Raw genomic sequence first — 60,948 nt, forward strand, 5'->3', positions numbered from 1 at the left:
AGTCTGAAGACACACAGCTCCTGAGACAAGTGTCTCAACTGTCAGGTTAGTATCATAAGCGCACACAAAAAGCTGCCTGAAAGTGTGATAGAAGATGTATTTCTTCTCCTCCTTGGCTGACTAAGCACAAAGGATTTTATCTCCAGCATCAGCCCTCTTAGCACAGTTAGCTGGGGGGGTGAGACATGTGGTCAAAATTGTTGGTACCCCTCGTTTAATGAAAAAAAAAACCCACAATGGTCACAGAAATAACTTGAATCTGACAAAAGTAATAATAAATTAAAAATCTATGAAAATGAACAAATGAAAGTCAGACATTGCTTTTCTGCTTCCACAGAATTAAAAAAAAAAATTATTAAACTCATGAAATAGGCCTGGACAGAAATGATGGTACCCCTGAAAATATTGTGACCAAAGGAACATGTTAAATCAAGTTGTGTCCATTAATTAGCATCACAGGTGTCTACAATCTTGTAATCAGTCAGTGGGCCTGTATATAGGGCTACAGATACTCACTGTGCTGTTTGGTGACATGGTGTGCACCACACTCAACATGGACCAGAGGAAGCAAAGGAAAGAGTTGTCTCAGGAGATTAGAAAGAAAATTATAGATAAGCATGTTAAAAGTAACGGTTATAAGACCATCTCCAAGCAGCTTGATGTTCCTGTGACTACAGTTGCACATATTATTCAGAAATGTAAGATCCATGGGACTGTAGCCAACCTCCCTGGAAGTGGCCGCAGGAGCAACATTGATGACAAATCAAAGAGATGGATAATACGAATGGTAACAAAAGAGCCCAGGATAACTTCTAAAGAGATTAAAGGTGAATTTCAATTGTTCAACAAAATATTAAGTTAAGAAGAGTCCCATCATTTCTGTCCAGGCTTATTTCATGAGTTTAATTTTTTTTTTTTTTAATTCTGTGGAAGCAGGGTTGAAAAGCAATGTCTGACTTTCATTTGTTCAATTTCATAGATTTTTAATTTATTATTACTTTTGTCAGATTCAAGTTATTTCTGTGACCATTGTGGGTTTTTCTTTCATGAAAGAAGGGGTACCAATAATTTTGACCATGTGTGTGTATTTCTTATCCTATCACCTACTTCTCCGGCAGCTCTGGTATGTGTGCTTATGACACAGCTCCTATGTTAGTTGAGACACAGGACTCAAATGTGTTTCTTCAGACTGAAGCCAGTCCAGACACTTGATTCAGACGGGCTGCTGTTTGAATTATGTGATGGGGCCATTTTATTATATTCTTGGAGAATCTCTAACATTATTTCTTTTTAGCAACTGACAGGTCTTCATTAAAAGGGTATTGCCATCTCATCATTCTCTTCAGTCTTTTCCAGCACAGATGTAATAGTTGCCCTGAAAAGCAGGAGGCCAAGAGTGCATTGAGGTTGCAATGTTGAGCGAACGTTGCAGACCCTTGATTCTCATGATGAGTACGGGTTTTAAAAGTTAGACCTCCATTGTTAATAAAGTGGTATATCCCGAAGATATGCCATCAAATTATGGGATGGGAACACCCCTACAGCATAAAAGTATGGCTAAGAAGAAAATGCCTATAAGCTGAAAAGAAGGATACCATCGGGGCACTGTACATAATCAGTAATAATTACCCAAACGCAAAAATAACTTCATTTGTGCTATTTAATACTTTTCAAACAAAAATAAAATAACACATTAAAACTAGATTATAACTTAAAGCTTTAGCGGTTTTAATCTTCACTGTGACGTACATTCAGTTGAACGTAAAAGACAAACAAAAAAAAAAGAAAACACTTGAAGTGCAAAGAGATTGTAAATGCAGTAGAGCTGTAAGGTACTGTTGTCGACAGCAAACAGGTTAAAGGATTTTAGTGTATGAAACAAAATCTTCATCAGCCGCCCGGCATTGTATAAGCATCCTTGTGGCCCTCCAGCATGGCCGCTCCACCAGTTGCTACAGTTTCAGGCAGCCATTACAGTGCTCTCCATGTCGGGAACTCATGGATGTTCATTTGTACAAGCTCATGGTGGGACTCTGGTACATGCACATGTAGGCATCGCACAGGAGCCGCCGTGCACAACCCTGAATGTTTCGAGAATCTAAGGCATGAAGTTCTTCCAAAGACATTTTCAGATATTCCCCGACTTCTGGGCAAGGAGTGACTTGTGGAATGTTAAATCCATTCTGCCCACCTGCGAGAAAAAACAAAAACCTGAGACTTAATCCAAGACGATTCTAAAAGATATTAAAAACTGTAGGTTCTTGGATTCTTAAGAACAATCTCTATCTATATAGATCACGCATTGGTGCTGCAAACCACTCCTTTTCAAAATGGCACATCGTACCTTGGCCAAAAGCCCCTCGTTGTGACTCTATGAAATCTATGCATCATCATTACCTGGGACCGACGAGCATAGAAGCAATTTTCCATAATCCCTTGATCACCCTGGATTATGGGGTAGGATAATTGCCTCCACTTGGGGCAACAGATGAATTTTCAGCTTCTGCTCGGAGAATTACTTTAATACAATGAGCTGAGAATTTACACGGATCTCATCATGTGAACACGTACCATCACGATCGGCCATGCTGTCAAAAAACACCCATGCGGAGTCATCCCGTCCATACTTCACAAAAGCCACATAATGACTGGTCTCAATGCATAAAACAGCAAATAAGTCCATTTTCTGGTACGGTATGCAGCCGTGTCTCCAGTCCCAGTCCGGCAGCTCCTTCGGCAGGGACACAGGGTTGAATTTATGATGCTGTCTTTTTGGGTGGAGATGAACCTTTGGAGAGAAAAGTAATGTGTTAAGCTTATCTGTAAAGCCATAACCCTCTTATGGGCAGGAGAGGGTTAATATTTCTTACATGTACTGACCTGGGTATTGCAGGTTTTACAAAACTGCTTGATTTTCCCTGCAGAAATATCACTGTCATCGTAGCACTCCCTGCATTCATACATGGCGAGCCCTCCACAGATACGACACTGCCGGGGGGCTGGAACGGGGAGGAAAGAGGACCGCAGGATTACACGGACATTATAATTAATAAATTATATATATGTACACACACATTCATGTAGTGCCTTGGAAAAGTATTCATACCCTGTTAACTCTTTCACAGTTTTCCCCGTTACACCCACAAACTTAGATGTATTTTATTGGGATTTTATGTGATATACCAACACAAAGTAGCAAGTATTTGTGAAGTGTAAAGGAAATGATACATGGTTTTCAAATTATTATAGAAATATAAATCTGAAAATTGTGACATGCAATTGTAGTCAGTCCCCCTGTAGTCAGATAGCCCTAAATAAAATCCTGAGTGACCAATTGTCTCCATAAGTCACAATCAGTAAATTGAGTCCACCCGTGTGTAATTTATTCTCAGTATAACTACAGCTGCTCTGGGAAGGCCTCAGGAGGTTTGTTTGAGAACATTAAGGATCCAACAGAATCATGAAAACCAAGGAGCACATCAGACAGGTCAGGGATAAAGTTGTGGAGAAGAGTAAAGCAGGGTTAGGTTAAAAAAATAGCTCAAGGTCTGAACATGTCACGGAGCACTGTTCAATCCATCACCCAAAAATGGAAGACGTATGACACAACTGCAAACCTACCAAGACATGGCCGTCCACCTAAACTGATATATCAAGCAAGGTGAGCACTAATGAGAGAAGCAGCCAAGAGGCCCATGGTCACTCTGGAGGAGCTGCAGAGATCCACAGCTCAGGTGGGAGAATCTGTCCACAGGAGAACTATTAGTCATATATTCCACAAATCCGGCCTTTATGGAAGAGTGGCGAGAAGAAAGCCATTTCTGAAAGGAAGCCATAAGAAGTCCAGTTTGCAAAAAGCCATGTAGGTGACACCACGAGCATGTGGAAGAAGGTGCTCTGGTCAGATGAGACCAAAGTAGAACTTTTTGGGCTAAATGCAAAATGCTGTGTGGCAAAAAAACTAACACTGCACATCACCCTGAGAACACCATCCCCACCGTCAAACATGGTGACGGCAGCATCATGCTGTGGCGATGCTTTTCTTCAGCAGGGACAGGGTAGCTGGTCAGAGTTGGTGGGAAGATGGATTTAGCTAAATAAAGGGAAATCCTGCAGAAAAACCTGTTAGAGGCTGCAAAAAACTTGAGACTGGGGTGTAGGTTCACCGTCCAGCAGGACAATGTCCCTAAACATACTGCCAGAGCTACAATGGATGGTTTAGATCAAAGCATATTCCTGTGTGTGAACAGCCCAGTCACAGTCCAGACCTAAATCTCGTTGAGAATTTGTGACAAGACTTGGAAATTGCTGTTCACAGACACCTCCATCCAGTTTCACTGAGCTAGATTGTTGGTATATCACATGTACTGTGGATATAAAGTGAAAAAATGTGGAAATGTTCTTTTTCAAGGCACTGTATATATGAAATCATATCATTATAGGTCATTGGCTGACAAAAGCAGGACTCACTGTCTTCCAACAAATCTGTGATGTTGAGATCCAGGGAGGGAAAGATTTTGTTGAACATCTTGAAGTCTTTTCCGAATCGAGGCATCTGAATTATCAGACATGATGGCGCCTATGGAAGACAATGCGTCAGGTTATTTATTTATTTTTTTAAGTGGAAAATTTCAGATTTTTCAAGTGGCTGCTGTGGAGAATTACAATAGCAAGGGAAGGACCCTGTCTGATTTCATTAGTCGTAACCAGACTAGAAAGCTTATGAATTCTGTCCATACTAATATATAGGACAGAACAGGATCTGGAGCCAAGATCAGGAAGGTATCAGACACTGGCAGAACCCAGGTCCAGAAGCCACATCAGTAATCTATGGCTGTCAGACGAGCCATGAGAAGTGGCTGCCACCTCCCTACATCTACGGTCCCTCTTATTAGCCGGGCGCGAGACGTCACGTACGCATCATGCCGTAACGATGAGGTCACACCGGGCCGAACAATCACTAAGAAGTAGCGCTAATGATACACTTTACCTCCGCAAACTTCAAGCTGCTGTTGATGAACGACCACTCTAGAAGCTGCTGGATGGTGGGGACCCCGACGTTCTCATTCTTGTCCATGAAAATCTGATAGAAGTAACAATCTTGCACTTTCTGCCCCGCCGACCTGAATGTTTAGGAATAATTGAAACACAAAAGTATATTAGAAATTTACATGAGCTTTAACTCCAGAATGATTGATTGATTTCTTATATATTGGACTCTCCCTTTAAGCTTGTGTCTATACTTATTAGATAGCATAGGTCCGACCACTCTCTTCCGACTCCCCCATACACATGCATGCTCAGTTTGGCCAATCATGCAAGTATATTCAATATGGAGTGTGCAGTAAGCAGCACCCAGACACAGTTTACCTTTTTCTTTTTTCCATTAATATTTAAAAACTGTCCCCGAAGTTGTCAATATCCTTTAAGACTACCCCAGAGGAGATTTTATTTGCATTTACAATACAAGTAAAAAGTCTCATCCTTCCAAAAACAACAGTGAAATGGAAGCAACCTTACAAGTTCCATATATTGATAACATAACTAGTTATTTCACCCCAGTTTAAGACCAGAAAGGCAAATAAAAAGGCCGCACAAAAGGGGGGTCATAATACCACATAAATCAAATGCAGCTCAGTTTTTAATTTTGTTTTTTTTGGCCACTAGGCTTTATGAAGATTAATTATAGAATAATTGTTCTTTTGCATATGGATTACCTTATTTTTAATAGGGGATCTACTCTTAGTATATGATGGAATAATATATTCAGGAATTCTTCTGGATCTGTTGAGAAAACAAACAAACAAAAAAACCCAGATAACAATCAGTAACCTGAACTATGCATTTTAAAGCAGATGCTATTATACTTTATAGCCACCAGATGGAGCCAACTCACACCAAATGAAGCCTGGATTCCAATGACAAAATACAAAATGTGAGCATATGTACGTACGTGTGTAATAAATATTATATACATACATACATATACATTTGATATATATTAAAAAATAATATACAGACGTAAAAAAAATAATAATATTATATATATATATATACTATTTTTTTGTGTGTATGTATATAATGTAATATATATACAAACACAGGCACAGTCATGAGAAAATCTAAAGCCAGCCTTTTTCATTTCTATGCTTTTATGTATCAGTGCAAGTATTCTAAAAAAAAAAATAATCCAGTATTTCGGTCCTTAATATTGGGTATACAAACTTAGATTAACAATTATCCAAGGCAAATTAACTACACAGTGTCATTGTTTATTTACCAAAAATGAACTATAATTGATGCTGCTCATAAATTGGGGAAGAATTAGAAAACTATTTCCATCATTCTACAGTGAGAAAGCTTATTCACAAGTGGAAAACATTCAGGACAGTCAATCTTCCTAGAGTGGACGTCCAAGCAAATTCACCCCAAAGTCAAGATGAAATGCTCAGAAAAAGAAAACTAAGAGCTACAGCTCAGACTCTAAAGGCCTCAGTTTGCATATTAAAGATTCAAGTTCATGACAACACGAAGTGGCAGTACGGCTACATTTTGCAAAGTTGCATCTAAACAAACTACAAGACTTCTGGAACAATGTGCTTTGGACAGATGAGGCCAAGGTGGAGATGATTGGCCATAATGTCCGGTGCCACATTTAGTGAAAACCAAGAACAGCAAATCAGCACAAACATCAGACCAACTGTCAATCACAGTGGTGGAAGGGTGAGGATTTGGACATGTTGTTCCAGAACGATGTGAGACGGATAAAGTCACATAGAAAACCATTACTTTAAGTTATTGCTGCTAAGCTATTGACTCTCAGGGTGCACTTAATTTTTTTACACTGTGCTTCTGCATTTTGGCCTTGATAGGTGCATAAATAAGGACATGGTGTAATTTGTCATGTGTTGCTCTTCATCTGAGGTTGTATTTACCCAATTTTAAGACCTTCTAAAAAAACTGATTTTTTTTGTCACGATCTGTAAAACCAGAACCTTGTAAGAGGGTGTACTTAGTTTTTCTCATGACTATATACATCCATATAATCAATATTTTCCTCCACCGTGGATGTTGGCGTTACTATACACTCTGGGTTGGAAATTCTTCTGTCTCTTTTCTAACCCTTTTCTCACTTTTTCTAATTTTTTCCTAGCAAACTAGTGACTGCATAGTTAACGTTATGGCTGGAGGCACCCAGAACATGACTTCTATTTTTTTTTTTGTTAAGATGCCCTCTCCTTTACAGTATTACCTTAGTATTGTTTCTTAAAAATAGTTTCTCAGACTTACATGACCTGACTAGTAGTTCCTCTGTAACATTACCACTGTTTTGTGCCTGGGTGTAATACCCGGGAGTGCACTAGAGAAGAAGCTGGGCAGGACACATACTACTTCTGTAGAGACCCCTTCCCACTGAACATCTGGTATTCTACATACTATCTTATGTTAAAAAAAAGAAAATGTATTTTGACAATCTTGAAAATTAATACAATACAAACCTTTTTCTTCCGATGTAAATCCTGAAGCAGCTTCTACTTTCTCTAGAATTTTCCTTAATTTCATTATTTTTGTTGCACAAACATATCCATATCTGGAAGGCAAAAGAAAAGAAAAGATTGTAGTTTGCCTTCACATATTATTTCAGAACATTTTTTCTAGTATGGTCTAACATAGCAGACTATACTATTCCATACAGAAGGATGCAGTAAAGGTAGACACTGTGCAGCTCTGATCAATGTGCAGCTGGAGGCTACACAATGAAGATGCACATACAGCCATGAGGGTATTTTGAACGCTAAATACTTCGGCACCTTTATATCTTCTATCTGTTGCTGCACTCCCAAGTAATTAGTGTTTTAATGCACATGCAAATGAGTTGTTAAGTGCTCTGGGTGTAACAGAGCACTTCCTGAGCCTCTGAATCCCAAGGTTGTCTCCCCATCCTGTACCAGTCTCTTTAGCTTGACTAATAAGTCACTGGCTGATTTCCTTGCCTGGCATCACACAGACAGTGTGAGCTATCAATCTAGCTAAAGAGGGAAACAAGCTAGGTAGTCAGCAGCTTGGGAAGTGCTCTGTCACACCCAGAGATCTTAACACCTCTTTTGCATACAAAATGAAACTGCCATTTTATCAGGAATGCAGCAACAGATAGAAGATGTGAAGGGGTCGATGGATTTACATTTATATATGCGCTTTTCTGATGATATATTTCCAGTTAGGGGGCCGTTACATTTTCATATAGGAGATTTGTGGGCCTTTAAACCTCAATAAATATTAGTTCTGTCAAGCAGCAATATCAGGAGGAGAACAGATCATACGTGAAAGGTAACAGGCCGGGCCCATCATTGGCATCTTCCTTACATACGCAGCTTTGATATCACTAATAAAAATAAACTTCTTAGCGGACTCCTTGGTGGAGGATTACGGCTCCTATCCACAAGTGCTATTTCTGTGTTGTAATTAAAGCTTAGGATTAGATTCAGGATCCTACTTCGTTAATTATAAGTACTGGGTGAACTGGAGAAAGCGACAGGCTACGCCTCATCCTCAGACTTGGCCGGTCGCATCAAGGGGGCAGGAAAGTTTTCATCTCAAATGAGTCCATCACTACAGGTTTACATGACCCTATTGTAACAGGAGAGGGCAAATAACAGAACGATTGGGCAGATTATATGGCCGCGTAAAACCCGCAGGCCCAGACAAGTCCACAATGGTGAGGAGACATTACTGGTTACTGATATTGGGACACGGGACATTGTTCTATTTCTGTATAGATGTCTGATGTATTGAGGCCGGCTGTGTTATTTGGCAGGACTCCTCCTGATATTATATAAGGCATCAAAATATCTGGTGTACAGCAGGGGGCAGCAACCTGTGGAACTACAACTCTCAGCATGCTGCAGGCTGCCTCCAACCTGGTCAACAAAAATAGTGTATTCCCTGATTCCAAGTGTAAAGGGGTATTCCCATCTCCAAGATCCTATCCGAATATGTATTAGGGGTAATAATAATAATATTATTATCAAATACCTCCAATTAGAAATGTAGTCTAGTTCTTCTGATTCGTTATGTCGCATACCCCATGTGCAGGGCACTGCAGTAGCTTAGGTATCCATGGTTACGATCACCCACAGCTAACTGTCACTGTGTGTGCAGCCGTAACCATGGATATCTAAGTTACTGTAATGCCCTGAACATGGGGTAAGCGACATAGCTTATCAGAAGAACTATACAACATTTATAATTGTAGCTATTTGCTAATATTATATTATATTATTATTACACCCACTACATATTGGGATATTATCTTGGAGATGGGAATACCCCTTAAAGTCTTCTTTTTTCAGATTTACTACTATTGGTAAGGGCTTTTTCACAAAAACCTTGTTTTCACTGACCCCCATGCACGATCCAAGAAAAACGCCTTCTCTGGTCCGTTAGTAGTAGTCATCCTAAAATTTCCTTTTTGGGTTTCCAGCTTCTCACCCATCGTCCAGACCAGCACTAAAGCCGCTCATACACACGAGACTGATGTCGGCTGAACCTGCCAATATGGACGTGTTTAGCTGACACTGTAATGTGTATGGAGGCCCCGGACAAGTGATAGTTGGGGAAGATGTCAATCAGGTATGTCCAATTTCGAACTGCTGACCAAGAAATAAGCAGCTGCCATTGATGTCTGTCGGCAGCTTTGTTATAGAGCACGAGCACTCGGCGGAGCGAACGCTCCTGTGTATGGGAGTATCGGATGAGAGGGCTGTCAGCAGAAAGATCAGCGATTGGCCGACATTCATCTAAGGTGTTTGTTGGCCCCAGCACTGGTAAAGGGATCTTTAACTTGCCCAAAGTGACCCTCAGGGTCCAATTACTATATTTTTTTGACAGATGCCAATTACTTATCCATCAAAAGGTGAGCCGGTGCTGCCGACGTAATGACCCTACAACCTGCTGAGACCCGTGCAGGATATCTATTCTGCAGATATGTGAGGCCGTATAACATCATCATCACTGCTCATCTCCGATGTGGAAGCTAGCGGCGCCACACAACCCCTTAAGTAAAATATGTAGTAATAAATAAATTCCATTTATGGTGAAATTATTTTGTTTTTGTCTCTGCGTCTTTCTACTTTAAAGGCACTCTGTAATCACAGACTGACTGTTCAAACCAAGCACATTCACCTGGGTACACCCTTGGTTATTGTCTGGATGTACGGTACCTTATAGTCCGGCTGTGGATGGTGGTGGGTCGGGGGGAGCGGCAGCGGAGCGGGTCAAAGGATTCAGGAGCCGGCTGCTGCCCACGCCCATAGTCCCTCCCACCACTATGCCCCAAAGCCAGTGGCTAAAGGTGGGAGGGACTATGGGCATGGGGAGCAGTGAATATTCACTTTCCTTAATAGCAGATACACAGCGGCTCCTGCAGCTGCTCACCGATCACATGTGCTCTCTATTAAAGCTAATGAATATTCACTGCTCTCCACCTCCATAGTCCTGGGCGTGGGGAGCAGTGAATATTCTGGCAGCTGACCTCAGCATTTGAGGGCGCATGCAGTGACGTCATGTGCGGCTTACACGCTGATGTCAGCTGCTGACATCAGAACAGGACGCCGCTGGAGAAGAGGGAAGGAGAGAAGAATCCTTTATTTTTTTAAGTGTGTGGTTTGAGGGGGCCATGTATACCAGGATGGGAATGAGGATCAGGATGGAGGGCCTTCTATACCAATTTTTTTTCTATTTTCTCATCTAAAATGCACGCCGCTCCCGAGCTCCCTCCCCGCGCGCACGCCGCTCCCGAGCTCCCTCCCCGCGCGCACGCCGCTCCCGAGCTCCCTCCCCGCGCGCACGCCGCTCCCGAGCTCCCTCCCAGCGCGCACGCCGCTCCCGAGCTCCCTCCCAGCGCGCACGCCGCTCCCGAGCTCCCTCCCCGCACGCACGCCGCTCCCGAGCTCCCTCCCAGCGCGCACGCCGCTCCCGAGCTCCCTCCCAGCGCGCACGCCGCTCCCGAGCTCCCTCCCAGCGCGCACGCCGCTCCCGAGCTCCCTCCCCGCACGCACGCCGCTCCCGAGCTCCCTCTCACACTCAGCGCCCCAGTGCAGGACATACAGTTATGCCATTTGCGTAAAGATGCCAACACCTAACTTAACATGTAATGCTATGAATTCTCACTGCATTAATCTTAAAGTTTTATCATGATACACAAATGCTAAAGTCCAAATGGATGGTGACCAGATCAGCACTGCTACATCCGCATGAGCATTTACATGTATATCTTCAGAATCACTTACATCCTCAGAGGGTTCACAATCTCCGTCCTCAGAAGGGCTTGTGTTTCGCTGTAATATTCTACATCCGTTTTGTCTTTCGGCCTCAGCAGGACAGAATCCAGCACAGAACTGAAGGAAAATAAGCTTTTCCGGAAAGAAAACAGATAATTACTTTCTGATCTTGGAAGAGTGGAGATCGGTCAGGAGCAGATACCTTATACCATGAGTGCAGGAAATCCTCACCAAAATAAGGTGGAGTCCAGATAGCAGGAGTTGTAGTGGCCCTGGATGCCTTTCTTTTTCCCGATCATGACTTCTAAGCCTTCCTTCTCTGTCCTGGGAGGGGTGTTCCCTTCTACAACTTCGCTCAAATAACCTCCAAAGGCTGAAAAGGAATAAAGTCTACGGTTACACTGCTGGAAATAATCTCCAAATTTATACAACTTATTAATATTCTTTGTGCTCCAATGCTCTACTATTTTCAAGATCACATGGTCCCATTTAGAAGGACAGCCGCAGATACTTCTGTAACAAATTGGTCACATATGAATAGCGCCCCCTAGCTTGGCTTACTTTTACAAACATATGCTAGGTTTTCCTAGAGATTGATATTTAAGCAGGGTCATGAAATATACTCTAAGGCTATGTTCACAATTGGCGTTTTTTTCAGTGTTTTTTTTTTCTGCCGCAAAACCAGATCTCTTGGCAGGAAAGAAGCTACCTCATATAACGCGTTTTTTTGCTGCGTTTTTCAGGATCCCAAAGTTCAGCTTTGCTTCCACCACAGAAGCATGAACACAGGTCACCAATGCAAGACATATGTGACACCATATTAACCAGAATTACAAATCTAACAGCGGGGGGAGGTGAATTAGTCTGGAATAGTTTACAAAAGACATTGGCAGTGTATTGAGTTTGTAGGACACTGTTTACTTTCACACTTTGGTCTGCCATTGAGCTGCTCAAGCATTGTTCAATTTCATACCTTGGTCAGCCACAGGTATTGTTCAATCTCACACCTTGGTCGGCCAATGTTTAATATGTACACATCACTAATTAAACTGTACTAATCCTAACTGCCATCTCAGGTGACCAAGACATTATGGTTTAAATTTGGGAAAAAAAAAAAAAATCACAAAAATAATTGGTTTCACATACTGCTGTTTCACGTACTTGCTTTTTTTCACTAAAACCTGACACCTGCATTTTTTGTAGCATTTTTTTTGCACTACCCATTGCTTCCAATGGGTGAAAAATGCTGAAAAAATGCTGAAAGAAGTGAAGTGACATGCTCTATTGTGCAAAAAAAATGCAAAGCACAAAATAATGAGGACAAAAATACCAAGCAGTGTGCATGAGATTTCTGAAATCTCTGACTTTCCTGGTACTGTAAAAAGCAGCTGAAAATTTGCATTAAAAAAAAAAAAAAAAAAAAAAAAAAAAAGCTGAAAAAACACCTAGACTTAAAGAGGTCCTCCGTCAGGAAATTGAAAAAAAAAAAAGAAAAGAAATGACTATAGGAAATATCATGATAATTTTTCTTAAATAACTTTATATGGGTTATGTACACATGTTTTTGCTATAGAACAGCACAATGTAGGGGCTGAGAGCCTGATTCCAGCGTTGTGTCACTTACTAGGCTGTGCATTGCAGTTTCAATAAAATCAGTGTTTTATCAGCAGGAGATTATCACTACAGGACTAGGTGTCTCGTGCCTCCTCGTCAAAACCACGCTCCCAGCACTGATTGGCAGCTTTCTGTGTACACTGAAAGCGGCCAATCAGTGCGGTGGGTGGGGTTATACAGAGCTCAACATTCAGAAAATTGGTAGATCTGCAGCAGAGAAAGAAGTGATTTTATCAAAACTACAGCAAGAAACCCAGTAAGTGACACATCACCGGAATCAGGGTCTCTGTCCCTATATCATGTTGCTCTCAGATTACATGCCAAATACCTGCTAACAGATTCCCTTTAATAAGCAAATCACGCTCACTTGGTCTAGGGAGGCAATAAATGTAGCTCATGAAAATAACCAAGAGATATTTCCTAGAATGTTAATAGGACCATTGATTGTCAGCATGGGCAGTAAGAAGCTCCACTGCTGGGACCATGCATTGTAAAGCTATCTTCAGGTTACCCCAAGAACAGTATGATACAGGGGCAGCGATGTATCACTTAGATTACTGGATGCAATTGTGATAAAATCAGCTTTCTCTGCTGAAGATCAGCAGAGCTCTGAATGCTAAGCTATGTATAACCCCGCCCACACCACTGATTGGCAGCTTTCTGCCTATGCACACCGTGCACAGGAAGCTGCAAATCTGTGGTGGGAGCGGACTTATACAAAGAAGGAGGACTAGGAGGCACAAGTCAGCTTGTCCAGTAGTGATAATTTCCTGCTCAGAAAACACTGATTTTTATTGAATCAGGAAAACACAGCCTAGTAAGTGACACATAGCTGGAATCAGGGTCTCTGCCCCTACATCATGCTTCTCTTAGTTTACATGGCAAAAACCTGCTGACAAATTCCTTTTAAGAACACTGGAGACTACAGATGTCTCTATTTCAAGTTCTATCCATGTTTTTCGTCTAATGATTGCCCACCCCCCAAAAAAAGGAGATCTGGACTTTAATATCTGATTTGCAATCAAAATTATCAATTGAAGTGAATGGGGAGCTAGTCGATAAACAGACAGCACTCGCATGTCATCAGTATTTTTACTGGGTAAAACAGAAGTCTGGAAAAAATATTTTTTTGTGTATGACAAAAGCTACACTGATGAGAAGAGCAAAATGAAAACAGTCATTTTTCTTGCATGCAAAAAAAAAACCCGGACGTCTGAATGAGGCCTTATACCGAGGACTTCCATCTCTCCCTTTTGGGAAGGTTTAATCATTCATTACCTAGAGAATTACAACGTTCTATTTGGTTGGAGACTGGCTGTAGTGACGCGAACCTGGAGTCTGGCCTGCAGCTCTTCAGCTTCACGAAAAGTGCTTTTTTGGGGGCACAGGTAAAAAATCTTGTCCCCTTGAAAGTGCCGTCCGTGCATCCTGCACATTCATCTTCCTGAAGGGATCATAGGAAAAAAAACCAAAATGCACATATTACAATCACAGCACTGGGAACATCCGCCCATGTCTGATACCCAGAAAAGAGTCACCCTAAATTTGCAGTTAGACCACTAGGGGAGCTGTGCTGTGACTAAGGACAGGGCAATATTATAGTATTTCTATAGTTTTCTTATAGGGCCGGTGTCATGTAAGCTCCAGTGGTAAGTCCCAGTTGCACATTGGGAGCAGATGCTCAGTTATTGTAAAGAGTACCTGTTAACTCAGGTAGTTTTTCCAAATAAGCAGGAAAAACAGCAGCCATTTTGTAGTGAATCTGAATACTGTCACAACTCACAGCATTGTTATAGAATTAGGGAGAGAAGCCATACATACTAAAGAAACTGTACACATAGCGTGTGTGACAGCAGTGAGGAAGATTAGCGTGTGAGAAAGAAAGAAAGAAAAAAACAAGAAAAGAAAGGCCCGATTCATCTAAGCTTTTTTTCCCACATTTTGGTGTAAAAAGTTTTGACTAGTTGAAAAGTAGAAAAATAAGAGGACAGCGGGAGAAGGGGACAAGGGGAGAAGGGGACACGAGGACAGGGGGAGAAGGGGACACGAGGACAGGGGGAGAAGGGGACACGAGGACGCGGGGAGAAGGGGACACGAGGACAGGGGGAGAAGGGGACACGAGGACACGGGGAGAAGGGGACACGAGGACACGGGGAGAAGGGGACACGAGGACACGGGGAGAAGGGGACACGGGGAGAAAGAAATAAAGAGGGGGAGAGAGACAGAGGAAGAAAGACAGAGACTGCAGAGTGCTATACACGTTTTTTCAAGGCAATCCGAAGCCTTGGAATACTTCCGATTTAAAGGGAAAGCATTTCTCCTGGGAGCCGCCGGCTTTCACGAAGCGCTTACAGTCACAGCTCAGCACACCGTGAGTGAGGGCTGTAAGCACTGCCTGGCACCTTCACAGCTAGGTCTGCACAGATGTGCTGCAGAGTCGGCTGTCAATTAAAGTGCTGGTGCATGCTTACACCCATCACTCACTGTGTACTGAGCAGTGACTGTAAGTGTCTCGTGCGCACCTCGAAGACTGAAAGCCGATGGCTCCCAGGAGGAATAAAGTTCGCACAACATTGTAGCGCTATTAACATGCAGATAAACCTATATCTGCTGGTTAACAGCACTTGGGGACAGGACAGGTACCCTTTAAGCAATAGATGCAGCTTAGGAAAATCATAAAAAAATAAAACAACAGTGACCCTTGTAACTACATTGCATCCCTGAACCCCTTTGTACACGTCCTCCATTGTCATCATGGGCCCTGAACACTGTTCACTACAGGGTCCAAAAAAGCATTACCAGCTCTAGTCCGGCTAACATTTCACCGACTCCCAGAGGCTGCCCAATCCAGCGGATCACGCCATAAAAAGGAGGGTTCTCTTTAACTTCTGCCAGTGATCCCACCTCCAGGCCGTGCATATTTGACAGATGTGAGGGCCCAGGCGGACTGTCCTGCAGAGATGCATGGTTTATTTCTCCAATGACCGACTGCACAGACAATGAGAGCGGAGTGTGTCCCATTGTGCCATTAGTACTGGACATCTTGGAAAGGCTGAATGGAAGAGAATGAAATCGGTTCTCTCCGGGGGAGCAGCTGCTTGCTGTCGACTGCAGAGGGGGAGAACAGTGTCCAAATGAGGATGGAGAGGTCTCTGTTAGAGATTTTGCAGAGTCTTCAACAACTACAATGAATAGAGGGAAAAAAAGCATTTTTATTACTACAAAAGTCAACTGAGCAGCCCCCGCCAACCAAGCAGCCCTCCATCATGGGGAAAATAAACAGCGCACCACATATGGCAGCACTGTCCTGCAATGAAGTGTATTAAAGGGGATCTGTAACCAGATTTCACAATACAAATTGCAACCATTAATGAATAGATTTCTTGGACTTGATGAGACTGGTGTACTTACTTTGAAAATCTAATTTCTTAAAGTGTCTCCTGCATAGTGGTAAAATGAGAATCAAGAGCTATGACTTCCCCTCTGCACATACCAGTTCGCCATCTCCAGAGATGCTCAATTGGGTTTAGGTCAGGGCTCTGGCAAGAATGGTCACAGAGTCGTTCTGAAGTCACTCCTTTGTTATTTTAGCCTTGTGCTTAGGGTCATTGTCTTGTTGGAAGGTGACCCTTCGGCCAAGTCTGAGGTCCAGAGCACCCTGGAAGAGGTTTTCATCCAGGATATCTCTGTACTTGGCCGCATTCATGTTTCCATCAATTGAAACCAATCATCCTGTCCCTACAGCTGAAAAACACCCCATAGCATGATGCTGCCACCACCATGTTTCACTGTTGGGATTGTATTGGGCAGGTGATGAGCAGTGTCTGGTTTTCTCCACACATACCGCTTAGAATTATCACCAAAAAGTTCTATCTTTGTCTCATCAGACCAGAGAATCTTATTTATCATAGTCTGGGAGTCCTTCATGTGTTTTTGAGCAAACTCTATGTGGGCTTTCATATGTCTTGCACTGAGGAGAGGCTTCCATCGGGCCACTCTGCCATAAAAGCCCAACTGGTGGAGGGCTGCAGTGATAGTTGACTTTGTGGAACTTTCTCCCATCTCCCTTTGCATCTCTGGAGCTCAGCCACAGTGATCTTGGGGTTCTTCTTTACCTCGCTCACCAAGGCTCTTCTCCCACGATTGCTCAGTTTGGATGGACGGCCAGGTTCTGGTGGTCCCAAACCTCTTCCATTTAAGGATTATGGAGGCCACTGTGCTCTTAGGAACCTTGAGTAATGCAGAAATTATTTTGTAACCATGGCCAGATCTGTGCCTTGCCACAATTCTGTCTCTGAGCTCCTTGGGCAGTTCCTTTAAGCTCATGATTCTCATTTGGTCTGACATGTACTGTGAGATCTTATATAGACAGGTGTGTGCCTTTCCAAATCAAGTCCTACTTTCGGTACCCAATGTATCTTAAATGAGATATAGATATATATTCTATCTATCTATCTATCTCTCAAAGTCTCCTATGTATTGTATATCCATCAGCCTCAGTGTATCTTATATGATGTATATATATACAGCTCAGGCAAAAATTAAGAGACCACTGCAAAATTTTCAGTTTCTCTGATTTTTCTCTTTATATGTATATTTTTGAGTAAAATGTACATTGTTGTTTTAGTCTATAAACTACTGACATGTCTCCGAAATTGAAAGCTAAAAATTTTGTATTTATTTGCAGCAAATGATAAAGCGTCAAAATACTAAAAAAGAAACAAACAGACCTCAAATTACTCATGTTTTAATTCAGGAAGAGTTCAGAAATCAATATTTGGTGGACTAACCATTATTTTTAATCTCAGCTTTCATGCGTCTTGGCATGCTTTCCACCAGTCTTTCCATGCTTTCCAATAGAAATCTGTTCAGTGGTCTCTTAGTTTTTGCCAGAGCTGTATATCAGTCTCAGTGGCTCCTGTGTGTTGTATACATCAGTCTCAGTGTTTCCTATGTGATGTATATACAGCGTTCACAGTGTATCCTATATGATACAGTTTCAGACTCTTACCTGCAATATCAGTGCTCTCTTACATAAAGTAGAAATGGTAACAGCAGATTTATGAAACTGTCTAAAAGAATAACTGCCATACCTTCCCATAGCAACAAATCACAGCACAGCTTTCATTTTAAGAGCAGGATATCAAATGAAAGCTGATCAATGATTGGTTGATCAGGGCAGCAATTACACTTTTTTTTTTTATTAAGAAATTGTCATAAGTGTTAACCTGGGAGGGTGTATAGAGGTACAATGACGGCACGGCTGAGTGGGAAAGAGTCTAGGGGCTGCCAGGGGGTTTTGATAGCTAATGATGTTATTCTGTAGTTTACAGAAAGATACTGACTTTCTGACTACATAGTAGCACATGCACTCGACTGGTTGTAAGACTGGAGATCACACAACCCAACATCCAATAATGAAGGAGGCAAATGAAAACAAGTGAGGTGGGATCAAATAAATTAACCCCATAACTTTTTAGTTTTTCCCTCAACATAGTCATAAAAAGTTTGTTTTTTGGTGGAACAAGCTGCATATTTGAAAGAAACTATTCATTTTACCATATAATGTACTGAGAAACGAAAAAAAAAAAATTTGGTTTCGAAGACCCGTAACGTTTCTAATTTTCTGCTGCTGGAGTTGGCTGAAGGCTTGTTTTTTTTGCGTGGAGAGCCATCGCTTACATTGATACCATTGCATATGACATTTGGTTGATTGCTTTTTATTGTATTTTATTTAAGGAAATGTGGTGACCAAAAAAAAAAAAAAATTCTGAAGTTTTTTAATATTTTGTCTCTTTACGTCATTTATCGATCAGGTTTATTAATTTTATATTTTGATAGATTGAACTGTTTTGGATACGGTGATACCAAATAAGTATATTTTGGTTTTATTTTTTTCAATTTCTTTGTTTTAAAATGGGGAAAAGGAAGGGGTCATTCAAATTTTTATATGTTTAAAACTTTTTTTTTATTCCATTATTTGGTTTTCTTAATGGACTAGTACCTGCAAACTTTTGATTGCTTCTTTTACATCCTGCAATAGGACAATAGTGCAGTATATAGTGTAAATCGCGGTCTCCTATGAAGCTCTGGGCTTCACAGAACTACCAAGAGGACAGCCATGGGGGGCTTTAACAAACCGACAGCAGCTATGGTAAGGCCTCATTCAGATGTCAGTTTTTCACATATGAGTGCTATTTGTTTTTTCACGGATAGCACTTGTACCTTTGACAGTCTATAGGGTTATTGACATGTGACATTTTCTCCTTGGACCGAATGATCTGTGCAAGATTGTGGAGACGTCTGACATTGATCAGCGTGTCGGATCAAAAATCAGCAATTCAAGTCTATGGATCCATGAAAATAATCTGACAGCATTCGGATGCCATCCATGTGTTGTCCGTTTTTCATCGACCGATAGACGAAAGTTTCTCCACCTTCTATTTTCTCATCAGTGAAAAAAAAACTTATGAAAAACTCAGACCAAACTCAGATGCAAATCTGATGACACTCCAATGAAAATCACTGGTGAAACTCGGTCAGTTTTACTTAAAAGTAAAAAAAAAACACTGACATCTGAATGAGACCTTATCCATCGTTGCCCTACAATCGCTCCTTTTAAAGGCCGCTGTCAGTGATTGATTGCAGCATCTACATGGTTAACAGCTGCGATCAGACTCTAGCTGCTGTTAGAGGCCGATGCCGGCTGTGCAACACAGCCCAAGACACTGACCAGCTCCATCATGGCGCATTAAGATGTTTAACCGCATGAATAAGGATAGTGAAAACTAATTCCATGTGCAAAGGAAAAAAAATAGTGGGAGTGTTTTTTTTAAGGAGGCTGTCAGGGTGGTGTGGTGCTGCATGATGCAGGACAGCAGGAGAGGGGGTCCTGCTTTGCCTTCTATACTACCATATTCAGAGTAGAAGCCAGTATGTAGGAGTTAACAGCACCAGCTCCCATACTAAGGAGGATGGCCTAGGAGGTGGCGCAGGACACGGAGGAGGTGGCGCAGGACACGCAGGAGGTGGCGCAGGACACGCAGGAGGTGGCGCAGGACACGCAGGAGGTGGCGCAGGACACGCAGGAGGTGGCGCAGGACACAGGTGTCTCCAGTTTAGGCAGGTGCAGCACAAACCTATACTGTGGTTGTATAGCAAAATACCAGAAGATACAGATTTAGAATATAAATTATTACCCTGCAAACTCCTGCACTATAATTTATTATTCGGACGTGCGCTTCCAATTTTTCTCCTGTTATGCATGTTTAAGAGGTGAAAGTACAAGTTGTAAGAGTCCAAACAGGACAAAACCTGCATTCAGTAAAGTCTGTTTTTCTTGGAAAAGAACCATTTACAAAAGCTGTGGTTACAGCAACTAGAGGAAGCTGCATCTACAAACTGGGAGGAAGCAAAGACACCGTCCAAAATAGACCGTTGTACAAGTATCTCATTAGTGCCATGCAATGCCGATTCTAAAGTTTAAGGGGATGCGCCAAGGGGTAGATGCCATATTGGATAAAAGAGTATTTAATCCCTCCATCCGTTTTTGTGTGCTGTCTGATGATAAGTGTGAACAGAGTCATATTCTCTAGCAAGATTTTTCCATGGTATTTAATCCCTTCATCCCTGTTTTTTTTTTTTTCCCGTTTCTATTTCAGTGTTCAAAGCTTTCTATTTCACTGTTTTATGGCCTCTTTGTTTAACATTGGGTGTTTACCTTGCATAGCATTGCCTGCTCTGGCCTTGTGCTAATTGACTAATTACTCAGCATGACCAACTGGTGCTGGATTCTAGTAGACATCTCATTTCATATATATTCAGCTCTGGCTCGGGATAGCACACGTGCGGGGTCACACGTGCACTAGATTTTAAGTGCAATAGTTAAAAGTGCAGTTATACAATGGCAGTTGGGCAGGAGACAGGTAAGGTGCATAAGATATTCATACAAACATGCTTCTCGGTCAGTCATACTGCATTATGCTTTAGTCTTAAAAAGCTGCTTTTTATTTGTTTTCACTTCTGCTTTCTCACAACTCGCCCGCCCTTTAACACATTCTGTGCACTCACTCTATATCAGCCCCTCCCTTCTCCCCTCTCCCATGTATAACTCTGAGGCTCTACTGACATTCCTCACCCACTGCAAACAATCCTCTACCTCCATACAGCACTCAAAACGTTCATACAAATCATTGCACCACCTGCTCTCTCTCTTCTTTCTCCACTAGCATACATTACTCTCCTCCAGCTGAAACCCTGCTAATCTTATTAACGTACAGTGCATGCCCTCTCCTATCGATTTCCATTGTGCTCTCTGGAATGCACGGTCTGTGTGTACCAAACTAACTTACATCCACGATTTTTTCCTCTCTAATTCCCTTAACCTTCTGGCTATCACAGAAACCTGGATTCAGCAGCCAGACACCACCGCTGCTGCTGCTGCTCTCTCGTTTGGTGGGCTGAAATTTTCACATACCGCTAGACCTGGCAACAGACAGGGTGGAGGTGTTGGTCTGCTCCTTTTCTCACAATGTGCTTTCCAGGTCACCCCCCCGGTTCCCTCACTTATGTTTCCCTTCCTTTGAAGTCCACACCATCAGACTCTTTAAACCCTTCTCCCTGCGAGGGGCGGTTGTGTATCGCCCTCCAGGCTCCTCCCACCAGTTCTTGGATCACTTTGCCACCTGGCTTCCTCACTTTCTATCATGTGACATCCCCACCCTCATCATGGGCGACTTTAACATCCGCATCGATGATCCCCTCTCCCAATCTGCCTCTCATCTACTTTCTCTAACCTCTTCATTCCGTCTCTCTCAGCTCAGTTTACTAATTCTCCTACCCATGAAGACGGGAATACTCAGGACCTGTTTTTTTCCAGTCTCTGCTCGCTGGATGACTTTACCAACTCCCCTCTCCTGCTCTCAGAACACAACCTTCTTTCCTTCTCTGTTAAGAATGGTCTCCTCACCCGGGACACCCCCACTTACCACACTTACAGGAATACACGTACCATTAATACCCAGCAGCTTATGGACAAGCTCCACACATCTTTAGCCCCCATCTCCTCCCTCTCCTGTCCAGACTTAGCATTGCCACACTACAATAATACACTGAAGAGTGCCCTAGATGAAGCCGCACCTTCTACACGCAGAAAGACCCGACACAGACAACGGCAGCCCTGGCACACGATGCAAACACGTTTTCTTCAACGTTGCTCAAGGTGTGCTGAGCATCAGTGGAGAAAATCTCTTAGCAGAGAACCTCATCCACTATAAATTCATGCTCAAAACCTATAACTGTGCCCTTCATCTGGCAAAACAATCCTACTTCACCACCCTCATCACTTCAATGTCCAACAATCCAAAACGACTTTTCGAAACTTTAAACTCCCTCCTGAAACCTAAAGCACAGGCCCCCACCACCAACCTCAGCAGTGAGGATCTGGCCACTTATTTCCTAGGAAAAAATCGACCACATCCATCAGGACATCTCAGCCCAATCTCCTCAGTGCCTGGATCCCCGTCCCTGCCGCACTTCAAGCTCACTTGCCATCTTTGAGCCTGTTACAGAAGAAGAAGTTACCCACCTCCTCGCTTCTTCTCGGCCTACAACCTGCAACAGTGACCCCATTCCTTCACATCTCCTGCAGTCCCTCTCACCGGTGGTTACCACTCACCTGACTAAAATATTTAACCTCTCTCTATCTTCAGGTATCTTTCCCTCCTCATTTAAACATGCCATCATAACCCCTTTACGTAAAAAGCCATCCCTGGACCAGAACTGCACTGCTAGCTACAGACCTGTCTCTAATCTTCCTTTCATCTCTAAACTCCTGGAACGCCTGGTCCACTCCCATCTAATCCGCTATCTCTCAGATAACTCTCTCCTCGACCCTCTACAATCTGGTTTCCGCTCCTTACACTCCACTGAAACTGCCCTCACTAAAGTCTCTAATGACCTACTAACAGCTAAATCCAAAGGTCACTGCTCCCAGCTGATTCTCCTGGATCTCTCTGCCGCATTTGACACTGCGGATCACCAGCTCCTCCTCACTATGCTCCGCTCTATAGGCCTCAAGGACACTGTTCTCTCCTGGTTCTCCTCCTACCTCTCTGACCGCTCCTTCACTGTATCTTTTGCCAGCTCCTCTTCCCCTCCTCGTCCCCTTACTATCGGGGTTCCGCAGGGATCAGTCCTAGGCCCCCTCCTCTTCTCTCTATACTCTGCCCCTATTGGACAAACAATCAGCAGATTTGGGTTCCAGTATCATCTCTATGCTGATGACACCCAATTATACACTTCATCCCCTGACATCACCCCTACCCTAATACAAAATACCAAGGATTGTTTGTCTGCTGTCTCTAACATCATGTCCTCCATCTTAAACTGAATCTCTCCAAAACTGAACTTCTTGTGTTTCCCCCCTCTACTAACCTAACTCTACCTAACATCGAAATTACCTTGGAGGGTTCAACCATAACTCCCAAGCAGCACACCCGCTGCCTTGGGGTCATATTCGACACTAACCTTTCCTTTACTCCCTATATCGGATCACTCACTCGCTCTTGTCACCTGCATCTTAAAAACATCTCCAGAATCCGATCTTTTCTCACTTTTGAAACTGCTAAAACTCTTACTGTCGCTCTTATTCACTCTCGTCTGGACTACTGCAACTCTCTTCTGATCAGTCTCCCTCTTACCAAAATTTTCCCTCTCCAATCTGTTCTGAATGTGGCAGCCAGGGTCGTATTTCTGTCCAGCCGCTTCACCGATGCCTCCACCTTGTGCAAGTCATTACACTGGTTACCCATTCGCTACAGGGTCCATTATAAACTCATTGCACTCCACAGTTCTGCACTACCTTATATCTCCTCTCTCATCTCAGTCTATCGTCCTACACGTGCCCTCCGTTCCACAAATGACCTAAGACTAACATCCCCCATAATCCGAACTTCGCACCTCCGTCTCCAAGACTTCTCTCGTGCTGAAACAGTTCTCTGGAATGCTCTACCCCAGCCGATCCGATTGATGCCTAGCCCCGATGTCTTCAAGCGCACTTTAAAAATCCATCTCTTTAAACAAGCCTACCACCTCAAATACCCAGTAAACTAACTTTCCCCTGTTCCCTCCCAAATACTATTCAGAATCTGCTCCCTACTGTTCATCTGTCTCTACACCCTCCATGCACACGATAACTGCACTCGGTAATTGAGCATCGCACTCGAACATACAGGCTGATGACCGGATCATACAGCTTTATATGATAATCCCGACATATTATAATTCCCAGACCTGAAATAACAAGCACTTTTCAGCTATTGTGTCCCCCCTTTTCCTTGTAGATTGTAAGCTTGCGAGCAGGGACCTCACTCCTAATGTAACTGTGTAAACTGTCTCACCTTGTATTGAATTTATTGTCTGTACATGTCCCCGCTTAATTGTAAAGTGCTGCGGAATATGTTGGCCTTATATAAATAAAAATTATTATTATTATTATTATTATTATTATTAATTAGTACACCCGATGTAAAAATATACCTTCACAGCGATTGCTCTCTTGGATACCAGAACTTCCTCCTCGTGACAATCTCTCCCGGGCTGGGGGTGCAAAAACACCAAGTGTACGATCAGATCCAGAGGAAGCTGCGACATTGTCAACTTATCAGTTATCTCACACGTTTTAATATATATTCACAATATAAGAAAAAAATACCGGCCTTATGACATTGACCACATTAAGGGCCTGTTCACATGCTGAAATCTCATGCACAGGCTGCTTATTTTTTCCTTGCGGATCTGAACCATCAAAGCGTTTTTCACACCTGCAGCTTGTCAATTCATTCAGCTTTTTGCAACATTTTTCATCAAATCAAATGAATGGGTAAAATGGCACGTCAAAATGCTTGTTTGTTTTTTTCACACAACTTTTTTCTTTCCAACAGTTTTCCACAGAAAAAGCTGCTACAAATACTCATTGTGTGAACATAGCCTGCAACTTATCAGAATGAGATTCACAGCGGCAAAATCTGAGCACCAAATCATGTGGATTTCATTGCAGAGATGCTGCCGCAGGTCGGTTTTCGCACGATTATCATAAAACTTTATGTACAATGCAGGTACAGTATTAAGAAGTGGATTTTATGTCCTGTGTGCACATACCCTTATGTTTAAAAGGGATTTTCTCAACATCACTCGTTTTTAAACTTGCAAAGAGCATGTAAAAACATGAAAGCTTACAATTTTTATCTTAATAAAAATCTCAGTTTTCAAGAATGGAGGGGTTAATTGTATTGTTTAATGTTTGTTGTCTAGGTTACTGGCCACCGCTGCAGTCAAGCATGTGCAGTGCTCACAAGCTCTTTTATTAGAGTTTGAAAGCACTGATTTAAAGCTGGCTGGATCGCTGGGGTCATCATCCAGCCGGCTTTAATGTCTCTGGGCTTCTTTGATGCTGCTGCAGCATCAGAGAGCACACGGCTCAGACCCAACGGTGCAACCATGATACTGGTCCGAACTGTCACTCATTGCCAGGCTTCCAGTTTTCTGTGGGCAGAGTCCTCCTGATTAGGGTAGCGTCAATGTCGCACCGCTGCAGCAGGATCAAAAAAGCCCAGGGTCACTAAAGCTGGCTGGATGATGAGCTCCAGTGATTAGATCAGTGCTGACAAGCTTGACTGCAGCAGTGGCTGGTAACCTAGACAACCAACATTAACCAGTAAAACTTAAATCACTCAGGGGACTTTAAGTGTAGTTCTTGTGATCAGTGCAATGTCTCAATGGACGGACACCCAGCAATAACATATTTATCATGAGATAAAATTCATGGGTGACATTTTGAAGAATTTGGCGTAAAAACAGCAACGAATACCACAAGACCAGGAAAAAAAAAAAACGTACATGACCCTTTGAGTCCTAACACATTGCTCATGCAATACTTATATGTAAAGTCCACTGTCTTGTGTAAGCGAAGTAAAGCATGCAAACTTTACAGCAGGCTACAAAACACACAAGTGAAAAATGTACCTTCTTCCATGTACCAACTATTCTTACTCTTCGACTGGTGCTGGGAATCCACCGAGCTGCCATTTAAAGTGTAAAAAAATTCTGAACGAGTCCGGCTTCCAGGTTCAGAGATAGATCCTGCGCAAGAAACAAAATGATGGCTGAGACCACCCAACTTTCCGGAAGGTTATTTTGGAAAAATTGTCATTTGTTCTTGCGGTAAAGAACTAGGAACTCCTATAGATATGTGATAGCAGGAAACGTATTTGCAACCCAAATGTGAGTGTACAATATTTTGGTTATTTACTCTGCCCTTCATCAGGTTCAGAGATGTGGATCAAGCACTATAGGAAAAACACAGCAGCCCTCCCGTTAGTTTCCTATAGTGCTCTATCACAGCTTGATTCATATTTGTTTCTTCTGGACGGCACTATGTGAAATCTCTACTTGCAGTTCAACTGGGCGTTACATTTTTTTTTTTATACAAAGAGTGATATGCAAAATTTAAAAAAAAACAACTTTATGGTGAAAAATGACTGAGCGCGATCCACAGTACCTGTGACCTTTGGTTTGCTGTGATTGGATAAGCTTTTCTCACTCCCGCACCTTGACGTGAATGCGAGCTTTAAAGGCCTTCGCTCCTGGTTCACAGATTCTGCCAGAAATAAAGAAAACTGATCATGTTTCTAGTAGATCGATGCTGACGCTTACATTCCTTCCAAAAACGTTTAGCTTAAAAGTGTTGTGCCAAGTTTGAAAGTTATTTCCCATCAATGGGAGATAACCTACCGATCGCTGGGTGTCCTAGCGCTGGGGCCTCCACCGATCAAAAAAAACAGGACTCTGAAGAGCCCCTGTGTGAATAGAGCCGAGGTTGATCATGCACAGTGCCACTCCATTCACCCTTTAAGTTGACTGGAGATACTAGAGTGCTGCGTTCTGCTGGTCTTTGGAACCCCCATTAAGAATGATCGACAATGACTCCATTCACAAGGATGGGGGTATTTATTGGCTGTCAGACCCCAGTGATTGGGAAGCTATCCCTTATCCTAGGAATAGGGAAAAACTTTCAAACTTGGTACAACACCTGAAAGTCATAACTATAATCAAGTCACATCAGCAGGTCTAGTCAAGACCAACGATCTAAAGAGCAAAGAGACCCTCCCCTGCACAGCGGGGCTCCCGCCAAACAGTCATACAGATGACATAATATGATTTCTATATATATTGGACTTTTTTTCCTGTTTTCGACAAAGGCTGAGCTACAAATAGTAATTTGAACTGGCAGTGTTAAGGTTTGGCATTTTTTTTCCCTTCTTGGTTTTTTAATTTTTCATTTATTTCACACACTTTGCCCCCTCATAAGGTTTTAATAAGACCTTTGGTGACCATTTCAACATATAAATGCTTATTTTTAATGTTATGTCCCCTGTAGCTGGGGTTGTTAGATTAGCCCTAGTTACAGAGGAAATTCAGCTTCCTGTTTGCATAGCAAAGCTGATTGGTTCTCCTAGTACCCAGCAGCTCCTGCTCTCCCTACACCCAGAAATCACATGATCACTGGGCACAGAAAAGGAAGCACTGTTAGTGCTTCCCCTACTGTATACACAGCAGTGGTTCAGTAGCAATCAGGAGGGTAGATGTGGTAATAAACCCCTCTCTTCCTTCTCTATGGGAAGTATGCCCGTGTCGGACAACCTGCAGTTGCACAATTTTGTGCAAGTAGCTTCTCTGCCTCAACATTTTAAAATGTCAGTGCGAAGTTAAGTGTGGACCACCCGAAAGTTTAGAGTCCGGACTGAAAAAAGATTAAAGAGTTTTGCCTATCATCTATATGCATATATCTGGGACTAAAAATCATTTTGGCAATTGAGTTTCATTAAAAATTTTGCACCGCATGGCTTTCACAACCTCTTTGTTTCCTGTACATTCAACTTTGATGTGGTCTGTGCTCATAATCAGCCGAGAAGAGCTCAAAAAGAAGAATTGATGCTGTTTTGAAGGCAAAGTTTGGTCACACTTAATACTGATGTGATGTAGATTTCTCTCTTTTGTTCATTCACTTTATTTTTTATCAATTAACAAAATGCAAACTATTAAACACTTCTATTTCTGAAAGCATTCTTACCATGCAGCATTTTTCCATACCTGCCTAAAACTTTTGCATAGTACTGTATATGTAACTAAATATAGTACATACTGCACTACAACTCATAACATAAAACCCATCATACGTTATGTAAAACCATAATTTTTCAGACCTGTCAGAAAAATCTCTAAATGTTACATAAGGGAGAAAAGGCTGGGTGTAGTCCTAAAATTCCAAGACATAAGGTTCCTACCTGGGATGATATCATTGATGTGCAGGAGGAGGGTGCTTTCCACACTTGCAAAGCTACACAGCTGGATTCCATTATATCGGCCATCCCAGTTTCCTATAGGATTGTCCTATGCGGACGAAAAGAAACAATTATAATCCAATATATCACAACAGTGATAAAAACTGTCATGTAAAAGTATAACGATGGGTGAGAAAGTCTGATCATCGGCAGCTCGCAGGCAGTGTATGCGGCGGCGGGGCTGCGTACATTCCCACTACCAGATGGTTTTAAGCAAGAACTTTTCAAAACTGCTCATTTTAGGTGAACCACATTTCCGTCACGCCACCCAGAATAAACATTTCTACTGGGAAATGTGAGTAAAGTGACAAGGGAGCTATATTTTCTAGACAAACTGGGCAACTGAAATAGCTCAAAGCAGCAACAGTATCACCAAACCTCACAAACAGGCAGTTATATAAAAAAAGCAAAAACAAATTTACAGCTTAAAGGGACTCTGTCAGCAGGTTTTTGTTATGTAATCTGAAAGCAGCATGATGTAGAGGGAGAGACCCTGATTCCAGCGATGTGTCACTTGTGGGTCTGCTTGCTGTTATTTGGCTACAATCACTATTTTCTCTGCTGCAGATCTCTGAATGCTGAGCTATGTATAACTCCGCCCCCACCACTGATTGGCTGCTTTCTGTGTACACTGTATATTGACACAGCTGTAATCAGTGGTTGGGGCGGGGTCTTACAGAGGAGATAACTAGGAGGCACCAGACACCTAGTCCTGTAGTGATAATCTCCTGCTGTTAAAACGCTGATTGTATCAAAATAGAAATACACAGCCCAGTAAGTGATATATTGCTGGAATCAGGGTCTCAGCCCCTACACTATTTTGCTCTCAGATTACATTGCAAAAACCAGACGATAGATTCCCTTTAAATCAAATCAAGGCATGGACATAATAAAGGAGATCCAAACTTCGGACTCTCTATAAGCCAGGGCGGAGAGCCACTAAATCTTTGCTGTGACTCTCGTGGACACGTCGTAAAATCAACTGTCCACTGATTGTCAGAATAGCCAGACCTACCATTATACGGCTTTCTTTGAACAGGGGCTGTCTATACGAGGAGAGATGCTACTGACATAGCTCAGGTGGCTACGTACCAGGTCTCTTGTACAGCAGGTGTCGCGCCCATGTACTATTCTAATGAACAGTGGCTAATAGAGGCACTGGATGACCCCTTACTCACAAAAAAAAGTTAAAAAATAAATATATTCCAATATTCACATTGGCTGTGGCAGGTGAAAAAATATTTTTGCTTAAATGTGAAGCTCACTTACCATATCTACTCCAACAAAGTACCCAAGGCTTTCTTTCCCGGGTAGCACATCGCAGAAAATCACCGTTCCAAATTCCATCCCTTCCCCGATTTTCAGAGACACCCGCGAGTTGATATCCAGCGGAGGGATTTCTGTAGGGTTGGTGTCGACTGGAGATGCATAGTCACTTTCTAGTTCATCATCATCTTCCTCGCACAGTTCTAGTTTGTCGAGAGCCACAAACACGCCGCATTCGTCATCACAGCGGAATAATTGCTTTCCCTGGTACGATCCTTCTGTAAATCCCTGACCTCGGCCATCCTCCTGATCGGTGACAAAAGGAAGACATATGAGAGTCACACACTGAATAATACCAATTCTGTAGCTCCTTCATCTTCAGTGGTGTAAATATGGAATATTGAGTGAATTATAATCGAATGAATCTATTCCTCTGAACAAGTATATAGCCATAAGGGCCAATTTGTAAAAGTATGAATACTGCGGTTTTTCCACTGCCTTAATGTACTTTGACTATGAACATGTTTCTGTTAGAAACAATGTTTCCACCTCTATGTTGAACTAACTGAAGTTGAGGCAACCATATACATAGATTTTTTTTTTACTGTAGTGGAAATTGCACAATGAACGATCTCAAAATAATTCTGACAAAAATGGGAAGTTTGTCTGAGTGTGTACATGTAGTATTCCTCTCATTTCCCACATGTCTACTTTATATCTCCATTTTTTTAAACATTTTTTTTGTTAGGAAGTTAGAAGGATTACAAGTTGATCAGCGATTTCTCATTTTTCCAACAAAATTTAGAAAAACTTTCTTTTTTCCTTTAGGGACCACATCACATTTGAAGCGACTTTGACGGGTCTATACGACAGAAAATACCCAAAAATGACAACTCTAAAAACTTCACCCCTCAAGGTGTTCAAAACCACAGTCAAGAAGTTTATTAACCCTTAAGGTGGTGCTTCACAGGAATTAAGGCAATGTGGAATGGAAAAATTAACATTTTAATTTTTCCCACAAAATGTTCATTTAGCCCCAAATTTTTCATTTTCAAAAGGGAAAAATGAGAAAATGAACCCCACAATTCGTTGTGTAATTTCTCCTGAGTACACCGATGCCCTATACATGGTGGAAAACTACTGTATGGATGCATGGCAGGGCTCGGAAGGAAAGGAGCACAGTTTGACTTTTGGAGCGGAAAATTGGCTGGAATAGATAGCGGACACCATGTTGCGTTTGGAGAGCATTTGATGTGTCTAAACAGTGGAAACCACCCACAAGTGACCCCATTTTGGAAACTACACCCTTCAAGGAACTTATCTAGGTGTGTTGAGCACGTTGAACCCACAGGTGATTCACAGAATTTTATAACATTGAGCCGTGAAAATGAAAAAATAAATTTTTTTCCAGCAAAAATGTTGCTGCAGCCAGAAATTTTTCATTTTCACAATGGTAACAGGAAAAATTGCACCCTAAAATTTGTTGTGCGATTCCTCCTGGGTACACAGATACCCCATATATGGTGGAAAACTACTGTTTGGGTTTGGGGCTTGGAAGGGAAGGAGCACCAATTGAATTCTGGAGCATAATTTTGGCTGCCACATGCCATGTCACATTTGAAGAGCCCTGACATGCCAAAACAACAGAAACCCACACAATTGACCACATTTCGGAAATTACACCTCTCGAGGAATTCATCTAGGGGTGTAGTGAGCATTTTTAACCCTCAAGTGATTCACAGAATTGTATAACATTGGGTTGAGTCAATGGAAACTTACCATTTTTTCCCACTAAAATGTTACTTTGGTCCCAAGTTTTTAATTTTCAAAAGTGATAATAGGAGAAAATGAAATATAAAATTTGTTGTGCAATTTCTCCTGAGTACGCCAATACCCCATATGTGGTCGAAAACTACTTCTGAGGCACAATGCAAAGCTCAGAAGTGAAGAAGCGACATATTGTGCAGATTTTGCTGTTATGGTTTGAGGGTGCCATGTCACATTGGCAAGAGCCCCTAAGGTGCCAGAACAGCAGAAACCTCCCCATAAGTGACCACATTTTAAAAACTACACCTCTCAATTAATTCATCTATGGGTGCAGTGAGCTTATTGACACCACAGGTGTGTCACAAAATTTTATACTATTGGGCAGTGAAGAAAAAAAAAATTAAATTTTTACCACAAAAAAATTGTTTTAGCCCCAGATTTTCCATTTTCATACTGGGAAATGGGTAAAAACGTCACCAAAATTTGTCACACCATTTCCTGTGAACATGGCAGTGCCTCATATGTAGCTGTACCCCATATCATATGTAGCTATACCCCATATGTGGCTGTACAGAACTGCTTAGCCATACGGTGAGACTCTGAGTGAAAGGAACTGTCATGAAAGTCAGCCGCCATTTTAGGTATGATACGTCATACCTGAGGATATTCCCTATTGCCATTTCTAAACATCCCTCACACAACTCCTACCATGTCACATTTCTGCAGCCCCTGGTAAACAGAGCAATTCGCCCCCACCTCTGGAGATCAGTCCCCAGAAACTTCTTTGATATGGTAAATAAATGGGCCAGTTTTGCTGTGTCCAAGCAGGACAGAGTCAGCTAGGCCCCAGGGGGGGTAATTAACACCTGGCTGTCATTGGAAACCAGAAGCAAACCATTTGTGCAAGCCTGCAAACCTCTTCGTTGTCTCCAAGGAACCATGTGCTTTCTTTGTGGAAAATGGCCACCAAAAGCTACAAGATACACTATCAATTCATAACCACACGATACAAGTTAGGGAACCCAAATAAAATGTATCATGTGGGGAAGGTGCCCGCGGACACAATCATGGGACTTATAAATCCATGAGTGGCCTGGAAAGCTGGATATTTAGAAGAACCATATACAAGGTCCCAGGGGAGGCATGTTTAGAGTCAATGGCTTTCTCAGAAGAATAGGATCACGACGAGACCTCTGGTGTTACGATGAGATCACCCCAGGGAAAGTTATGGGTACTTTTCTAAAATGGAGCTAAAACGAGCATTAGTAGGAAGGGGGGCTTAGTAAACTGACATCACCAAGAGTGGGCGTGACAGGACTTTAGTATAGCCGCCAGCCAGAAACCCCCGCAGTTTGACCCAGGAGATGCTGTGAACACCTCATGTCGTCGGGTCCCGGTCTCCAAGTGGGAGGAGCACCTTTGCCATGTGCTACTGAGGCCTGGACGACTGCAACTAAGCTTGGACCTGTGGGATAGCAAATCCTCCCTTGCACCACAAGAACGGTAACTGATTTATCGTGGTTATCCCTGTGTTTTGTATGTCTAATTGTTATAGCCCTTATTCTGGCCAAATACCGTTGTATAGTTAATTGTATAGCCTTGTAATCTAGTGTATTCTTATAATCGATTAAATCATAAATTAATCGTGGGCTGTACCCTTTACTCTGCATATACGAATCCATTGGTCCGGAAACGCTTGGCTGAAACGCTACCGGGTTGGTTCCTGACCCGATACAAGTCTATTAACGGACCGGGCTTGTATCAAACGAGAACTGGTGGCAGCATACCATCTGGGGGATTTGAGGAAGGCTGGCAGTGACGGTTGGAGGTGTGGATATATATTACTGGCGCAGCCAGGGAAATATATATACCGCCCTCACTGCAGAGGGCCTCAAATACCCAGAGGGCTACAGGACGGCCTCTCCGGCGACCACTCACTATGTGCAGTACCTTGACTGACCTGAGAGGCAAGGGGGCACCAGAGAGTTGTGCCTGTATCGTGGCGTCACGGATTGGTGACGTGTAAGGGACAACACACCACCGTGTTTTCCCCCGCTGGTAGCAGCTTCCTGGCACTACTTACTCTAGGTGCAGTACCTTGACTCACCTGAGAGGTAAGGGGGCGCCAGAGAGCTGCACCCACCGGCCGGCATTCATCACAGGAACGCTATTTGACTCCGAGAACAATTTATCGTACAATAATTTGCGGACTACATATGCAGAGCCCCTAAGTGGCAGAAGAGCAGAATTCCCCCTCAAGTGACCCCATTTTGGAAATTACACCCTTATGGGAATTTATCTACAGGTATAGTGACGATTTTGACTCCATGGGTGTTTTCCAGAAACAAGCAGCAGTGGATGTTGCTAAGTGAAAATTGCAAATCTGCCAGTGTAATGCCCAGTACATTGTAGTGTTCGGCTCGTGCATCTGGAGACATGGACCCTGTAAATTAAGTGGGCTTTCCTTGCTACAGAAATGCCAAAAGTGAATTCTAACTGCAGTTTAGGCTTTGGATTTGGATTTGGGAGTGCAGAATTTGCTGGATTTCTTTTGGGGAGCAGGGAGCCATATCGCTTTTCCAGAGCCTTAGGGATACCATTAACGTGGAAGCTCCCTATATTTCCGTTGACATATGATGGACCTGAGTGGCGGCTTTTTTGGAGGATTGAGTTGAAGCTTTTATTGGGAACATTTTACATAACATTCTGGATTTATCCTGCGCTCTATGCTGAGCACTTATTTCGGGGTTTCCATCTAAATCTCTGAGTGGCGTGATTCAGATGAAACCCCCCCCAAGGAATCCTTTCACTATAATGAGGCAGCAGTGTTACTCTGGACTCCGTCTGGCCTCTGTTCAACTGTGTCCTTTCCGAGGTGCACAAAACTGTGGCAGACCAAGCTTTTGTGCATGCCTAAAAAGACACCGCTGGATCATAGGCCAGACAGCATCCACAGTGCCTCCATTGGCCCCATTACAGGGAATCTTTCGCTGGGGGTTCAGTCTGAATCACATATTCACATGGAAACCCCGATGTAAGCGCTCAGCGCAGAGCGCAGGATAAATGTGATCTTTGAGAGGCAGAATGAAGAAATCAGCAGCAGGAAAATAATTGGTTTTATTTATTTTTTACGCCTTTCTTCGTGCGGTATAAGTGATTAGACGACTTTATTCTTCGGATCGGTGCGATTACAGCGATACTAGATTTATATCAGGTTTTTATGATTGACAGCTGTCACATACTAAAAGACACTTTTTTGCAAAACAAAGTTTTTGCATCGCCATATTTTCAGAGCTATAATTTTTCCATATATTGGCTGACAGTCATGTCAGGGCTTGTTTTTTGCGGAGTGAGTTAATGTTTTTATTGGTACCATTTTCAGTCACATAATGCTTTTTGATCGCTTTCTATTATGATTTTTGGAAGGCAGAATAAACAAAATCCAGCAATTCAGTAATTGTTTCTTGGGGATTTTTTTTTTTAATTCCGTTCACCATAAAGGTAAATGAGATAGAGCAGCTTTATACGTCAGGTCAGTATGATTATAGCGATACCACATTTACAGTGGCATGTAAAACTTTGGGCACCCCTGGACAAAATTACTGTTATTGTGAACAGTTAAGCAAGTTGAAGGTGAAATGATCTCTAAAAGGCCTAAAGTTAAAGATGACACATTTTAAAAATAACAAAGAGGAAAATGGGCTGATGCAAAACTTTGGGCACCCTGCATGGTTAGTACCTAGTAGCGCCCCCTTTTGACAGTATCACAGCTTGTAAACCCTTTTTGTAGCCAGACAAGAGTCTTCCAATTCTTGTTTGAGAGATTTTCATCCATTCTTCCTTGAAGGATTCCTCCAGTTCTGTGAGATTCCTGGGTCGTCTTGCAGGCTCTGCTATTTTGAGGTCTAGCCACAGATTTTCAAAGATGTTCCGATCAGTGGACTGAAGGCTACTGTAAAAGGAATATGGGCCAATGCAAAAGTTTGGGCACCCTTGGAGATGTGTGCGCTCAGATAACTTTGAACAAGGTTTCAGACCTTAATTGGCTTGTTAGGGTTATGGCTTGTTCACTGTCATCTTTAGGAAAGGTCAGGCGATGCAAATTTCCCAGATTTATAACAACCCAGACTCCTCTAACCTTGTGCCAAAAAACAGCAGCCATGGCTTCTTCTACGCAGCTGCCTAGCACTCTGAAAACGATGGAGGCCCACAAAGCAGGAGAAGGCTATAAGAAGATAGAAAAGCGTTTTCAAGTTGCCCTTTCCGCAGTTTGAAATGTAATTAAGGCTATGTGCCCACGATGCAGAAATGCTCCGGATTTTTTCCTGAGCGTTTCTGCATCTCCCTGGCAGAAAAAACACATGCGGATAGTACATGCGGATTGTACACGCGGATAGTACATGCGTTTTTCCTGCCAGGGACATGCGGATGTGAAGCGTTCTTCACATGTATTTCTGCATTTGGGTTGTCAAGCGCTTTCCAAGCGATTTTAGCATCACTTGGAAAGTGCTTGACAACTTGGTCACACTATATAAATCCATGCAACCGGCATGCATTTATATACTGTGACCGAAAGAATGGTAAAAAATAAAAAAATACATCTATACTTACCTTCTGATGGCCCCCGGTGTCTTGCTTCGCTCCGTCCTGGCTGCCGGCAGATCGCGGTACACTGAAGGACCTGCTGACGCCAGCATCGCGTGACCCGTCACATGACTAAGACGTCAGCGCAGGTCCTTCAGTCCACCGTGATCTGCCGGCATGAAAGGACGAGCGCATCGGGGGCCGCCAGAAAGTAAATATAATCTTTATTTTTTATTTTATTCTTTTTTTCACAGTTTCTATGGTACCCGGGTCTGGAGGAGAGTCTCCTCTCCTCTAGACCTGGGTACCATCCGCACATTGGAACGCGTGCATTCTCCATGTCCTTATCTAGTGAAGCGGAATGCATGCGTTCTAATGCAAGACAATGGCGGCGAAAACGCAGCACTTCCGCAAAATAATTGGTAGTGCTGCGTTTTTTTCCGCAATGATAAACCGCAGCGGAAATTTCCGCAGCATGTGCATAGCACATGCGGATTATCATTGGGGAACATGGCAGGCCTTCTACCATGCGTTTTTTAAGCGTTTCTGCAGCGTTTTTGCCGCTGTGTAAACACTTAATAAACGCATCGTGGGCACACAGCCTTACTCCTTTATGATGTGTCCCGTAATAGTACGACACACGTCATAACCTCCTGTTTAGTGCAGGCTCCGGTGCAGAGCCTGCACTTTTCTGGGCACATGACACCTGATCTGTACAGTTAACGTGCCCGCAACAGCCACGGGTGGAATCGCGATCCACCCGCAGCTGTTATCTAGTTAAATGCCGCTGTCAATCTGTGACAGCAGAATTTAACTAGCGCAAACCGGATGCATGTCATTGGATCGGCAATCCCGGCACATGATCGCAGGTCACCGATGGGTTGGCATGAAAACATGGGGTCGGCAGAAGACCCCTGTGGTTGTCACTGCCAAATTGCTATGAGCTCCGCCTAGCGGAAGAGTCATCATAAGAAAACCTCTCCGGCATCCTTCACCATAAAATTCAGCGTCAGACGTATGTAAAAGAACATCACCAAGCCTGATGCATTTTGGAAACAAGTCCGGTGGACAGATGACGTTAAAATAGAACTCTTTGGCCACAATGATCATAGGTATGTGTGGAGAAAAAATGGCACAGGATTTCAGGAAAAGAACATCTCGCCAATTATTAAGCATGGTGGTGGATTAATCATGCTGTGGGATTGTGTTGCAGCCTATGGCACAGGTAACATTTCACGGGTAGAGGGAAGAATGGATTCAATGAAATTTCATCAAATTCTTGATGCAAATATAACACCATCTGTAAAAAAGCTGAAGGTGAAATGAGGATGAAGAGGATAGCTTCTACAAATGGATAATACTAAAACACACGTCAAAATCCACAATAGACGACCTCAAAAGGAGCAAGCTGAAGGTTTTACAATGGCCCTCACAATCCTCTGATCTGAATATCATTGAAAATCTGTGGCTAGCCCTCAAAATAGCAGAGTATGCAAGACGACCCAGGAATCTCACAGAACTGGAGGAATTCTCCAAGGAAAAATGGATAAAAATCCCTCAAACAAGAATTGAAAGACTCTTGTCTGGCTACAAAAAGGGTTTACAAGCTGTGATACTGTCAAAAGGGGGCGCTACTAGGTACTAACCATGTAGGATGCCCAAACTTTTGCAACACACCATTTTCCTTTTTGTAATTTTTAAAATGTAAAAGATGAAAATATATATATTTTTGCCTAAAATACAAAGGAAATGTGTCCTCTTTAACTTTATACCTTTTAGCGGTAATTTCATCTTCAACTTGCTTAACTGTTCACAATACCAGTAATTCTGACCAGGGGTGCCCAAAGTTTTATATGTCTCTATATATCATTTATTTTATGTTGTGCTGCTTTTACACAAAAACTATTTTATAGAAAAAAATAACTATTTTTGCATCGCTTTCTTCCGCGAGCCCTAGCTTTTTTTATTTTTCCGCTGATGGAGCTGTATGGCGGCTTGTTTTTTGCAGGACAAGATGATGTTTTCAGAGATACCATTTTCATTTACATTCAACATTTTGATCAGCAGCATGATGAAAAAGCATAGTTTTGGCCACCTTTTTTTTTTTTTACGATGTTCACTGAAAGGGATAACTAGTGGGACAGTTTTATAGGTCAGGTTGTGCGGAGGCGGCGATACCAAATATGTGTACTTTGTGTATTTTTGCTTTACATAAATATATGTATTTACTGGATTAATATTTTCTTTTTGTTCATAATTTTGTGTTTTTTTGTTTAAAAAATATATATATATATATATATATATATATATAATTGTTACCTTGTCCCAGAATGGGAATCAACTTTCCCTGCCTTGATCTAATACTATGCTAAAACGTTTGCATTGCAGGGCATTAGATCAGTGCATTGCTGACAGGGAGGAGAAGAGTCAGCTCCTGCTCTGAGCAGGAGCTTACAGGACACCGTACCTGGGTGACCCCGCGACCATCTATTGTATCACAATCATGTTGTGCTGATCAGAACGGAGTGGGAGCTCCCTCCCTCTGCTATGCCGATTGATGTCGCCCTCACTACTGACAGCGGCATCACAGGGGTTAAATGCCCGCGATCGCCACCATCACTGATCGGGGGAGTTGCTGCAGGGTGTCAACTCTCAAATAGCGCTGACACATCAAGCTGGCGCTCGGAGCGAGCCCACGCGATCGTCACGACAGCAAAACGCGTCAACCGCAGTGCCGTACATGTACGGCGGATGTCGTGAGGGGGTTAAAACATACATTGAAAGCTGAATAAAACGTAAATAAAAAAAGCCGGTTTTACTGTCACCGCAGTTCCCCAAAAAAATGCAATAAAGACGTGACCAATATGTTATGAGGACCCAAAAATTGTATCAATAAAAAGGTCAACTAGTAGCGCAAAAAAAAAAAAGTCTTCACACAGCTCCATAAATGGGGAAAAAAATATGAGATTTCAAAAAATCCAAATCCGAAAAACAATAGTGGAATTGCAGTTTTTTGTTTTTTCACCACATCTGCAATAGTTTCCTGTTTTTCTGTATATTACATGGTAAAATATCCTTCAAAACTACAACTCGTCCTGCAAAAAACAAGCTCCAAGTATGGGCCCCTTTTACCGATGTGCCCCACCGACAGCAGGAATCATACTGCTCCATTGTCAATTTATCCCTTAAAAAATCCCTATGACGGTGCAGATTATTTTCTTTTTAAGCATATATTGCTGTTTTTTTTATCACAGATGAAAGCCAAGACTTACCAATAATTCCACCCCAAAGAAAATCCCAGTGACAGATCTCTCTGGCATCAATGGTCCCCTGTACCGCACCACACCAGGGTAGTGGCCATCTCCTGGCCTCAGGAACACCCTGACAGCGGAGCCGGTCTCGATCTGCAGGGCTCTGGACAGTCGAGCTTTATTTCTGAATAGACTGTAGCGCTCCTCGCAGTTGGTAATGGCCAGAAGCAGCTCGGCCAGCTTCTCAGTAATCTCAATCACGTCTTTGTCATCCACAAAGACGAGGGTGTGTGTCTGATCCAAGATCTTCAGGGCGATCTGCACCTTCTTGCTCTTGGATGGGATGCTCCTGCTGTGCGCAGACCGCTCCTGGACAAACTGCCCGATGCTCCCCCGAGGAACCTTGATCTGTTTTTGGGTCTGTTTGTCGAGCAAACTACACTCCTGGATGAGGACGTAAAAAATCCGTTCTTCCCAATAGGAGGAGCTGCTTTTGTCTTGACCCCAGAGATTGGAACTCATTGTGACGAGGCAGCAGTCAATGAAGGGGTTAAGAGGTCCCTTGACTCAGATGATCCTAGATGTCCAATACTGTGATGCTGACAAATCCATGATCCAAGAAGATGAATGAGCGGCCCGTCTACGGAGCAAAGAAGGAGAAAGTCCACCATGAATGTAAATGGTTTGATCACCTACACATCATCCTACCAGTCTGTCTGCACCGGATATAGACACATAGGAATACAGAAAACTAAGAGTTTCATCGAAAAATGAAAAAATATTACATGTAAGGGCACATGGCAAGTAATAATTAGTAATATAGGAAATATAGGGGTCTGGGGAAGCCGAGAGATCAAACATCAAGACTGGTGTGCAGCAAAAGAGCAGTGAGAGTGGAGGGGGCATAGCACTTTATTATTAAGAGGCAGCGCACACACGTCACCTGCGCTCCCATCGCTTCTACAGAAGAGGCAGCGCGCACACGTCACCTGCGCTCCCATCGCTTCTACAGAAGAGGCAGCGCGCACACGTCACCTGCGCTCCCATCGCTTCTACAGAAGAGGCAGCGCGCACACGTCACCTACGCTCCCATCGCTTCTACAGAAGAGGCAGCGCGCACACGTCACCTGCGCTCCCATCGCTTCTACAGAAGAGGCAGCGCGCACACGTCACCTGCGCTCCCATCGCTTCTACAGAAGAGGTAGCGCACACGTCACCTGCGCTCCCATCGCTTCTACAGAAGAGGCAGCGCGCACACGTCACCTCCGCTCCCATCGCTTCTACAGAAGAGGCAGCGCGCACACGTCACCTCCGCTCCCATCGCTTCTACAGAAGAGGCAGCGCGCACACGTCACCTCCGCTCCCATCGCTTCTACAGAAGAGGCAGCGCGCACACGTCACCTCCGCTCCCATCGCTTCTACAGAAGAGGCAGCGCGCACACGTCACCTGCGCTCCCATCGCTTCTACAGAAGAGGCAGCGCGCACACGTCACCTGCGCTCCCATCGCTTCTACAGAAGAGGCAGCGCGCACACGTCACCTGCGCTCCCATCGCTTCTACAGAAGAGGCAGCGCGCACACGTCACCTGCGCTCCCATCGCTTCTACAGAAGAGGCAGCGCGCACACGTCACCTGCGCTCCCATCGCTTCTACAGAAGAGGCAGCGCGCACACGTCACCTGCGCTCCCATCGCTTCTACAGAAGAGGCAGCGCGCACACGTCACCTGCGCTCCCATCGCTTCTACAGAAGAGGCAGCGTGCACACGTCACCTGCGCTCCCATCGCTTCTACAGAAGAGGCAGCGCGCACACGTCACCTGCGCTCCCATCGCTTCTACAGAAGAGGCAGCGCGCACACGTCACCTGCGCTCCCATCGCTTCTACAGAAGAGGCAGCGCGCACACGTCACCTGCGCTCCCATCGCTTCTACAGAAGAGGCAGCGCGCACACGTCACCTGCGCTCCCATCGCTTCTACAGAAGAGGCAGCGCGCACACGTCACCTGCGCTCCCATCGCTTCTACAGAAGAGGCAGCGCGCACACGTCACCTGCGCTCCCATCGCTTCTACAGAAGAGGCAGCGCGCACACGTCACCTGCGCTCCCATCGCTTCTACAGAAGAGGCAGCGCGCACACGTCACCTGCGCTCCCATCGCTTCTACAGAAGAGGCAGCGCGCACACGTCACCTGCGCTCCCATCGCTTCTACAGAAGAGGCAGCGCGCACACGTCACCTCCGCTCCCATCGCTTCTACAGAAGAGGCAGCGCGCACACGTCACCTGCGCTCCCATCGCTTCTACAGAAGAGGCAGCGCGCACACGTCACCTGCGCTCCCATCGCTTCTACAGAAGAGGCAGCGCGCACACGTCACCTGCGCTCCCATCGCTTCTACAGAAGAGGCAGCGCGCACACGTCACCTGCGCTCCCATCGCTTCTACAGAAGAGGCAGCGCGCACACGTCACCTGCGCTCCCATCGCTTCTACAGAAGAGGCAGCGCGCACACGTCACCTGCGCTCCCATCGCTTCTACAGAAGAGGCAGCGCGCACACGTCACCTGCGCTCCCATCGCTTCTACAGAAGAGGCAGCGCGCACACGTCACCTGCGCTCCCATCGCTTCTACAGAAGAGGCAGCGCGCACACGTCACCTGCGCTCCCATCGCTTCTACAGAAGAGGCAGCGCGCACACGTCACCTGCGCTCCCATCGCTTCTACAGAAGAGGCAGCGCGCACACGTCACCTGCGCTCCCATCGCTTCTACAGAAGAGGCAGCGCGCACACGTCACCTGCGCTCCCATCGCTTCTACAGAAGAGGCAGCGCGCACACGTCACCTGCGCTCCCATCGCTTCTACAGAAGAGGCAGCGCGCACACGTCACCTGCGCTCCCATCGCTTCTATAGAAGAGGCAGCGCGCACACGTCACCTGCGCTCCCATCGCTTCTATAGAAGAGGCAGCGCGCACACGTCACCTGCGCTCCCATCGCTTCTATAGAAGAGGCAGCGCGCACACGTCACCTGCGCTCCCATCGCTTCTATAGAAGAGGCAGCGCGCACACGTCACCTGCGCTCCCATCACTTCTATAGAAGAGGCAGCGCGCACACGTCACCTGCGCTCCCATCACGTCTATAGAATACATGTGAAACCAATAGTGACGCAGCCACAAGCACAATGTGAATGGATGGATATAAAGATCTGCTCGCACAATAGACAGGTCTCTTACCATTGTATCTGCCGTACTCCTGATCCTGCAGCTGCCGCCTCCGTCTCAATGATTTATCATTTTCACAGCTATGATTAAAAGAAAAAAAAATATATAGATTATTATTAATTATTATTATTATTATTAACAAACATGGAGACAACAGGGAGAAACATCTAATAATGAAATTTGATAATTTAACAGAAAACTGGAAATGTGAAAATCAAGACAAAAAAAAGAAACAAAAAATTCTAGAAATATTTTCTTTTGTCCTTAATGGAAACAAAAATTAAGTAAAACTAATTCCAGGAGGGAGAACACAAGTTTTCCTTTAATCCGGCATTACTGGTCACTAATGGGTGCAGGGTCATCATATATTGTCATGTACACAGCAGGGCAAGATTAGCAGCGTTTCTGGATCATGGGACGCCTGATTACAGGAGGGTCACTGTACATAGAGAATGTATTGTGATCTACATGCAGCACTGGATGGAGGCCGCCATTGTCTTATCCCGGACATAGGATCAGAAATGAATATGAGCAGGATTAGTCAGCGACCGAGTTGGTGGTGATACAGGTCTCCGCGCTCCTGTGGTGCCTGCCGGAGCAGGACATGGAAGAAGAAAGCGTCCCAGCAATGGTCCACGTATTGTGCAGCCCCAATACTGCTTTTATGGGAATCCCATCATATTGTACATCTAAATGTGACCAATTCAGAGACAGTAACCATGCCCGCCTTTAATGTACTCCATAAAGGCAACTGCATAACTGCAACTGTGCCCCCAATAACAGCAATGGTGCCCCCCATAACTGCAACTCTGACCTCAAGAACAGCAATGGTGCCTACTATAAAAGCAATGGTGCCCCATAACACTAAAGGTTTCCACCACCAACACAAACTGTGTCCCTCATAACAGTGATTGTCCCCCAAAACAACAATTATACCCCAAAACAATGGAGCCCCCCATAACAGCAATGATGCCCCCATACCACTGAATGTTTCCCCTATTAACTGTAATAGCGGTGCCATAACTCTGAAGAAACCTGCCCCCCATATTAGTAACAATACCCAACATAATGGCAAGTGTACACCCAAAACACTAAAAGCCCCCCATAATAATGATGCCCACAAAACACTGAAGGTTTCCCCCACTAACAATGGTGTCCCCATAACACTGAAGGTCCTCCCCTATAACAGAAATTATGCCCCCCATAACTGAAAGTGTGCACCCAAAACAGTGAAGGTCATCCACATAACAGCAACGAAGCCCCCATAACACCGAAGGTCCCTCCAATAACAGCAGCGGGTCCCCCATAATGGCAAATGTGCATCCAAATCACTGAAGATCACCCACATAACAGCAACGAGCCCCCCATAATACTGAGGGTCCCTCCAATAACAGTGGTGCCCCCGTAACACTGAAGGTTCCCCTCACTAACAATGGTACCCCCATAACACTTAGAATCAACCACATAACAGCAACGGAGCCCTCCATAACAGCAATAGGCCCCCATAATGGCAAATGTGCACCCAAATCAGTGAAGATCACCCACATAACAGCAATAAGGCCCCAATAATACTGAAGGTCCTCCCCCATAACAGCAACGGGACCCCCTGAACTGCAAGTGTGCTCCCAAAACACTGACTGTCCTCCCACATAACAGCAACGGAGCCCCCCATAACACTGAAGTTCCCTCCAATAACAGCAACAGGTCCCTCCAATAACAGCAACGGTGCCCCCATAACAAGTGCCTCTCTCACCACCATAACAGTGACATCAGTCAATAGCCGTGTAATCGAGCTGGGAAAACACGTCACACTTCCTCCATACTTCTGCTCTCGCTCATGAGTATACATTAAAGGGGATTTCCAGTTGTCAGTGACGCCCGGAGGCCACGACGCCCTGATATCTGTTCGCATGGAAGGTTTTATGTATTATATGGTGCAATCAATTTTCATTAAAAACTTTTCCTCCTGCAGCTTCAAGGGAAGAACTGTCAGCTGCTGCATAACTACAGCTACCAGTATACCGACAGGCGACACCTATGTGCCATACATCACAGGGGGCATGTATACAGGGGTACGTGTCCTACATCATGTATACAATGTGTATGTATATACAGGTGATCGGTGTGTATATATTCTATATATAAATACATACAGTGGGGTGAAAAAGTGTTTGCCCCTACCTGATTTCTTATTCTTTTGCATGTTTGTCACTTAAATGTTTCAGATCACAAAACAAATATAAAATATTAGACAAAGATAGCACAAGTAACCACAAAATGCAGTTCTTAAATGAAGGTCTTTATTTTTAAGGGAAAAAGAAATCCAAACCTACAGGGCACGGTGTGAAAAAGTGATTGCCCCCCACATAAAACATAAACCACAGTTAATTTATCACATCTTTGGGAAGCTGAGTTCAATTTCCCTAGCCACACACAGGCCTGATTACTGTCAGACCTGTTCTCAATCAAGAAATCACATAAATAGGACCCGCTTGACAAAGTGAAGTAGACCAAAAGATCCTCAAAAGGTCGACATCATGCTGCGATCCAAAGAAAGTGAGGACCAAATGAGAAACAAAGTAATTGAGATCTATCAGTCTGGAAAAGGTTATGAAGCCATTTCTAAAGCTTTGGGATTCCAGCAAACCACAGTGAAAGCCATTATAAACAAATGGCGAAAACATGGAACAGTGGTGAACCTTCCCAGGAGTGGCCGGCCGACCAAAATTAGCCCAAAAGGGCAGCAATGACTCATCCAAGAGGTCACAAAAGACCCCACAACAACATCCAAAGAACTGCAGGCCTCCTTGCCTCAGTTAAGGTCAGTGTCCATGACTCCACCAAAAGAAAGACTGGGCAAAAAACGGCCTGTCCAAGACAGGCCATTGTTGGGCAGGATAATAGGAATAAAAAATATTTTTAAATAAAATGGTGGTGTCTCTTATAGTCCAATGAAACGGTAGCTTACATGGGGGGACGGCTGAAACAGGAGGCCGGTGGCAGTAGTGGGGCGATGCTTCTGGCCCCAGGCTGGGAGGAGAGGGTGTCTCAGCGGTGCGAGGCTGCGGGCCCTGGACTGTCAAAATGTCAGCGGTGTGCAGAGTCACACTGATTTCCCTGTGGTGGGCTTCGGGAAAATGGCCGCCGAAGGCAGCGCATATGCAGATTGAGATCTTGGGAGATGAGAACTCATACCAAGATCTCAAGCTGCGCATGAGCCTCCTGAAGCCCACCACAGGAAAAATCAATGACCAAGGAGGACCCCGCTGCTGACACAAACACAAAAAAGCTAGACTGCAGTTTGTCAAAATGCACGTGAGCAAGCCAAAATCCATCTGGGAAAGAGTCTTGTGTACAGATGAGACCAAGATAGAGCTTTCTGGTAAAGCACATCACTCTACTGTTTAGCGAAAATGGAACAAGGCCTACAAAGAAAAGAACACAATACCTAAAGTCAAATATGGTGGAGGTTCAAAGATGTTTTAGAGTTGTTTTGCTGCCTCTGGCACTGGATGCCTTAGCTGTGTGTAAGGCATCATGAAATATGAAGATTACCAAAGGATTTAGGGTCGCAATGTAGTGCGCAGTATCAGAAAGCTGGGTTGGTGTTCTAGGTCATCAGTCTTCCAGCAGGACAATGACCCAAAACATATTTCAAGAAGACCCCAGAAATAGATGGAAACAAAGCGCTGGAGAGTTGTGAAGTAGCCAGCAATGAGTCCGGATCTAAATCCCATTGAACACATGTGGAGAGATTTTAGAATTGCTGTTGGGAGAAGACACCTTCACATATGAGAGACCTGGAGCAGTTTATAAAAGAAGAGTGCTCCAAAATTCAAGTTGACAGGTGTAAGAAGCTTGTTGATGGTTATAGGAAATGATTGATTGCAGTTATTTATTCCAAAGGGTGTGCAACCAAATATTAAGTTGAGGGTGTCAACAAGGTTGTCCGGCCCATTTTTGGACATAAGGATCCTTGCCACCACCATGTGTCACTGGAGGCACCATACGTTTTTCTAATTGCATGATGCCTCCAGTGACACATGGTGGTGCCTTATATGGAGCTGCTGGTGTTGTTGAGCTACGTCATTGATGGTATCATGAAGTCACAGATGTACTGCTCTATATTGAAAGAGAAGAGGTCGCCATCACTCCGAGCCCAACAATGATCCAAAACACAGATATGTTGGGTTTCTGAAGGAGAACACGATGAAAGTGATTCTGTGGCCAAGTCTCTCATGATCTTATCCCAATCATATACTTATGGGGAATTCTGAAGAGACAAGTTGTCATCACTCTCCATCCAGCATCCAAGCTCTACAAAAGGTCATTTTTGAAGAATGGAAAAAGACAGATGTTGTAATATGTTGCCAATTTGTTCATTCCAGGCCTAGAAGACTTGGTGTTGTCCTTAATCATGGAGGTCACACAAAATATGAGATGTAGTAGATTTGATGTGGGGTGTACTCATTTTTGCATCAACTAATTTGAGTAAAGCTGAAGATTTTGTAATGAAAGTTATATTAACCTCACTGTCATGTTATGGGTTAAATAAATGTTCTATGAAACAGTGTTGTCAACATTTGGGAAATAGTTCTTGTGTTCAGCGAGATTTTGATTAAAATCTTACTTTTCAAAGGGGGTGTACTCATTTATGCCGAGCATTACATATACACATGTGGTCAAAATTATTGGTACCCCTCATTTAATGAAAGAAAAACCCACAATGGTCACAGAAATAACTTGAATCTGACAAAAGTAATAAATTAAAAATCTATGAAAATGAACAAATGAAAGTCAGACATTGCTTTTCAACCCTCGGTCCACAGAATTTAAATAAAAATTAAACTCATGAAATTGACCTGGACAGAAATAATGGTACTCTTCTTAACTTAATATTTTGTTGAACAATCTTTTGAGGCAATCACTGCAATCAAACGATTCCTGTAACTGTCAATGAGACTTCTGCACCTCTCGACAGGTATTTTGGTCCACTCCTCATGAGCAAACTGCTCCAGTTGTCTCATGTTTTAGCTCTTTCCAAAGATGCTCAATAGGATTTAGGTCAGGGCTCATAGAAGCCACTTCAGAATAGTCCAATGTTTTCCTCTTAGCCATTCTTGGGTGTTTTTAGCTGTGTGTTTTGGGTCATTATCCTGTAGCAAGACCCATGACCTGCGACTGAGACCAAGCTTTCTGACACTGGGCAGCACATTTCTCTCTAGAATCCCTTGATAGTCTTGAGATTTCATTGTACCCTGCACAGATTCAGGACACCCTCTGCCAGATTCAGCAAAGCAGCCCCAGAACATAACAGAGCCTTCTCCATGTTTCACAGTAGGGACAGTGTTCTTTTCTTGATATGCTTCATTTTTCCATCTGTGAACATAGAGCTGATGTGCCTTGCCAAAAACTTCCACTTCTCATCTGTCCATAGGACATTCTCCCAGAAGCTTTGTGGCTTGTCAACATGTAGTTTGGCAAATTCCAGTCTGGCTTTTTTGTGATTTTTTTCAACAATGGTGTTCTCCTTGGTCATCTCCCATGAAGTCCACTTTGGATCAAACAACGACGGATGGTGCGATCTGACACTAATGTTCCTTGAGCTTGAAGTTCACCTTTAATCTCTTTAGAAGTTTTCTTGGGCTCTTTTGTTACCATTTGTATTATCAGTCTCTTTCATTTGTCATCAATTTTCCTCCTGCGGCCACTTCCAGGGAGGTTGGCTACAGTTCCATGGATCTTACATTTCTGAATAATATGTGCAACTCTAGTCACAGGAACATCAAGCTGCTTGGAGATGGTCTTATAAACTTTACCTTTAACATGCTTGTCTATAATTTTCTTTCTAATCTCCTGAGACAACTCTTTCCTTTGCTTCCTCTGGTCCATGTTGAGTGTGGTGCACACCATGTCACCAAACAGCACAGTGAGTATCTGTAGCCCTATATACAGGCCAACTGACTGATTACAAGATTGTAGACACCTGTGGTGCTAATTAGTGGACACAACTTGATTTAACATGTCCCTTTTGTCACATTATTTTCAGGGGTACCATCATTTCTGTCCAGGCCTATTTCATGAGCTTAATTTTTTTTAAAATTCTGTGGAAGCAGGGTTGAAAAGCAATGTCTGACTTTCATTTGTTCATTTTCATAGATTTTTAATTTATTATTACTTTTGTCAGATTCAAGTTATTTCTGTGACCATTGTGGGTTTTTCTTTCATTAAACGAGGGGTACCAACAATTCTGACCACGTGTGTGTGTGTGTATATATACATGCACACATAACCAACCACATCCCATACACATACATACAATACATGGGGTCCCACACTCACCCCCGTCTCCTGTCCCCCGGGGTCCCGCACTCACCCCCGTCTCCACGGGTCCCCGCACTCACCCCCGTCTCCACTCTCACCCCCGGGTCCCCGGTCCCCCCGGGTCCCCGCACTCACCCCCGTCCCCCGCGTCCCCGGTTTCCCCCGGGGTCCCCGCACTCACCCCCGTCCCCGGTCCCCCAGGGTCTCCGCACTCAACCCCGTCCCCAGTCCCCCCCGGGGTCCCCGCACTCACCCGAGTCCCCAGCCCCCCCCAGGGTCCCCGCACTCACCCCCGTCCCCTGTCCCCCCAGGTACCGCACTCACTCAAGTCCCCTGTCCCCGGGGTCCCCGCACTCACCCCCATCCCCTGTCCCCCGGGGTCCCGCACTCACCCCCGTCTCCTGTCCCCCGGGGTCCCGCACTCACCCCGGTCCCCTGTCCCCCCGGGTCCCCGCACTCACCCCCGTCCCCTGTCCCCCCGGGTCCCCGCACTCACCCCCGTCCCCCCGGGTACCGCACTCACCCCCGTCCCCCCGGGTCCCCGCACTCACCCCTGTCCCCTGTCCCCCCGGGTACCGCACTCACCCCCGTCCCCTGTCCCCCCGGGGTCCCGCACTCACCCCCGTTCCCCCGGGGTCCCGCACTCACCCCCGTCCCCTGTCCCCCCGGGTACCGCACTCACCCCCATCCCCTGTCCCCCCGGGTACCGCACTCACCCCCGTCCCCCCGGGTACCGCACTCACCCCCGTCCCCTGGGGTCCCGCACTCACCCCCGTCCCCTGTCCCCGGGGTCCCCGCACTCACCCCCGTCCCCTGTCCCCCCGGGTCCCCGCACTCACCCCCGTCCCCTGTCCCCCGGGGTCCCGCACTCACCCCCGTCCCCTGTCCCCCGGGGTCCCGCACTCACCCCCGTCCCCTGTCCCCCGGGGTCCCGCACTCACCCCCGTCCCCTGTCCCCCGGGGTCCCGCACTCACCCACGTCCCCTGTCCCCGGGGTCCCCGCACTCACCCACGTCCCCTGTCCCCGGGGTCCCCGCACACACCCCCGTCCCCTGTCCCCTGTCCCCCGGGGTCCCGCACTCACCCCCGTCCCCTGTCCCCCGGGGTCCCGCACTCACCCCCGTCCCCTGTCCCCCGGGGTCCCGCACTCACCCCCGTCCCCTGTCCCCCGGGGTCCCGCACTCACCCCCGTCCCCTGTCCCCGGGGTCCCCGCACACACCCCCGTCCCCTGTCCCCCGGGGTCCCCGCACTCACCCCCGTCCCCTGTCCCCCGGGGTCCCGCACTCACCCCCGTCCCCTGTCCCCGGGGTCCCCGCACACACCCCCGTCCCCTGTCCCCGCACTCACCCCCGTCCCCTGTCCCCCGGGGTCCCGCACTCACCCACGTCCCCTGTCCCCGCACTCACCCCCGTCCCCTGTTCCCAGGGGTCCCGCACTCACCCACGTCCCCTGTCCCCGCACTCACCCCCGTCCCCTGTCCCCCGGGGTCCCGCACTCACCCACGTCCCCTGTCCCCGCACTCACCCCCGTCCCCTGTTCCCCGGGGTCCCGCACACACCCCCGTCCCCTGTCCCCGGGGTCCCCGCACTCACCCCCGTCCCCTGTCCCCCGGGGTCCCGCACACACCCCCGTCCCCTGTCCCCCGGGGTCCCCGCACACACCCCCGTCCCCTGTCCCCGGGGTCCCCGCACTCACCCGGTCCCGGCAGCTCCGCTCCTCAGTAATGGCTGGGGGAGGACATCAGGCTGCAGCTTCTTCCTGCATTACATGAGGCGGCACATCAGGCGGACCACACGGGCGGGATGAGGGGCGGGCGGAGGAGGAGGCCTCCCGGACACATGGAGGGAGCGGGTGCTGTGCTCTCCGGGCTCCGATGTTTACACTGCAGGCGGCCGCTGACGATCGCTGTCACCCGATCGTAGATCCCAGCTGCTAGGAAGCTGAAGGACCTTCGGTGACGTCATGATCATATGATTGGTCACATGACCAGCTGGGAGGTGTAACAGGGGGGTATATACTGCTTGTTTACTTGTGCATCAGCCGTGTAGGGGACGGGGTCACTCCGCTGAGGTGACAGCCCTGACTGTGTGTCCTAGAGACCCGGTGTAATACGTGTCTATGGATTACACACTATCTAAAGGGGAAAACTAGATTTGCGCATAGCAGCCAATCACAGGTCAGCTTTCATTTTCTAAAAGCACTCTAAAAATGAGAGCTGTGCTGTGATTGGTTACTATGGGCGACAGTTTTTCGGATTTCCCCTGAGAAATCACCACCATAGCGGAGGCCAGACGGAGAACATAGTGACGTCATCTGCCCCAGGGGGAAGTCACAAACGCGCGGCCCAAATGTGGTGTGAACAGTCCGTACACAACGGGCCAGTGCTGACTCTATAGAGACTAATGGTAAACACCATCGTTTGCTGATGACTATTTAGTTGTGGTTTTATTAAAAGCATGGCAATAGATAGGGCATGTGCCGAGTAAAAGGGATGGCCACTTTGAGGATGTTTATTTTTACTTAAAAGGAACGTGTCACCTTGGAAAACGCTACTTACCTGCAGATATAGGGTTAATCTGTACACTGCTGCCTGGTCGCCCACCGATGGCTAATAGCAGAAAATGAACTTCTTTCCTCCTCTGGCTTTTAGTCATAGGGGCGTGCACAAAGCAACTAGAGTCACGACTCACAGCACCGCTACAGTCACGACTCACAGCACCGTTACAGTCACGACTCACAGCACCGCTACAGTAACCAGTCACAGCACCGCTACAGTCATGACTCACAGCACCGCTACAGTAACCAGTCACAGCACCGCTACAGTAACCAGTCACAGCACCGCTACAGTCACCGCTACAGTAACCAGTCACAGCACCGCTACAGTCATGACTCACAGCACCGCTACAGTAACCAGTCACAGCACCGCTACAGTCACTGCTCACAGCACCGCTACAGTCACGACTCACAGCACCGTTACAGTCACGACTCACAGCACCGCTACAGTAACCAGTCACAGCACTGCTACAGTCATGACTCACAGCACAGCTACAGTAACCAGTCACAGCACCGCTACAGTCACTGCTCACAGCACCGCTACAGTCACTGCTCACAGCACCGCTACAGTCACTGCTCATAGCACCGCTACAGTCACGACTCACAGCACCGCTACAGTCACGACTCACAGCACTGCTACAGTAACCAGTCACAGCACCGCTACAGTAACCAGTCACAGCACCCCTACAGTCACCGCTACAGTAACCAGTCACAGCACCGCTACAGTAACCAGTCACAGCACCTCTACAGTCACCGCTCACAGCACCGCAACAGTCGCCAGTACAGTACCGCTACAGGCACCGTTCACAGTAGCGCTCCGGTCACCACTCAGCGCTGCTATAGTCATCATTCTCTGCACCACTACAGTGACCGCTCACAGCACCGCTACAGACACCACTCACAGCACCGCTACAGTCACCGCTCACAGCACCACTACAGTCACAGCTCACAGCACCGCTACAGTCACCGCTCACAGCACCGCTACGGTCAAAACTCATAGCGCTGCTATAGTCATCATTCACCGCACTGCTACAGTCGCCACTCACAGCACTGCTACAGTCATCGCTCACAGCAGCGCTACAGTCACCGTTCACAGCACCGCTACAGTCACTGCTCACAGCACCGCTACGGTCACCACTCATAGCGTCACTACAGTCATCATTCACCGCACCACTACAGTCACCACTCATAGCACTGCTACAGTCACCGTTCACCGCACCACTACAGTCACCGCACCGCTATTGTCACCATTCACCGTAGAAGAAATCAGCCATGATTTCTTAATCTTGGGGAATTCCTTGCAAGGTGGCAACATGATGGGTGGATAAACCATGAGTCTGTGAGCCCAGGCATGTCAGAACATTCGGATGTGTCACAGAACCGTCTCCATAATGTTTTCTTGGCATATTATGTAAATAAATGATGCAGTGCCCACCGATGACGGCTGAAAGTTCAGATGCGAGTTTTACCGAAATCTGATGACTTGGTATAAGTAAAGGAAGCCACGCACCTCGTCTTCGCTTGCAGGGTCTGCTGTCAGCCCTATAACAATGACTCCTTTCTCATGAAAAAAAGCTAGTTATTATCAGAGCCATAATTACGATGTCACGGTCAGCGTGTGCCTTTGAAGCACCACCCACCCGTGTATCCTGACGGCGTGACTAAAGTAGCATACAGCATTTGATTAACCCATTCATGGATGGTGCATTCAGGAAAGGGGCCAACCGATATCTCAAAAATCCCACAAAACTTTCACTAAAAGCAACATGGTGACCATACAGTTCTTCTATGTTATACGGACATAACATCTGCCCATAGTACTTGGCACGTATGCTACACCTTGTAGGCTTTATATTCCGTTATGAGGGCAGGTGCGGCCGACCGTTTTCTCTCCTTTTGAGAAAATCTGCCCAATTATGCTAATCAGACTCTGATCAATGGGATCCGATTTTCTCAGAGGTAGAGAGAAAAAAAAAAAGTTTCTCCATCTTCTCCATTATATCAGTCCATGACAATTGGACCGCACATGAATGGGCGAGTGCCATCCAACTCTTGGAGGTGAATTATGCATTACGCGATTTTTTTTCTTTGACTAATCGGTCCGAGGAAATATTCTGAAATGTGCACAGCCCCATATAGTGTCATGGGTATGAGTGCTGTCCGTCAAAGCCACAGGTCACACTCGTCCGATTAATACGGTTGTCTGCACAAGCTCTTACAGGAAGCCCCTGAGAATACTTCCAATATTATAGGTCTAAGAGGTAAAGTTTCTTCTTGTGGAGAGCACATGATTTTCTTTTTTAATTGATAGGCTTAGATCGTGCTTCGCTTCACCCAAGTGCTCTGTAAAATGTGACGGAGCTATTTAACCCCTTGATGACCCGGACATTTTGCGTTTTCGTTTTTCGCTCCCCTTCTTCCCAGAGCCATAACTTTTTTATTTTTTGGTCAATATGGCCGCGTGGGAGCTTATTTTTTGCGGGACAAATTGTACTTTTGAACGACACCACTGGTTTTAACATATGGTGTACTGGAAAATGGGAAAAAAAATTCAATTGCGGTGAAATTGAAAAAAAGTGCAATTCCACAATAGTTTTTTTTTTTTACCACGTTCACTGAATGCTAAAACTGACCTGCCATTATTATTCTCCAGGTCATTATGAGTTCTTAGACACCAAACATTTATAGGTTCTTTTTTATTTAAGTGGTGAAAAAAAATCCAAAGTTTGTTAAAAAAAAATAAAAAAATGCCGCCATTTTCCGAGACCCATAGTGTCTCCATTTTTCGGGATCTGGGGCCGGGTGAGGGCTTATATTTTGCGCATCGAGCTGATGTTTATATTGATACCATTTTGGGGTAGATCCGATGTTTTGATCGCCGTTATTGCATTTTATTGCAATGTTGCCACGACCAAAAAAATGTAATTCTGGCGTTTTTAATTTTTTTCTCGTTACGCCGTTTACCGATCGGATTAATTCTTTTTATTGATAGATCGGGCGATTCTGAATGCGGCGATACCAAATATGTATATATTTGATTTTTTTTATATAGTTTTATTTTGAATGGGGCAAAAGGGGGTGATATAAACTTTTATATATTTTTTATTTTAATATTTTTAAAAAACTTTTTTTTTTACTTTTTGCATGCTTCAATAGTGTTTATAGGAGACTAGAAGCTGCGATTGTTTGATCCCCTCTGCTACATAGAGGTGATGAGCAGATCACCTCTATGTAACAGAAATGCTTACTTGCTATGAGTGCCGACCGCCGGGCGTCGCTCATGGCAATGACAACCACAGGGGTCTCCTGCAGACCCCGGGTTGTCATGCTAACCCATCAGCGACCCACGATTATGTGACGGGGTCGCCGATGGGCGGAGCCAATGACACGCTTCCAGTAAGCACGAGTTAAATGTCGCTGTCAGAGATTGACAGAGGCATTTAACTAGTTAACAGCCTCGGGTGGATCACGATTCCACCCTCGGCTGTTATGGGCACATGTCAGCTGTATAGATCAGTTGACATGTGCCCAAAAAGGTGCGGGCTCAGCGCCGAAGCCCGCACCAAACATGGGGATATAACGTGTGTCATACTATTACGGCACGCGTTATTTAGGGGTTAACTAAACAGTGCACAAGGATGTGGTCTATCGCAGTCCACTCCAAAAAGAAAAGGCCCCCAACAAATAATTTTCTATCCCTCCAGACCAGAAGGTCACAGCGAGGGACTGGGATAACCGGCTCCCTTTCACCAAAGCTTAGAAAAAAAACAGGAGCTCAATCAAGATGGCTCCTCTTCCAAAGTAAAGAGCAGAACCTGATAGCCACACACTCCCTCAAATTGAACAATCATAAGAGAACCACATGCCAAAAAGTCTTTATCGGAGGCCCCTGTTCTCGTGCTTTGCACTGATGATGGGCAAACACCCCAAAACACATTTCTGCAAATCGAGTTTGTGGTTTGGCTTCTTACCTTAAGTCATGCGACAAGACTTTTTACTGACTTTTAGGATTGCTTTAGGTGGCACTAAATCATGGAGGTGGGCACAGAATGGTTTTTGCTGGGTTCTTTAGTGGCTTAGTAAATGCCTTTAGCATAGGCAAAGCCATAGGTGCCTATTAATATGTGTGAGACGGAATTGTAGAAATATGTTATGATCCATGAGGGTAACAAATATTTTTTATCTTATGCGTAGAAAAAGTCATAAAGGTGAATAATTCCTTTAATGGTGGTCCTACACTGTGTGCACAATTGTTAGACAAGTGAGTACTGAGTGCAGCCATCCAACACACTTAATCATGGCGTGCAGAATTATTAGGTAGCTTGTTTTCCACAGGTAAAATGGGCCAAAAAAGAGATTTAACTGACTCTAGAAAATCAAAAATTGTTAATGGTCTTAGCACTCCTGAAATTTGTAAAATATTGGGGCACGATCACAGAACCATCAAAAGTTTTGTTTGAAATGGTACAGGTCACAGGACCCCCAAAGACACCAGCAAGGTGGAGGTGGGGTACTGCTATGGGCTGGTATTATTACAGATGAGCTAGTTGGACCTTTTCGGGTTCAAGATTGACTCAAAATTAACTCCCAAACTTACTGCCAGTTTTTATCATTTTAAATAAACACTTTGAGTAGAAAGGAAGATAAGTGAGGACCTGTACAGCAGATAACAGATAAGCTAATGAATTGAGGTGAAGGGTTCTTAGCCAAACATATCGCAGAAGTCGTCTTGACTCCAGACAGGACTGGCACCCGTAAACCTTAACTTCCGTACAACTTTTTTTTTTTAATGATACCGAACCCCCAGTATTGTCGGGTTTAAAGAGACCAGAGGGATGTAGAGAAACACAAGGCTCTACCGGGGACTAAAAGAGACTTAACTAATTTTTAAGTCAATACAGGCGTAATCCATTTGCTGCATTAAGTGTAATGCATACATTAATGTAATGCATTATTGATTATGTAACGTAGCAGCAAATCAATGCGTAGTCTCACTCGAAATGTCAGCTCCAAAATGCGTAATTAAGAGTATTCATCAGCTACACAATGTATAGCAGTCTCGATAATGCTGAAAATTCTCACAATAAAACTAAAACTTATCTTTGTTTACTTGCCCTAAACAATCTGAAACAATGGAGTGCAAGGCAAACATTGACACAGTAAAGTACAAACCAGGGAGACAAAAACCTGAACCTAAAAGATCCCTGTTCAGACCAGGAAAAGTCCTTCTCTGACCCTGGTCTGTCCCTGCCTGACCACAGAGGTTAGCATCCTAAGGTAACGCAATGGCGCCCTCAGTTGACGGGGGCTTACCCTGAATGTCGCTCCTAGGATCGGTAGAGTAGCACATCCCTAACGAGAAAAGGAATCACACACAAAACTATTGCAATCAACACAAACTACAGCAAAGTGAATGAATCCAGCAAAGTCTATCACCAGCAGGAAACATCAGTAGGGGAAGGTATTTAAAGCTGCATCCGAAAGGTGATAGGACAGACAAATAGAGTAAATGAAAAACACCTGTTACCCAAAACCAACAGAAACAAAGATAACAGAACTAAAACATCCAAAGAAAATGTGTATCTGTTATGGCTCAGCGGGAAGAGACGCCGACCACAGAACACAGAAGCAAGGGTTAGAATCCAGAAGCATGACACAAACTTCTCCAATAGAGCCCGACGACTCTAGAAAGGTTGTCCTCTTTATTTTATAATCACAAAAGGGGTTCTTGACATTTTTTTAGTTGAATTAATTTAATTTGTATCAAAAAAACATTTTTGCAATTATGTTTTATTAAACATTTTGCAGCATTTGCCTTCTTTATCCTCAGTGTTGCACAGTGTATTGCTGGCTGCAGAATGGGTTATCTGTATTTCAGCTCCTAGCAGCTGATTTATGACCGCAGACCACATCAAAGTTGTGCTGAAAAACAAAGAGGTTATAAATTACAAACTTGTAATGAAACCTAATTGCAAAAATAATGCTTACTTCCAAATACATGCATTTTGTTATGATCTGCAACATGTACTAAGGAAAGATAAGGGAAAACTGTCCCTACGCTAAAACTAAGCTGAATCCCTACGATGTAGCGGGCTGCCTGTTCCTAGCGAACAGACCCGCCTTAGTCCTCGGCTAGTCTGAACGAAGACCTATAGCATAAGGGGAGGGGTCCCTAAAAGAACAAAGGACTGGGACAAAAATTGAACACCTCCTAAACAGAGAAGTTGTTACAGAACACAAAAAGACAAACAGACAAAAAAAGTACTAGAGGTCCCAGAAGGACAAACGAACTGACAGAAAGGCACAGAAGCACCAGGCTAGAGAAACAGTCAAACACTGAAGTCCAGCACAGCCAAAAGGGCGAAGCAGGAATATAAAGGCAGATGGTCACGTGACCGCAAAACACAAGATGGAAAAAACAAACAGGAGGGTTCTAACAGTACCCCCTCTTTTATGAGGATCCTCCAGGCCCAGGCCTATCCGGAAAGCTCTTGTGGAAAGCTTTAACAAGCCTAGGAGCAGAGACATCATCCATCCTTACCCACGAGTTGTCTTCGGGACCGAAACCCTTCCAGGAGGCAAGATACTGTAATCTCCCTCTATGCCATCTAGAATTCAAGATACGAGAAATTTCATATTCGCCGTCTTCCACCACAGGAGGGACTGTGACAGTGGCATCCCTATCTTATACATCAGCCTTTTTCAACAAGGAAACATGAAACACAGGATTAATCTTCCAGGAAGTAGGGACATCCAACCTAACAGCAGACGGGTTAACAACCTATAGCACTTTAAATGGACCCACAAACTTAGGACCCAGTTTTTTAGAGAGAATCCTCAACCGCAGGTTCTTTGAGGACAACCAAACCATGTCACCCACAGTAAACAAAACCTCTTTACGTTTCCTGTCAAAATACTTCTTGGACTTCTTGTTAGCCTCTTGCAGGTTGCAACGTACATTAGTCCAAACTCTCTCCAAATCACAGAAAAAATTCTCCTCCTCCTGCACCGCTGACCCCAATCTGGAGAACGAACCAAAAGACGGATGTGTCCCAGTACAACAAAAAAAAGGAGAACACCCAGCAGAGGAGGACGTATGATTGTTAAGAGCAAATTCTGTGAGAGGCAGAAACTCAGACCACACCTCTTGATTGTCCGCCACAAAACAACGCACAAACTGTTCAACATCCTGGTTCTTTCTTTCAGTCTGTCCATTAGACTCAGGATGATAACCAGACGAAAATGACAAATGGACTCCCAACCTGTCACAAAAAGCGCGCCAAAAGCGAGCCACAAACTGAGGTCCTCTATCAGAAACAATATCCGTGGGAACGCCATGGAGCTTGACAATCTCTTTAACAAACGCCTTAGCGAGTGTCTTGGCACAGGGCAACTTAATGAATGGAACCAAATGACACATCTTACTAAAACGGTCCACGACCACCCAGATGACAGTAAAACCCTCGGACACAGGAAGATCAGTAATAAAATCCATTGTGAGATGCGTCCAAAGCGCACTAGGAACCTCCAGAGGGCAAAGCAACCCCGCAGCAGGAGTATGTGAAGCCTTTGACCTAGCACACACGGTACATTGACGCACCCACTTGATGACTTCCTTCTGCCATCCAGGCCACCAAAAACTGCGACTGATAAGTCTCTTAGTCTCCGAAATTCCTGGATGACCTGCCAACCGAGACTCATGACACTCCACAAACAAATCTCTCCTAAAGGCTCTAGGCACGAACAACCTCCCATGGGGAGTGTTAGATGGAGCATCATCTTGAGCTTTCAGAATCCCATTCTCCAAAACGGAGTCCAAAGCCTCCACCACAACTCCTTTCTGTAAAATGCTCTCCTCCTCCTCGGCACCGACCGTAGGAGAGAAGCTGCGAGATAAAGCATCGGCTTTAACATTCTTAGTACTAGGGATATAGGTAACAGAAAAATGAAACCGAGAAAAAAAAAGTGCCCACCTAGCTTGACGGGCATTCAAGCGCTTGGCAGCATCCAGATAGATCAAATTTTTATGATCTGTGAAAACCTGAATAGGAAATCTAGCACCTTCCAAAAAATGACGCCAATGTTCAAACACGAGTTTAATAGCCAGCAACTCCCGATTTCCAACATCATAATTCAGTTTGGTTTCCGAAAATTTTTTCAAAAAGAAGGCACAAGGATGTACTCCATCCTTGTTCTCCTGAGACAAAACTGCTCCGACCCCCACTGATGAAGCATCGACCTCGACCAAAAAAGGCTTGGTCTCATCAGGCTGCATAAGGATAGGGGCAGAACTGAACCTCTCTTTGAGATACTCAAACGCTTCAATGGCCTCAGTAGTCCACTGGATCGTATTCGCACCTTTCCTGGTGAGATCGGTCAGAGGCTTAACAATTACAGAAAAATTCTTAATGAATTTCCTGTAATAATTGGCAAAACCCAAAAATCTCTGTATAGATTTCAAACCAATAGGCCTAGGCCATTCCTGCATAGCCTGAACCTTCACCGGGTCCATCTCAAAGCCCTCGCTGGAGACACTGTAGCCCAAAAAACTAATTTTCTGCACAGCGAACTCACATTTCTCCAGCTTAGCAAAGAGTGAATTGTCACTCAATAACTGCAAAACTTCACATACACTCTGCCAATGGGACTCTAGATCTGGTGAATAAATCAAAATGTCATCCAAATACACAACCACATTCTTACCAATCAAAGGTCTCAGGATGTCATTAATAAGGTTCTGAAAAAATGCAGGTGCATTGGTAAGACCAAAAGGCATCACCAGATTCTCAAAATGACCTACCGGATTGTTAAAAGCAGTTTTCCATTCATCACCCTCCTTCACTTGTAACAAATTGTATGCTCCCCGGAATCTAATTAATTTCACGAAAATCCAGATATGGACGTAAACCCCCGTCCTTTTTTTTAACAAAAAAAAATCCTACTGCCACAGGTGACTTTGAAGGTCTAATGACCAGCAGCAAGGCTAGTCTGTATGTACTCCTCCAAGGCCTTTCTTTCAGGGATAGTCAGATTAAACAAGCGCATCTTGGGAAGAGTAGCTCCCGGAACAAACTCAATGGCGCAATCATAATCCCTATGAGGAGGTAAAACTTGAGATGACTTCTCTGAAAAAACCCTCCAAAAATCTTGAATAGGTACAGGTAATTCCCCTTTTTCCACAGCCGCAATGCGACCATTACAACATTTATCATAGCACTTCGGACTCCACGACTTAATCACATTAGTAGACCAGTCCAGCAAAGGATTGTGCAGTTTTAACCAAGGCAATCCTAGAACGACCGGAGAGGGTAAATTATCTAATACAATCAAGTCCAAAATTTCTTGGTGAACTCCATTGATAGTGAGGGGAAATACAGCAGTCTTGTGAGTAATACATTTCAAGGGAGTGTTATCAATTGCAATCACAGAAATAGGTGATGACAAAGGTTTGGATTTCAATTTAAGGTTTTCCAAAAACCCTTTATCAATCACATTAAGTGTTGAACCACAATCCACAAATACCTGAAATTCAATCAAATTTTCCCGCAAAGTAGTGCTCCCAGAAAGAAATACTCCTGCAGAGCGTAAACAAGCAATACGGACGTAACTGACCTTTTTTTTTCTTTACTTAAATGAAGTTCACAATACTTAATCAAATGGTCAGCTTTACCACGATAAAGACATAATCCCTCGGCGAACCTCC

At 44.6% G+C, this 60,948-nt stretch overlaps 1 protein-coding gene across 2 annotated transcripts; it reads right to left on the bottom strand.

Moving 5' to 3' along the window:
* Window positions 1–1,708: 1,708 nt before the first annotated feature.
* CYLD (CYLD lysine 63 deubiquitinase) lies at window positions 1,709–50,674 on the bottom strand. 2 transcript variants are annotated; one of them, XM_073659356.1, is made up of 19 exons: window positions 50,388–50,674; window positions 42,380–42,447; window positions 39,184–39,802; window positions 29,564–29,866; window positions 28,238–28,343; window positions 26,452–26,550; window positions 25,917–26,033; window positions 24,432–24,491; window positions 15,693–16,075; window positions 14,172–14,337; window positions 11,511–11,652; window positions 11,289–11,411; window positions 7,500–7,591; window positions 5,718–5,784; window positions 4,991–5,123; window positions 4,471–4,579; window positions 2,881–2,999; window positions 2,572–2,788; window positions 1,709–2,191 (listed from the first exon to the last, which is right to left on the bottom strand). In XM_073659356.1, exons 3-19 carry the CDS (start codon window positions 39,682–39,684, stop codon window positions 2,007–2,009), a joined length of 2,922 nt encoding a protein of 973 aa, XP_073515457.1. In that variant the 5' UTR covers window positions 39,685–39,802; window positions 42,380–42,447; window positions 50,388–50,674; the 3' UTR covers window positions 1,709–2,006. The 2 variants fall into 2 exon arrangements, with proteins under 2 accessions (XP_073515457.1, XP_073515456.1); XM_073659355.1 differs by having other exon boundaries at window positions 24,432–24,536.
* Window positions 50,675–60,948: the final 10,274 nt, after the last annotated feature.

The sequence above is a fragment of the Phyllobates terribilis genome, unplaced genomic scaffold, assembly GCF_046119375.1.
Source record: "Phyllobates terribilis strain yellow unplaced genomic scaffold, ASM4611937v1 Scaffold_13__5_contigs__length_258822181, whole genome shotgun sequence".
Classification (NCBI taxonomy): Eukaryota; Metazoa; Chordata; class Amphibia; order Anura; family Dendrobatidae; genus Phyllobates; species Phyllobates terribilis.

What these genes read in the sequence shown, in the direction of transcription:
- CYLD (XM_073659355.1), bottom strand. Translation starts at nt 39,684, where the DNA reads ATGAGTTCCAATCTCTGGGGTCAAGACAAAAGCAGCTCCTCCTATTGG. An exon ending in ACTTTGTTGGAGTAGATATG is followed by an intron (nt 28,344 to 29,563) that starts GTAAGTGAGCTT and finishes TCGTCCGCATAG; the next exon opens with GACAATCCTATAGGAAACTG. An exon ending in CACAGATTTGTTGGAAGACA is followed by an intron (nt 3,000 to 4,470) that starts GTGAGTCCTGCT and finishes TCCCCGTTCCAG; the next exon opens with CCCCCCGGCAGTGTCGTATC.